Source organism: Punica granatum, chromosome 6 (assembly GCF_007655135.1).
Source record: "Punica granatum isolate Tunisia-2019 chromosome 6, ASM765513v2, whole genome shotgun sequence".
Lineage (NCBI taxonomy): Eukaryota > Viridiplantae > Streptophyta > Magnoliopsida > Myrtales > Lythraceae > Punica > Punica granatum.
In genome coordinates, this window is record NC_045132.1 from 13,915,897 (window position 1) to 13,976,844 (window position 60,948).

The window sequence follows — 60,948 nt, forward strand, 5'->3', positions numbered from 1 at the left end:
AAAATAGCCCTTAATTGAAAATAATAATAATAATAATTTTTTAATGGAGTGTGTTTGATAACACAAATAAAGTGCTGAAATTTTATTGAAATAAGTAAAAAAAGTGACAATATACAAATAAAATAAGTTTTAAGGGCCATATGGCAAGAGCTCAAAGCTTAATAAAACCAATCAATCAATTTTAGAAACGAGAAAAGTTGGATTACAATGGAAACCCTGATTAGAGTGGTGACGGCCAACTTTGGAGCCCACTACCGCCCTCCTCACGTTGTCGCTATGTCCTCTCTTTCTCTCTCTCTCCTGCTTGTGTCCCAAAAATACAAAAGGGATTGATTTGTAAATTACATAAAAGTTTGTGTACTGCTGCAAATAGGGTAAAAATAGTCTCAGCTGAAAAAAAATAATTTTTTTAATTAAAGTATATTTGATAACACAAATAAAGTGCTGAAATTTTAATATCAATACTTAATACAATTAGCTTTTCTGATGAAGTACAAAAAAGTGACTTAATAGACAAATAAAGTAAGTTTTAAAGAGCATATGGCGAGAACCTAAAAGCTTGATAAAACCAATCAATTAACATCAATAGCGAGGAAAGCTGTATTACAATGGAGACTCTGATTAGAGTGGTGGTAGCGGATGTCGGGGGCCACCACCGCTCTTCTCACGCTGTCACCATGTCCTCTCTCTCTCTGTTTGTGTCCCAAAAATGAAAATGGGGCTGATTTGTAAATTACATAAAAGTTCATAGGTACTGTTACAAATATGGTAAAAATAGACCTTAGCTGAAAAAGAAAAAGTAATTCTTTAAATTAGAGTGAGTTTGGTAACACAAAATAAAGAGTTGAAATTTTAATTTCAACATATAATACCAAAAAAAGTGAATTAATAGACAAGTTGATACAATTTAGCTTTTTTCTTTTGGTGGGCTACAATTTAGCTTTTTTTTAATAAGTGCATAAAAGTATCTTTTTTTTTATCGGGGCGCTTGGACTTTGTGCAGCTAATCACTGGAGCTCTGTAAACCTCTGGCAACACATGAAACGGGTAATCATACCAAAATCGCTCAAGTGGCTTCAAAAGATTTCTAATCCCGCATCGAGTGGATCCAAAAAAGTGACTTAATAGAATTGATTCTATAATAATTTATCAAGATGATTTCTCACGAGTCTCTCCTCTATAATTACCCAACAGGCTAATTCGCTCATTGTGGCGCTATCATGTATGAAAATATTATACGTTATGATCTGGCTCGATTGTAGTATTTATGGGCATAAAATCTTATGAGATTTATATCACTAGAATAATAGTCCCCATTCGATTGATGAATAACATGCTGGGTGTAATTGCCAAGCCATATTGCATGGTTGAATATTGGATTGAGGGGATCAAGGCGGTGGCTGTCAATGAGGCCTGCCATCGCTGCCAAACCCCTTCCACCTTATCTCTTCATGATTTACATTTTTTTTTAATTTGAGTGGCGGCCTTGCTATAGGCCATCACTCCTTCTATGGGATCATCGGAGACCTTCGAGATCATTGACGACCCTAATAAGGGAGAGAGAGGTAGCCATCGACAAGACCCTCATCGCCAACCCCTCTCTCCTTTCCTTCGTGATTATTTTTTTCTTAGGTTCAAGCAGTGGGGTCCTCGCCAAAAGCCACTACTGCTCTTATGGGGTCGTCGGCTGTTAGTGAGGTCATTAATGACCCTGATTGAGGCAATGGTGGCTGGTAACAAGGCTCCCACCGCGATGCCCCCTTTCCTTCTACCTTCATGATTTATTATTATTACTTTTTATTCAAGTAGCAAGGGCCGCGAGCACGCCAATGCCCTTGTGAGTGTTTGCCGACGATGAGCCCCACCGATAGCCCCCTCCTATTCCTCCATCATGATTTTCTTTTTCTCTGTTTTTATTTATAAGCATTTTTAGAATAATTTTATTAAAAAAAATCCTTCGAGTCTCACTTGGTTAATCTATGTGAATTGGCACCATCAACTACCACGATGACAAATCTATTAAGTTAACAATCTATATGTATTGTGTCATTTAGACTCCTCAAATGAGAGCTTACATAACTCTCCATTCGATAGATGAGGAGTTTCTGCTCGTAACTTTCAGCTCCGAAATGGTCCACCCTTTGCATCACTTATACATTAATATATATCTAGATTTTTTTTCATATTTTCATAATTAATTAATATTTCTCGAATTTTCACAATATATTTATATATTAGATATTTTCCGAGGAAATTATTATTTCAATTTTTTTCTTATAAAATTTTAAAGTACAATAATATCTATATAAAATAAACACCGCAATAAAGTCTGTGCAATGTTAGATAAGGGTGTAAGGAAAATCCTGAAAACCCGAAAAAATCGAACATACCATAACAGTAAAAATTGAACCGAAAAACCTAAAAGACTTTATGGGTGATTTTTAAGGGCATTAAAAATCCATCCAAAAGTACCGAGGGCCGATCGAAAAACTCGGTGGCACCTGAGCCCACACGAAAATTCATATATATATATATATATGTTTATATATATTTCAACTAAAATTATTGATAGATTGTTCAATTTTTTGAGGATTAATTATGTTGTAATGTTATTATACATCTTAATTAACTTGTATGAAAAAAAAGAAGAAAAACGTCAATCCTTTTTTTGCGATCCCGTTCTATGTTTGAAATTTTTTCAATTGGTTTCATAATTTTCACTTTCGGTCCCCGAAAAAATCGAAACTATGGGCGGGGTGGTTTTTATACTCCCAAATGATTTTACGGTGGTTCTTTTGTTCTAAAAAAAATCAATCTGAACTAATCTGAACCGAAATATTTTGAAAAAATCGGTTCGTACCCACCCATTTTTACCCCACTTAAGACTACTAGTTTAAGTGGAAAAGGTCATGTACTAAAAATGTTACAATTCTTTAGGAAACTAAAAAAATTAAATGGAGACGGGCTTTGGTTGGGTGGTGGCCGGAGGGGGGTCGCCGGCTCCGTCACCAATGATTTTCACACAAACCACAAGATCGCCGTACTCCCTTCTTTCTTCTTTCTTTCTTTCTTTCTTTCTTAATCCGAGGATTCATGGAAATCCCAGTTGACTGCAGCTCATGAACCTCGTCTGTCGTCCCAAAGTGGCGAACTTGACCCCTCGGGTTCGTCCATACGCCACTTCCTCCTCTTCAGCTTCTTCCATTACTGGCACCCTTCTCCATCTCCTTCACCTCTCATCCGCCACGCATTCCTCCCGGCTGACCCAGCAATCCCACTCCCTCGCTCTCACCGCCGGCCTCCTCTCCCGAGCTCCCCACCTCGCCACAAAGCTCATCTCTGCTTACTCTGCCTGCAAACTCCCATCCCACTCAAAACTCGTCTTTGACTCCGTTCCTGACAAGGACGTCTGTTCCTGGAACTCCCTCATTAATGGGTTTGTGAAGAACCATTCGTACCGCGAGGCTTTCGCTCTGTTTCGCGAAATGTGCCGGGGCGGTGTGCTGCCAGATGATTATACTCTTGCTTCAGTGTCGAAAGCCGCCGGCGAGAGCCGGGACTTGTCCTGTGGTACATTAGTCCATTCCAAGAGCGTCAGAGTTGGGTTTGTGTTGGACACTGTTCTCACTAACTCTTTGATGTCGATGTACTGCAAGTGCGGGGAGTTCGGGAGTGCCAAGAATTTGTTTGACGGAATGCCTGAGAGAAATGTTAGTTCTTGGAATGTGCTGATAACCAGCTTTGCGGGTTTGAGCGGTTGTGGTTCGGGTGAAGCACTATGGGATGTTATGAAGTCTATGAGGAGCGAAGGTGTGAAGCCCGATGCCTACACTGTTTCAAGCATTCTGCCTTTGTGTGGCGGCGATGCTCAGAAATTTGATTACGGGAGGGAGCTCCATGGTTACATACTGAGGAATAATTTGGACGCAATATGTGGCGTTGATGCTCACTTGGGTTGTTGCTTGATTGATATGTATTCAAAGAATGAAAGACTCGATTCAGGCAGGCTTGTTTTTGACCGAATGGAGTGCAAGAATGTGTATGCTTGGACAGCGATGATAAATGGTTACGTGCAAAATAGCAAGCCTGAAGAAGCTTTTGAGCTTTTCCGCCATATGCAGCTAATAGACAGGATAGAGCCCAATAGAGTGTCTATTGTTAGTGTTCTCCCTGCTTGCAGCATGTTTGCTGGTCTAGTAGCAGCAAAACAGATTCACGGGTTCTTGATCAGAAGGCAAATTGGTGATGAGGTCTTGGGTTCCTTGTGTAATGCATTGATTGATGCGTATTGTAAGTGTGGTAGCTTATCATATGCTAGACGGATATTTGAGAGTGCTGCTTCCAGGGATGCAATTTCATGGAGTTCGATGATCTCTGGGTATGGAATTCACGGGAAAGGGGAGGAAGCCATAGCTCTGTATAATCAAATGCTTCTACTTGGGATCAAACCTGATAAGATTACTATAGTAGGGGTTCTCTCTGCTTGTGTAAGGTCAGGATTATTCGCCAGGGGTCTTACTATATATGAGAAAGCAGTGAATGATTATAAAATTGAACCCACAGTCGAGATCTGTGCTTGTGTTGTTGACATGCTAGGTCGGTCCAATCAGCTTGACCGTGCACTAAGTTTTATTAATGATATGAGAGTTGAAGCTGGACCAAGTGTATGGGGGGCTCTTGTAAATGCTTCTACAATTCATGGGAATGATCAGATGCGAGAATTGGGTTACAGTTATCTTATCGAGTTAGAACCAGGAAACCCCTCGAACTACATCTCAGTATCGAACCTGCATGCTACCTCAAGCAGGTGGGATTTTGTGGCGGGAGTGAGGAAGATGATGAGGCTAAAGGGCTTGAAGAAAGAACCTGGGTGTAGTTGGATTACGATCAGCGGCAAGACAAACTGCTTTTATGTTGCGGATAAGGCGCATCCTTGTTCGAGTTCCATTTACAAGATGCTAAACGCTCTCAACCTCGTCATGAAGGGAATTGCGAGTTCCACTGATTCTGAAAGCTGAGAACAATCTAATGGATATCCTGCTCTATATGCACGAAAAATTCTTTAACAGTGCTTCTCGAAATTCTTCATCAGTGCTCATTGTGAAGAATTGGCAAAAGTTGAACAAAAGGATCATGAGAAACAGGAGCCCTAGAGAAGATTATCACTCACGGGATGAACAACAAAAATCTTCAAAGAGTTACAGTTCATGACGATAATTGCCAACAGTACAGTTCAGGCCTCCGAGTTACAGTGATTCTCGAATTACTACATGCACATGCTCCACTTTGCATTACAGGAAATGAAAAAGAAACGTATTCCACATTGGAGATCAGATTTGCAGAACAAGAGGTTCAGTTGCTACCATAAAATGGCTAGAACTATCAGCTAACAGGTCCGAGTTTGGAAGATGTTGTTCTAGATGAGTTTGTAGTAGCAGTTCCTGCCCGAGAGAAGAATCTGATAGCCTTTGCCGCAGGGACAGTTGAAGTGAATGGACAGGCAATCCCCCAGCTCCTCCACACTCACAGATTCCTGATCATTCTCTGCTTCAGCTCTGTCCTGCGACAACAACGGTCCATTTTCTCAATCGAACTTAGGAGAAATTTGTTCATTGTTTGCCCATGGATCAGATGTACAGAAAAAACAAATATAATCTTTTTGTTCGCTGAACCCAGTCTACGAAACAATGAGAATGTCACCTTTTCAGTCGCATTGTTGTTCTGTTCACCGGGGACTTCATCTTCCTCTTCTTCTTCTTCACGGAGTACTTGATGCCACCACCTGCTCATTTCTTTCAGCTGATGCCTCATCCTTTTCAACCTCTAAATTCATTAACATTTGGCAATTTCAGTCCCCACAAGCAACTAAACCGAAAAGCTCGATTTATTATCACAACGGGAGTTCGAGAATAATTGACAACAAATTTTAGTGCGGAAGGAGCTTGAGTATCTTGGAACCGACCGAGAACAATCTTTTGAGAACAATAAACCGAAAAGCTCGCCAAGAACATCACAACGGGAGTTCGAGAATCAATTGACAAGAAAACCCAAGAATTACGTGATTTAGCTTGAAAGTATCTTGGAACCGACCGAGAACAATCTTTTGAAACCAGCCAAGAACAATCGCTCAAAACAGAACTATGCTTTCTCAACAGCAGAAAACCCAAGAATTACGTGATTTACTTCAAAGATTGTATCTTACGTTTTAAAAAAAGATCAATCACATGAAGGATAAGTATATATGATCATCATAGAGATCCTCTGCAGAACCCAAAGGGAGTCGACGATATTTAAGACTTAAAAGAAAAATATAGGATAGAGAGACGGAGGCATTCAAGAATTAACGACGAACCCTGGAATTAGGACTTTCTTCCACATTGCTGTAGTTGATTGCAGGGGTTGGGTCCGACGAAGTCCTACGAAGCGGAGGAGGCAGAGGGGGCAGTGGAGATGCAGGCTTCGAGGGCGAGAACCCATGTTGGTTCTGGTGTTGCAGAGCCGGTGGAGGAGTGGCAGCCTTCGAGAAGAAAGGCACTGATGAAGATGATTTCTCGGGTGAACCGGAGGTGATGTTCCAGACTCCGCTGCAACGGTGATTTTCAGGGAGGGTAATCTTGGAGAATCCACGGAGGGTGAATTCAAGATCGTCTTGCTCGATCTGCTGTTGTGTTTTGGGCGGCAACGGCACGAAAGGAGCTGCAGCGCTCGTATTTTCACTGCCCGATGTGGCTACGATGGGGTTTGAGGAAGACAGTCTTCTTCTTGTGGTGGAGCCGGAGTGAGCAGCATGGCGGCGGTGGGGCTTCGTCATTGTGGAGGCGTAGAAGCAGTTGCGGCAAATCTGCGGTGGTGGGACAAGGGAGACAGGCTCGGGCTCGGGCTCGGGGCAGGCCAACTCTGCTTGTCGGCATCCTTCTTGTTCTAGTTCTTGGCGGTATTCTTCTTCATGGGCATTGAGATCCATCTGGGGTTGTTGTTGGTGAATCAGAAGATCGCTCATCTTCTCGATCTCGCGATTCCTTTTAGTCTCTGATGCAGATTTCGGGAATTTTTCAATGAACTCTCCGAAAGACTGGGCTTTGAGAATGAGTTTCCTATGACTCAATGCGGTGGGGGCTTTTTAAAAGTGAGCTTCTGTTGGCGCGAACCGGCGAAGGAGTAACTGTTTAATTGAAAATTTTAAGGTAAATTGCAAAGGTACCCCTGTACTTTTAACCTTTGGAAAGAGACACCCCGTACTTTGATGTTCTCACAATAATCATTTTTGGGAAATGGTTGGCATAACCCTGAAGGTTAGTAGCGCTATGCAGTCTTAGACTTTTATGCTGCGTTTGGTTTCAAACTAGGATTTTAAAATCAGATTTTGATTTTGGAAAAAAAGTTGTATAAATGGGGCTCACCCTTTGATTTTGTATGAGTTATTTTGTTTTGTTGTGGAAAAAAGTGATATAAATTGGGGCTTACTCTTTGACTTTGTATGAGTTATTTTGTTTTGTTGTGGGTAGAATTATGTTAAAGTTGTGATTTTAAAATCATATTTGCAAACTAAACAAGCCATTATTCTCCGTTTGGATTCACGGTTAAAGTTATAAAATTTTAACTTTTAACTTTAACTCAACACTACACAACAAAACACACTTTCTCAAAGTCAAATTGATGGGCTCCATATCTTATTCAAATATACAATCTCATTATAATCAATTATCTAGACCATTCATTCATCCGAATATTACCAATTTCCTCTTGTTTCCGCTTATCATATTGCATTTGTAATACAGTTACGTAATGCATCCATTTCCCTGCTTCTCATGTTTACATCAACCCGATCTCCAATTAGATGAGGAGGATTTTGGAATTCATCATAATATTACCATGCATTTCCATACTTTTCGAATAATCTGTCGTGATAATTATTAAGCCGAATGAAATTGTGCAACACGAAGCGTGCAAGAGTAATTTGTCATTAGCAAACTAGCCGTAATTTGGCATTGACCGTAGTATGGCAAATTTGTTCTTCAGCTCCAAAAAACACCATTCAATAACATTACGAACGGATGCATGACGCTGACCAACATGAAGCACATTTTCATCGAACAACATTTCATCAAACAACATGCTCAGTTCAAACAAGCAATGTGTTTTGCGCATAGTATCAACCAAATTTTCAAGAACACGTTTATTGAGTTATAATGCTATTTCATCCTCACAGACATTTCATCGAACAAGTGCAACACAGATCAACAGGGGTACAGGACAGGGCAACAATGACGGTAAGTAACACAGAGTCACGATGAACAAATCAGTCTCATGTCATTCAAAGCAGATGGCAGCAACAATTCCAGCAACAACTATATAGAACGCAAACCAACATAAAAATATACAAAAATCGCATGTATCTTCAACCAACAGTAAGGGCAAGCTTCAATTCTTTCCTGAACCAACAATTCAACGATGCAACCGTTCGTAATAACATGAAATTGGTCCAACAAATTCACCAATCAACTGCTATACAGAACACAATCCAACGGAAATCCACCAAAAAGCGAACATTTCTTCGACCCACAGTAACGCAAGGCACAATTTCTTTCCCCAACCAGCAATTAAACAATGCAAAGAAAATGTAACATGACATTGGTCGCATAAATTACCTTTAACGTCGATTTGGAAGTGGCAAGTGAGTTCAGGCGCCTCTTAAGAAGAGTAAGAACTGGTTGGGGCCTGGCAAAATTCGTCCGCTTGCTCTCAGATACACTGGCAACCGAATGCTTCAGAGGTAGGGGTAGCGGCTTCACGCGTTCACAGAGGACAAGCAATGTGGGGTAGAACCAACAGATTTGCAATGAAAGTCTTGAACGATGTCGAGTAGAGGAGGAAGAAGAGGGGGGTGGAAGAAGAAGGTTGGGAGGGGGGCCTATTATGTTTCTGCCTGGGAGACTGAAAGTCACGAGAAGATAAGGGATGGTGGGCCCCACAACGATAATATTTATTTTTGTCATTTTTCTCAATCAAAATCAAAGTTAAAGTTTTGTAACTTTAACCGTGAATCTAAATGGAATGTTAGCTTTGCGTTGCCATGATTACTCAGAATGTAAAAGTTTTACGCTGGAAATTATAGTAGATCGGATATTGGACCCTATGCTGTTTACATTGTCTATAAATCCTATGAGTTGTAGATTTAAATGATGCACAGTTAGTCATGGACATGCACAATTTTAATGTTTTCTCACATGGCATGTTCTAGTTCTAAGCTTATCCCCCTCCGTGGAGACACCTACTGTGGTTGTTTTGCCTATATCGGTAGCAATTATTTCCTTGAAATAGTTAGTTTTGCATTCTTCGGAAATCTTTCGTTTAAGACCATATTTTGCAGTTGATAATCTTTCCTTTATCTACTGCACTGATATTCAGGAAACTGAGATACTTCCAAAGGAACTACTGCTGAATATTAGGAATTCTTAGAAGATTTGGGCGAAGTTCTAGTCTATTAGGAATCATATGTATCTTGTATATTAGGAATAGCATTAATTTGCACATATGTATTTTTGGTAGATTAGATTATCCTTCCTATTGTACTCGATCTTTCTCTTCTATGGCTATGTGCCTGGGACCTATTTATGTATTCATAGATGTAATACAAGATGTCTTTTTGGGCTCAATTCCTTTTTTTAGATGGTATCAGAGCCTTAGTGTTTCTGCTAATCGGTCCAAGCTATTCCAACCATATATGGCCGACCAAACCCCAAATACACCTTCACCCTCTGATGTTTTATCAGACAACACTCCAACACCCAATGGCCAAAGCGTCACTTTCGATTTACTGTCTGCTTCAACCGCCTACTATTTGGCCTTGTCGGATAGTCCGGGAAATCATCTGACCACCTATCTTTTAAATGGCAGTAACTGTCTCACCTATTCACGGTCGATGGAGACCGCGCTTTCGGCCAAGAACAAATGGGGATTCATTGATGGTACTTTGGTTAGGCCAACCAAAACTGATTCGATCTTCTCGCGGAGGAAGGTTTGCGACTCCATGCTTTATCACCTGGGTGTTCAACACACTCACAACGGGCTTCAAGCCAGCGTTGCCGGTGCAAAAGAGGCGAGGCTGATGTAGGAGGACCTGTGGGAAAGATACTGTCCCAAGGTAATGATGCTCAAATCTATCAGATAAAGTCTGAAATCTCTCTCTTGAAGCAGGAAGGGCGACTCCTTGCGGATTATTACTCAAAACTTAAAGGATTGTGGGACGAGCTCGAAAACTATCTCGGTGGTCACCGATGTGTACCTGTGCTGCTGCCGCGGAGAATGCCAAACAGAGAGGCAACGAGAAGGCCTATCAATTCCTCATGGGACTTGGATCGGAATTCAACATTATACGATCCACCATACTGAGCAAGAAGGCCATGTCATCCCTTAATAAAGCATTTCAGATGGTCGCTCATGAAGAGTGGCAGAAGGTGGCGTCTCGTGTCCATGAGGCAGGTTTCGACCCAGCTGCGTTCGTGGCCAAAGGAACCGATTTCTGCTCAATCCACCAATTTGTAGCACGGCGGAGGAAATCGTCCATCCTATGATTATCGCGGAAAGGTCAGCCGTTGGAGGAGTACATGCTAGAAATTATATGGCTGACCGAGCAATCAGGAGCAGCATCAGGGCAATTGGCGGTCAAAATCGAAGTGGAAGAAGTCGGACCCGAGCAGCAGTGGCAGCAGGGGCCAACATAAACAATCTGGCTTAGGTTGTTCCAATTGGCAGCCTGTGAAGTATCCGGGCTAGCAAGCCCATGTCGCAAGTCAGGCGAATCGGCCTACTCCACAGCCTCATTCATCCGGGAATACCATGCAACAGCTCCAGTGTTTGCTTATTCCAATCGTGAACCAGAGCCAAATATTGATAACGATTTTGTGTTCATTAGTTTAGGGCACGATTGGATCATAGATTTGAGAGCATCGAGACAATGTCTGGGCAGATTGATTATTTTATCTTTGCATCTTCTATCACCGGAAAATCTCTGGTTTACATTGCAAATGGAGGGCTAGCTCAAGCAACTAAAGTTGGCAGAGTTAACATTGATGGCAAATTCATTCTATCTAACGTTCTATTGGTGCTTGATTTTGATTGCAATCTCATATCCGTAGCACAATTATCAAGGGATTTGAATTGTCAAGTAATATTTCTCTCGAACTCGTGTTCGATACCGACCGTGCCAAGAGGAAGACGATTGAAGTGGGTGAACTCCGTCCGGAATGGGAGGGGTCTACTACTTGCGATGGGTGGTTGCTCCGGTTACTTCCTTCAAGGCAGTCAACGAGAATGAGGATGAGCTGTGGCACCGACATATTGGACACCCATCACAACGAGTGAAATTTGAGGGTATTAGTTTGCTGCTTGAAAAGTCCAATAGAGTGAGTTTGTGACATTTGTCATCGAGTGAAGCAAACTCGCTCTAGCTTTCCTCTATGTATAAATAAAGCAGACATAATTTTTCAATTGGTTCATGTTGACATTTGGGGTCCTCACAAGCACAAATCTATTTTAAGTGCCCGTTATTTTCTAACCATAGTCGATGACTATAGTCATGGCATGTGGCTATATTTGATGCGGGAAAAATCAGAGACTCAAAGGTGTTTGATTGGTTTTTGCAATTTGATCCAAACTCAATTTAATCAGCCGGTTCATATAATAAGCCATGACAATGGCATGGAATTCTCGTCCAAAGAAATGCAAGGTTTCTTTCATGAGCATGGAATAATCCATCAAATATGGAGCGAAAACACCGGCACGTTCTAAACATCGCGTGTACACCTATTATTTCAGGCCTCATTGCCTAAATATTTTTGGGGAGAATGTGTAGGTGTTGCGGTGCATCTCATTAATTTGATTTACAGTCCAGTTCTACATGGGAAAAGCCCATATGAGGTATTGTTCAATAAACCTCCATCGTATTCACACTTGCAGGTATTCGGTTGCTTGTGCTATGCTCATAATAGGCCAAGTGTCAAAGATAAGTTTGATGAAAGAGCTCGTAAATGTATCTTCGTCGAGTATCCTCATGGCAAAACAGGGTGCGCGAGTATACAACTTATAAACACGGGAAATATTTTCCCTCAAGATGTCTATTCTTATGAAAATATTTTCCCATTCTCGGATGACCCTGCTCAACCATTCAATGCAGCCGAGTCCAATGGCAACCCATTTCAGGGGGAGAATTTTGGGTCTGTTCAGCTAGCAAGCCTAGTCCACGAAGAGAGTGTTGCTCTTGATCCGCAACACGAGTTATCTGGATTCACTTATGTGAATAGTTACACCTGAATCTATCCTCCAAGTGTGTCTAGGTATAGAAGATAAATTAACCCCATAATGAACCATAATGAGAAGTGTACCGTTCTTAGCACGCTCGGCGTGATACTTGATACATTAATTCTTTATGTGTCCACTAGCTTTCCAAAAGAAACATGGCGAATCCTTATCTTGTTCCTTTTTCTCTTTCTGTATCAGTGAAACACTCACAGCTTTCTTAGCCTTATTTTTTTTCTTGCCCTAGTCTACAGAAGTTAAGGCCAAGTGAGCACTTTTTCATCTTTTCTTGCTTTAACCTTTCCTTTTCTTGCACATAATGAAGTAATTAGCTCATTATCCTTCAACTAACTAAATTGTACAAGAAGACATACCAAAAATCAAATGCACGAGCAAGTCATCAGACAACTTTACCTTAAGGGCCTTTAGTTTTGAAGCAAGATTAAACATTTGTATCATGTACTCCCTTATGTTACCATTTCCCTTGTACCTTATTGTGATAAGATCTGCTAAAGCATACTCATCTCAGCATTTTCGTTTCTCTCAAAACGGTTCTCAATAGCAGTAAGGAACAATTTGGTATTACCCTCATCAGACAAAATGCCCATTGAAATTTTCTAGAATTGCACCATTTATGATCATTAAACTCAAGCAATTGGAACAATCTAACCACTAAAAGTCCCTTTTGTCCTTGGGGGACTTGCAGTTGTTAGAGCAATAAGTTGTTCCGTCCAAAATGCCAAGTTCAGATCTATGCAACCAAGGACTATCAAAATGTTCTTATTCCAAATCTTGAAATTTGTGCCATTTAGCACGTGAATTAAATTAAATGTAGCATTAATGGAGGTAAATAAGTATCAACTGAACAAAAAATAATGGAGCAAAAATAAAATCAGCTCACTCAATCAATAAAACCAAAAATAAATAAATAAATAAATAATGGCAAGTCCTATTACAAGATACCTAGCACAACGTCGGCATTCCGTCTTTGGACATGAATTATCAACTTGTAAGTGGTACTCATAGTGCAGTAATCAAACACAAACAATCAGTCTTGTCAAACAATAAGTTTTCCTTTGGGCCAACTGCACATAGAAAATCTTATGACAGTCTCGTATTTATTACCACAGGCATTTATGAAATCCAACCAAATAATAACTTTCCTTTGTGCCGATCACTACCTACATGAAATTCTATACATATAAGCATCTTATATTCCAAATAGATTAATCTACACAAGAGAGCTCACTTTGGCGAGATGTTGCTTTAATTAACCTATTCAGAATATTAAACATTCCAGAAAAATGCCTTTATTTATTTTCAAACAAAAAAATCAGTTAAGATTATATCTAAAATGCCAAAATCGAGCCTGGAGCACCCAAAATCAGGCAAAATTGGAGTTAATTAATCCGAACTGAATTTAATTGGCCATGAATCGGACCGAATGGGCTTGAATCGGTTTAAGAAAATGAACTGAACAGGTCAGATTCTGACTGAATCGGTCAAAAACTGAACTGAACCGGTCAAAGATGACCAAAAACCGGGCTGAATTTTGGAACTGGTCAAACTGTTCAAAACTTTGACCGAACCGGTCAGACCAGTCCAATTGGGCTAGACAGTTTGACTGAATGGGCTTAAGCCCAAAACCCAGCCCAATTGGATTAAACAGGTTGGGCCAAGAAATTTGTTAGGAAACCTAAACCCAATCAATGGATTGCCGAAAGTTAGCCAATAACAAAGAAGCGTAACCATAACAATTAAAATACGTTGGATAATATTGAATAAAACAAATCTTTTCTTTTCAACATTGACTCACCGTTTAATGGAAATAGCGCTGATGAATTTGTGAACAGCGTCCTGCAAAGCTGAAAAGAACGATACAATAGCCGCTCTCTCAATTATCACAGAAGCTATTATTTGCTCAAGAGCTTTTGGTCTGACTTGGACCGATGACACCCATCACGGAAAATGGATCGTGCAACAACCTGAAGGTGTCTCAGATAGTAAATAACTAATGCATGGCACGTAGCGAGAAACAGAAACATCCTCCCAATGATTTTCTTTTGGATAAATAGGCAATTTCATCCTGCAATTTTTGTAAGTTGCATCAATTTTATCTCTAATTTTGCGATTGTATTAATTTCATCTCTTACTTTGTACTTTCGCATCAATTTCATCCCTGACTTTTTAGTTACATCAATTTAGTCACTGACTTTACACGGTTACATCAATTTAGTCCATAACTTTGCACAATTACATCAATTTAGTCCCTAACTTTCGCAACACAAGTTCCTGAATTTTGACGTTACATCAGATCGATCCCCGATCACATCAATCTAGTCCGAGTGATTACGAGATAGACGGCGTTACTATTCTGTTAATTTGTTTAGGGACTGAATAGATATAACAACTAGGCAAATTGATGTAACCCCAAATTATTATCTTCTTCTTCTGCCTTCTCTCTCTTTTTGTGTGTCTTCTCTCTCTCTCTATCTCTCTTTCTCTTTCGCCCCATAGTCCCACTGAAAACTAATTTCCTCTCCTCCGTCTTCCTCTTCCTCTCCTTGTGCAAGCTTCCATTTCTCACTCAGCTTCTCTCCATTCTGCCCTTGTGAACCTCGGTTGCTTTTCAGCCCCCCACTCCGTCCCATTTTTCTCCAGAAAGAAGAGAAACCCTTCCCTCATCCCAACCACTCATGCCCCCTTATTCACCTTTCGGAGATGGAGTTTCAGGACTTGCTCAATTACCTCTCCCTTCGACCCTCGGAAATCCACCTTCAGGTATGGACGAAGAGAAGCAGCTTCTGCAGGGCGCGCATGACGATGTCCTTTTAAAGCTTTTCCTCAACTCCCACGTTGCCCGCTCTGCTTCTCATTCCCTCGATCCCGATCTCTCTCGTCACTTCCAAGCTCTCAAATCTCTTCCCCCCGCTCCATCCCTCTCGCGACCAAAACCCTCACCTCCTCCGCCTCAAGTTGACAATGAGCTTAAGGCCGTCCTAAGCAATGATCTCTCTACACGATTCGCTACTCTCAGGAGTTCCCTTCATCCTTCCTCGTCCTCATCATCTTCTCCTTATGTGGCTTCCACGAATCCGGTTCCCTCAGGGACATCGTCGCTTGTGACGGCCGAGATCGAGACTCTAGCTGCTCGAACCCTAACGATGAGGAGGATGAAGTCGAGAAGATCATCCAATGGGTCAAGGACGCTGCGTTTCTCGATCCCTCTCCTCTGTTTGATGAAGAGCCTCGTAACAATGACGAGGATGAGGATAACGACCTTAAAATAGCGCGATGACTAATTTGATATAGCACGATGACCAAATTGATATAACAATTTGTACCATTCAACACTGTTGGGGACCATATTTAACGACATGATCAAATTAATGTGGCAGAGGACTAAATTGATTTCGCATTGGGACCTGATCGATGCAATCACTCCACACAAGGACCAAATTGATGTAACTATAGCACTAATTGATGTAACTGCGCAAAGTCAGGGACTAAATTGATTTAATCGTACAAAGTTGATGACAAAATTGATATAACCGAAACGTTATGGACGAAATTAATGCAAAAGTATAAAGTCATGGATGAAATTAATTGAACCAAAAAGTCAGGAATAAAATTAATGTAATTTGCGAAAGTCTGGAACGAAATTACCTACTTTTCTAGTTTTTCCTGTTTTGTAGCTTCCAGTTATCAGGCTTTGACTACTTTGCATTTTTTTTTAAGTAAAATATTCAATACCAATGATTCGGAGAAGAGGCATTAGACATGAAACTCCTAGTTATCCTTAATTTTTTTTTCCTTCCTCTCCTAAATTGATGCATATCCATGACGATATTGGAAAAAATATGGGAGAATGACACTTGAAGTCCTATATGTTTGTCAATTTTTGACATCGAGTCATAAATGTTTCAGTTTGGAAAAACAAGTCCTAAAAGATTTAGAAAAGTGACACTTTTGGTCCTTTCTGTTACTCCTGTTAACGGAATTCCAGCAAAGCAAACGGAATGCCACGTGGCGCTTCCTGAGTGGTCAAGAGTTGGTTCGGGTAGTTGGGGGTAGAATCGGGTCGGGTTCGGGTCCGAATGTCTCCTTTTTCACCCGACTCCTTCCCCATGCGCCGCCCCTGCACTCGAAACCCTAGCGCCGCCCCTGTGCTGGAAAGACTCCTCTAACTGAACCTCGTTCTAGTGAGATTTTATCCTATCCCATTCTATTGGCGATGGTCATAGAGCCCAAGAGCTTGCTCAGCTCTTCATCGTTCCTCACCGCAATCTTAGGGTTTTCTCAAAACTATGAACAAACAATCGATCTGCAATCTTAGGGTTTTCTGGAAACCATGAACAAAAAATTGCTCCCAATTCTAGTAGGAAGGAAAGTTTCTTGACAAAATTATGGAAGACGTTCAGAAATTGGAAAAGCTACCAACTCAATCTCTGTTCCTGACATTTCCGAGCAATTCTTCAGTGATGATTTCAAGGCTATTTTCAAAGCTCTCAGGGAGAAGGTCGGAAGGCAGCAGGAGGCTATAAGGCAAATAAGCCAAATGGTCGCTCACTTCAGGGAAGACTTCAGAGGACATAATTGCAGGGGACCTCAGCAGAAAACTTGTGTGTTGTATTCCTGGAGAATGTGGACAGGGCTGATGAGCAGGTCCAGAGCAACCTCCTGCAAGTCCATAGAATGTTCCTCGCTTGCCCAAGAAGACGAAGGGTGGTGTGAGGAAAGGCTTGAAGAAGGAAGGCCCTGATGCCATTGTTGCAGGGGCGGCGGTTGCAGGGGATGGAGTCGGGTGAAGAAGGAGACACCCAGCCCGAACCCGACCCGATTCTGCCCCCGACATCTGGACCTGAATCCACTCGTGACCACTCATGAAGCGCCACGTGGCATTCCGTTTGCCTTGCTGAATTCCGTTAACGGGAGTAACGGAAAAGACCAAAAGTGTCACTTTTTCAAACCTTTTAGGACTTGTTTTTCCAAACTTAAACATTTAGGACTCGATGTCAAAAATTGACAAACATATAGGACCTCAAGTGTCATTTTCCCGAAAAAATATTATAGTAGGAGCGTCATACGTGCAGGTTAGGCCTATTCTATACACGGTTAAATTTCTAGTATCACAATTAAAACCCTATGGAGGAGCAACAATATAGCTGCTGTAATATCATTTATAAAGATTATGAAATTTTACATGATATCATAATGTATTATGTATTCGTGCGCACATGTGGTTTATGCAAGAACGAGTATTGGGAGTTTAAAATCTTACATATAAAATTTAAGATCATATTTGGTTTTGCAATCAAATTTTTAAGGCATGTTTATTTTTTCAGTTAAAATCACAAAAATTTTAACTTTAACTTTAACTCAACACACTACACAATAAAAACACACATTTTTCAAGTTAAAAATTTTAACTTTAACTTTAACTCAACACACTACACAACAAAAACACACGTTTCCTAAGTCAATAATCCTATTTCATTTGTTTTTTTCCACCATCAAAATCAAAGTTACTTTAACTCTGAAACCAAATTCACTATTAAAATTTTAATTCTAACTTTAACTCTACTCACTACGCAATAAAAATCAACAACACAATTAATACTTTCCCTTTTTAAAATTTTTTTAACCATTCAATTCAATTTTTAATATAAAATTCTCTCAACTATTGATTATTTTTTTCCATAATTCAACAATACAATCATTATTTTCTCTCAACTATTCATTACTTTTTCACATTTTTCTCATAATTCAACAATATAATTATTACAATCCAATTAAAATCAAAACTCAACTTTACTTATCCTAAAATTAAATACATTGGAAGATTTAAAAGATATTGGGAATCACTAAAATTTTACATTATCTGCTTGGATACAATCAGTATGTGCTGTAGCGTTCTAATATGATAGTGCAATTAGCTATTATACTTTTGTGATTTTTTGGGGACAAAAGGTATATGGATCGCATTGGGAATTAGTTTTAGACTTCCCAATCTTCAGAGCTTATTATCTTCTACTGATGTATTAATCCCGCCCTGAAGATTAAAAAAAAAAAAAAAGAGCTCCTTTTGACCGCGAGTACGTAAATCTTTATCGAGTTTAATTTTCTCAACTGGACTTTGATTTTTGAAGCTAATTACTTGTTTAGCAGTAGAATGACATGCATGTTCTGAATGTAACTGCACCTTTGACATACATTAATTAGCGCATTAGGCAATTTTGATCCCCTTGCATGGATTTTAGTTCTATAAATTTGGAATAATTTATGTTGACAAATTATAGGGTCCTCTTTGAAATCTTTTGACCACCATTGATGGGCATGTTCCTGTTGATGCACACACGTTAGTTATTGATTCTTGATTCGATATGATCGGATGGGCATATTCATCTTCTCGACTCTTCACGATATCCCTGGATTTTCTGTAGTGCCTGGAAATGTGTTCTCGTTGGTTTGCGTTTGGAGATGTGCTTTAAGCCTTAAACATATCCACAATGCAGGGTCATTTCATATTTATGAACGTATCTTGCAACTTATTGTAAATGATTCCAGTAGTCAATTAGCTGGCACAATGAACATTTTACATGTTTCATGCCACGTGTCAAAATGTGATCGTCCGTTTGTTTCCGAAAACGTGTACTACAGATAAAACGAATGTCTCATTTTTCTATGTTTATAATAGAAAAGTCATTGATCAAGAGGAAAAGCATTTTGTTTGACCGGATATACATGGCAAAGCTTTATAATATTGTGCGTTTAATTTTAGAATTAAGTAAAGTTAAATTTTAATTTTAATTAGATTGTAATGATTGTGTTGTTGAATTATAAAAAAAAGTGTCAAAAAGTAATGAATTAAAAATTGAATTGAATTATTAAAAAAATTGAAGAAAATGAAAAAAGTAATAATTATATTGTTGATTTTTATTGTGTAGTGAGTAGAGTTAAAGTTAAAATTAAAATTTTTAAAACCGACCCTAAAACCAAACGGCTCCAAAATTTATTTTTCACACTTGGTGTGTTTGTTTCAACTTACTTAAATAAGTATTTAAAAATTATTTACAAGTTAGTTATAAAAAAGAGAAAAAAATGAGAGATAAAGATATAAACTGCTTATTTATTAAATAAAAAATCACTTAATGAAATAAATAAAAAATTTTGACTTAATAAAATAAGTCATTCTTCACTTATCGATACTCTTTATTTCTCACAAATTTTTTTTCATACTTATTCATTTATTCCATTTTCCTATACATTTTTTTCTTTTAACTAATAAAATACTTAATTTTTAAATATTTAATTTATCAAATACCTCTCGTTCTCCCTTCACCTTATACTTTTCATTCATCTCTCTTCCTTTTCTAGCTTTATTTTTAATATCCCGAAGGAAAATAGATTACTTTTTGAGAATTTATTTTTCACAGAGTTTGTTTTCCTCGATAACTTAAGGCTTGTTTGGTTTGTCGATAAAATTTTAGAATACAATTCTAATTTAATTTTACCCATAACAAAATAAAATAAATCATACAAATTCAAAGAGTAGGCCCCATTTATATCACTTTTTTCCACAACAAAACAAAATAATTCATATAAAGTTAAAGGGTGGATCCCATTTATACTATTCTTTTTCAAAATCAAAATCTGATTTTAAAATCCTACTATAAAACCAAACGCAGCATTATTTTCCTTCAAACTAACGGAGCCTAAGTCAAATGTCATTCTATATGGGGCACAATACACGCTGGGATAGGTTTACCACATACTGGGTCGATTCAAGTTGAATTAGAATGGTCTAAATCAATTAAGATTCCGAATATTAAGGAGTACAAAGGAAAAAGAAAAGTTAATTTCTGGGACTGCCTCCAGTCTCGCCGTCTAAGCATATGTACCAAGCCGAAAATTTAGAGAAACATTAAAGAAGAATCCAACGCCGTAAGACAACACAAATTGGAACTCGATGAAGTGTATTTGTTGAAAGGAAAAATAATTTTTAATACTTAATTTTTAAAAATTTTGAGAATAATGCCCCTCGTAATTTTTTATTAAAAAGTAAAAACAGAATTCAAATTCAAGAAGTAACATACTAGGCTCTCCAGCCAATGCATCCCAAGAGGGTCCCAACCGGAAAAGCTAATCTTGTTCTTGTTTGACAAGCGCGCATGCATGGCTGGGTCTATCCTTTCACTAATTCCCAGAAATAGTTTTGCCACGCGTTTATAATATGCCGCCAAATGTATGACATGCAAGAATTTTGGAACCAGGGGATGTCTCACTAGCATATGAAGATATATCTAGTCTAGAATAATAAGTTGCAAATTGTGTTCATAAATTTCAATTTGCTCGGCATTTACATTATTATATTTGTAAAAGAAAAAAATGGATTGCATGGTTCTATTTTGCAATTGATTCATTTTGATCTTGTATCGTCGCATTTTTCAAATAAGAGTTGATTGGAGGAGATGTAGGAAAATGATTATAGACACACACACACACATATATATAAATATATCGTTCTTGATCTATCCAACATCAGGTTTTTTTACTTTGAATAATCGATCTGATATTATATTAGTGATGCACTGCCCTATTAGCAGGAGGTGGTGTTGAAGGTATTGACAATGATGAGCGAGGACAAAACATAGCGCGCGAGGCCGAGTTGCTTGCGATATTAATATTTACGGGTATATATATTCCCCGAACCCCTTAGAGCGAGCTAGCTAGATCACGACGCGTGACCCGGTAAACCGATATGAGATAATTGAAATATTGATGTACTTGGAAGAGATAGGGTTATGGTTCTGGTGATGCATTATTATTGTTCGATTGCACAAGGCCGAGTGGACTTGCTTTGGTTGTGGCGGACATGAAGGATCAAAAGGTGATAGATGGACGTGGGCGGTGGTGGTGAAGAAGCTGAAGGTCGGCAAGGTGGATGTATCACATCGGTTGAGCCGAATGTCACTAGTTTGTGCAAAGCACCATAATTGAGCTGAAGGATTTGCAATCCCAATCAAATTAGTTATCAAGTTCGTACGATATACGGGATAGAGCGTGATTTTTTTTTGTATTTTTCTATATATTATATATGTGTTTTAAACGGTTATAAAACATAATTTACAATTATTTAATATCGATGTGATTAGATATTTTTTTGTCTTAAATAAAAAATTCAAGATAATACATATGACATAAATAATGAAATATTTTTATAAGTTTCACGATATTCTAATATATCATTATCTTATCAAAAAGTACTCACTCAACTTTAAAAATTGAAAAATTCGTGATTTATTAAATATTAAATATTATAATACTAACAGTACTTCATTAGAAAATTAGAAAAATATTCCATTTTATTCAAATCTTACCATTAGAAATCTTTAAAAATTTTATTTAAAAAGTAATTTTTATTAAAGATTATTCGAAAATTTATAATAAATCACGTTATTTATTTTTAAAATATGTTTATATAATATCTTAACTTAATATTTAGTTATTCTAATAATTTAATATTGATGTGATTTGATTTTTTTTACTGAAGTCTGAAGTTTAAGATCATTAAATATTATGTAGATAAAAAAATCTTCTAAAAGGTTTCAAAAATATTTTATTATGTTGGTATGGTATCATAAAATATTCATTCAGATTAAAAAATTAAAAAAATTTCATAATTTATTAAATACATTATATAACTAATAAATATCTTACCAGAAAATCACAAAACTATTCCCTTTTTTTAGAAAATCACTTTTATTAGAAAAATATTACAATTAAAATTGCTGTTTATTTTACTTTTACTTTTAATAATAATATGATAAATATAATCATCATTATATAAATAGGAATCTAATTAAATAAATGAAATATATAGTATATTGATATTTTCAGTGATAATATATATATATATAGTATATTGGTTTTTTACCTTAAATGTGCGAATTTATTTATTTCCTGTATAATTATATATTTTCTGATTTAATTTAATTTTGATGCTGATAACTAAATAAAAAGCACTAAGTTCAACATCGAAAAAAAAGAAAAAATATATATAAATGCATTGTCGGACCTGACTCAGACACACGTACGTTTGACAAAGCATTTTTGCCATCACACCGTGATCTTATCGTTTCTAGCTTGTTAGGTGAGCTTTTTTGACCAAATTAATTGACCTACTTATTGTATCTTTTGTCTGAATTATGATGGATATTGTGCAACATAATTCTTAATAACTATCTAATAGACAGAGATAGCCATAGATATACAATTTATGTAGGGAAGTGTATCAAATTGATTCTATACTATTCTTGGAAGTGTATCTCTATGGCTATCTCTGTCTATTACTATCCAACATAATACTTATTTTAATATTAATATTGATGTGATCAAATATTATTTTTAATCTCAACTAAAATTGCAAGATTATTACATATTACGTAAATACTAAAATTTTCTAAAAGTTCAAAATATTATGTTACATCGATATCTTATCAAGAAAATATTCACTAAAAAATATTAAATATTATGTAACTAGCAAGTATTCCATCCGAAAATAAATAAATAAAATCTGATTTATTCAAATTTTATCATAAAATATCTTCTAAAATTTTAAAAATAATTTTTCATAAGTTATTTATGAAAATTCGAAAAAGATCATGCGCAACCATGTATTGTCCGAAGAATTATACATTTTTAATATGTTTATATAATATCTTAACTTAATATTTAGTTATTCTAATATTGATGTGATTAGATATTATTCTTTTATCTCAAAATACGATGAAGTTCAAGCTTATCGAATATTATGCAGATAATAAAATCTTATCAAAAGTTTCAAAATATCTTGTTACATCGAAATCTTATCATTCATTCAGTTTAAAAATTCAAAAATGTTATTTATTAATTATATTATGTAACTAACAATGTCTTATAAGAAATTCAAAAAAAAAAATTTCCTCTTTGTAGAGTTTATCATAAAATATCTTTAGTGTTGTTTTTTGGTAGAGGAAAAAAATGAAATCATCATTTTTATTAAAAATTATTATAATTAGCGTTTTTTCTTATGCTTATTATTGTATCAAAATCTTATGAAAAGTTTCAGAAATATTATGACATATCGATATCTTATCAAAAAATTCATAAATATTATTGGATTTTTTATTACATGTTGAATTTATTTCTTTCTTTTATAACTATAACTATGTTTTCTAATTCAATTTAATTTTGATTTGTTGCTAATAATTAAATAAAAAAATGCAGTTAATTCAACATTGAAAAAAGAAAAAATAACCTATATTTAAAATTAAGCATTATCGTAAGTTAGATTCTGGTTTGACGAAGCACTCTACTGCCGACCACAACTGTAGTCTGATCGTTGTCTAATTTTTCATTCATTCAATTGAGTTTCTTTGATTCAAATTAGTTGTATCAGTTATGACGGAAATTTCCCAACACAATTTTCATATTGATATGATATTTTTGGTGATAATATATTGTATATGGACTTTTTACTTATATGTTGAATTTATTTCTTTCTTTTATAACTATAACTATATTTTCTGATTCAATTTAATTTTGATGCTAAAACTTAAATAAAAAATGCAACTAGTTCAACACCTTGAAAAAGGAAATAACCTAGAGTAAAAATTAAGCATCATCCTAAGTAAGATTCTGGTTTGACGAAGCACAGTGCTGCCGACCACAACCGTTTTAATTTTTTTATTCAGTTGAGTTTCTTTGACTCAAATTAGTTGTATTAGTTATGACGGAAATTTCGCTACACAATCTTCAATAACCGTATATACATATATTCAATCATTCAATAAAAATCCGCCACGTGTGCTAGAGTGGATAAAATAAGATTCATCTATCTAATTTAATTAATTTTGGCTAGCAAAGTGGATGAGATTGCCAGGCGAAAACCTCGTCGGAACCTCGTCGGATTTCTAGAAAGTTTATCCACCTCTTTGACTTTTTCGACAGATGTGGTCGGTCGAGATTTCTGCTTGCCTAACGTGGCAGCCTTAGCTGGTCCTAGAAATCCGGGCTCAGATTTACTCCTTAAACCGCTGTTTCTTAATTCGAAACATTGACAACTGTACAATATCCCATCCAATATCTATATATATATAGGCCCCTCCCTTCGCTTCTCCAACGCATTACCGTATCAAGCAACAAAGCACGTATACGTACACTACGTTCATTCTCTCTTAATCTCGAGCAGATATATCGAGTGTTCTTTCTTCCTTCTTTCCTTCCTTTCCCGGAACTCGTAACAACATCCGATCACTAATGGCGAAGTCACCCGAGAATGAGCATCCCGTCAAGGCCTTCGGCTATGCTGCCAAGGACACCTCCGGCCATCTCGCTCCTTTCAATTTCTCCCGGAGGTACTTTTTTCGCGCATTGGTGTACTTATACCGATCGATATAGAGAGATCTGATGTTGATCTCAAATTGCGGGCGCGGCCTATTGGCGTTAGGATTGTTTGGTTGATTTGTATGGTTTATATTTTTGCAGGGCAACGGGAGAGAAGGATGTTACCTTCAAGGTGCTGTATTGTGGGATATGTCACTCCGATCTTCACAGTATTAGAAACGAATGGGGAGACGCCATGTATCCTCAGGTGCCTGGGTATGTATACGAAAATATATGTCATCTGATCTGTTGACAATGAGCGATCTTTTTAAATCCGTGAGCTACCAATTGAATCCTAACAATGATGTATGCTTCCTATATCGTCTAGGCATGAGATCGTGGGAGTGGTGACAGAAGTGGGCTCCAAGGTTACCAAGTTTAAGGTTGGTGACAAGGTTGGTGTTGGCACCTTGGTCGGGTCATGCGGGTCCTGCGATAGCTGTAAGGATGATTTCGAAAACTACTGCCTTCAATTCATCCCTACCTACAATAGCATATACCATGATGGCACCATGAACTACGGTGGCTACTCCGACATCATGGTGGCGGATGAGCACTTCGTGGTGGGTATTCCTGACAATCTGCCGCTCGATGCTGTGGCTCCACTCCTATGTGCTGGGACCACCGTCTACAGTCCAATGAAGTACTATGGACTTAATAAGCCAGGGCTTCATATCGCTGTGGTTGGGCTCGGTGGATTGGGCCACATCGCCGTCAAGTTCGCCAAGGCCATGGGCATGAAGGTGACTGTCATCGATGTCGACCCAGCTAAAAAGCAGGAGGCCGTTGAGCGCCTCGGGGCCGACGATTTCTTCCTTAGTCAAGACCAGGAACAAATGCAGGTACATGAATGATACGACATCCTGATAATTTACAATCATCATATATATATATATATATATATTCACAATTTCTCTTTTCCCTCCTTTGTAAACTGTGTATGTAAAGATTTCTAATTACATTTACTATGAATACAGGCTAGAGTAGCAACAATGGACGGTATCATTGATGCAGTCCCGGTAGTTCATCCTCTCCAGCCTTTGCTTCTTCTGCTGAAGACGCAGGGCAAGCTAGTTTTGGTCGGTATTCCAGACAAGCCACTCGAGTTACCGGCCTTCCCGTTGCTCAAAGGTATGCCTACGCTCTTATCGCAAATTATTGTCACTTTGAATTTGTAATTTCATGAATTTGTAATCAGCTATATTATAGAGCTAACAATACAATATGCAATAAATTGCAGGTCGCAAACTTGTCGGTGGCAGTTTAATGGGTGGGCTGACTGAGGTTCAGGAGATGATAAATTTCGCCTCCAAGCACAACATCACGGCGGACATCGAACTGGTTAAGATGGACTATGTAAACACCGCCTTGAAGAGACTCGAAAAGGCGGATGTCAGATACCGGTTCGTCATTGACATCGGGAATTCATTGAAGCCTGCCGCCTAGGATTATCTATCGGTTTACCTTTGTTTCACATTCGCTTGTCCTATGACACTTATTAAATTCTCCGTGTCGTTTTTACATTCGCTTGTTCTTTCAAATTTTCTGAAATAAGACCACTTGTTAATTTCTATAATATTGAGTGAATGTACTTAGTATGTTCAGATACTTCTTTTGAACTTTTCCGGGCGGCACTATTTACAATCTTTGTTCATTTATCGCCGTATTATTACATCGGGTTATATCGGGTCGCTTAAAACAATCCTATCAGTCAAAGATCTGGACGAGTTGAGTTAATTATTGATACTAATGTACGTAGTTAATGTGTTGAGATCTTCACTCTCTGTTACAATCTCTGATCTACGACTCTTAACGCGATTACTGTTAAACCTTAATTAAACTAAAACCCAGGAAGAGCCAATACATAAATCATTTCTCACTCTGTTGTCAGCTTGGTCTGGATCCTGGAACGTTCTCAACGTATAACAACTCGTGGTTCTGAACGTGGAATTTTGTCTTTATCTTTCATTATTTTAGAACGAGCTTTCTCCCTGAAATTGCGATAGGTCAAGATGCGATTGTTCCAAAAACGACGCAGCAGAATTGACTTAATAACTTGTCGCTGTTCAATTAAACTATAGGCTCGAGGAACTTTTAACCCTTGAATTAAATTATTATTATTTTGAACGTTTCTTCCCTCAACTAGCTCCAGGCTGGGGATCAAGGGAAAATTAGGTTGACAATCAGGGGAATTTTATCATAAACTTACTCCTCACCAACAATTCTCAAAGAATTCCACAACTCAATTCTTTCATCAGGAAAATTGGCTGCATAGACAATTGTAGCATAAAACGCCCTCGAGCCATCGACCTGCTTAATCAAACAATGTATATACACGCACCTACATGGCGTCTAGCCCGGAATGACAATTCGTAACTATCCAGAATAGTGAGCCGGTTGAATTGCAACCGCGATCCAAAATAACAACCAAACGAAGGAATGGCAATTCGGACACGATATTTGTCTTGGATCCGAATTGCATTCTGGCCCAACCAAACGTCACTTTGATAATGCGCAGACTCCTTCAAAATTGCTACTAAGTACTAGTGTTTGAAAAAAAAAAATTGCTTTTGATTTCTCTTCAGTGGTGCAGAACTTTAACTCGCACCCTCTATGTATCCCATTATCCTGCGTTTTAATTTCTCTTTAGTAAGGAAGAAGGGAGTAAGAAATAATGAGAGATGAGTTCCATTAATAAAAATTGAATTCGAAACCTCTTAGTTACGAGCAGAGGAATAGGACAATTCCATTGATCCCTCCTTAATAACTCTCTTTATTGTAGTCTTTGTTTCTAATTGTTTTGGAGTTGTTCATGAATTTTTTATCCTTCTTGTTCTTGAACTTTCTAATTCGAAAATTTCCCCAATTAACCCCAACACTTAAGAAATTTAGAAAGGAAAGCAACTTCCAAGTTCGAACCCCTCGTTTAACATTCTTTTTCATTCTATTAAATCAACTCAGAATTGAGTCACGAGAACAGAAAATTTAATAAAGTATCTTATTCGTCTTCAATATGAAATTATGAGATTTTGGATTCGGTCCTTCTTTATATGTAAGATTTACTGCACCCCTTCATCATGCATGTAGCTGGCCTCTCTTATTAATGGGAAAAGGAAAAAAGGTAAAATCTCATGAACAATGTCACTCAAGTCCAATTTTGCGATTATTGAATTCGTGGAACGCAATGTCCTTGTGAAAGTTGAGACTTGAGAGGGCAAAATGAGTTGATAAAGGCATAAATTGTCCCCATCCAAATTAGGTGAGTAGTAGTTGGGTAATTATTCCTTCTTACTCAATTGATACACATTCATCTGATTAATTACACGTGGAAAATATGAAAGGAACGCGTTGTTCATGAATTCAACGTGCAAAAACAGTATTCATGCCCGCTTGGTTTGAGAGTGTCATTGCTGACGTAAAAATACTGATATATAATTGTTAAAAAATAAATATTAATTTTATAATTTATATCTATTTTTTCTATATCAAATATAAAAAAGTGTGATCAATATGGGTTGGTTCAAGCGATTCGAAGCTTATTCCCTAAAAGTAAGATCTCCAGTTCGAGTTTTGTGAATATAAAAAATTTTACGCTGGGAGAACTTTATCCCTTAATAGGTCGACCTGACTCGATTAGATTAATCGAGGACCCATTCAATTTTTGAATACCAAAGTGCACTAAAAAAAATTATAAATAGTGCCCGTTTCTTTACATTTCGATTCTAAAATTACTCAGCAAAATAAAAACATTTTGATTCTAAGACTATCCTTGCATTTTATTTTCCTATATTCCAAGAATTTCTATAAAATTAAAAGAATCGCAAATTTAGAGAAAATTCAATAAAAAATTCAGAAAATTCAACAACAAATATTTAGAAAAAAAATGTAAACACAACCAGAGAAAATTTGACAGTTTTACAAAGAAAAACTCAAAAAATTAAAAACTAAAGAAAATTCGTGATAACTCCAATCAAATTAAATAAACTGTAGAAAATTTAGAAAACATAAGAAATTAAAAAATAGTTAGAAAATTAGGAAAAATTAAACAAAAAATATAATAAATTCTCAGAGCATGTTTACTTTTGAAGAATTTTTTAATTCTTTAGAAAATTTTTCTAAAAAGTAGGGAATTACAAAAAGTACACTTACTATAAAACTGAAATGATTTTTTTAGGAATTTTTTTTCCACTATTTAAATTTATATAGCGATTAGAAAAACTACTTTTTTAAGTTCTCTTATTTTTCATTAACCAATTCTATCCCTTTTTAATGTTTTATCTAGTGACTTTCTTTTCTTATTTATTAATCATCATTTATTTTCACATGATTTGAGGCCCAATAACAAATTAGTGGTTGATTTACTACAAACTACGATTTTCTAACTTTAATAATAGTAATCATAGTTTTATATTTTTCAATAAAGAAATAAATCTAAAAGAAAAGAAGAAAAGTAGAGGAGAAAAGTGAGAATTAATTTCTCTAGAAATAGACAGGCCATTTGCCTTCACAATTTGAATTGGCTCTAAATGTGGAACTGCATCACCTGAAGAGAGATCGCGCCTGCTACCACCACACCTGACGCCACTGGTGACCTCTCTCGATGGAAAGGATAGATATAAGAGGAGTGGGGCCCAATCCTAACAATGTGGACAAACAATAATTATATAAATTTGGATCGGATCAGGTTGGGTCCCACCGTGTATTTTTCTTTGATGAATGTAGAAAAGACTCGACAACCAAATATGAAGAAGCTTGCCCAAATTCAGTAATGACTTTTGGTTCAAGTCAAGTTGGGTTTCTTGCGTTTCCTTTGATTTCATAAATAAATTTTAATTTTAATTTTATTTATTTAATTTCACTTATTTTTAATTCAATAACATAATCATTACTTTTTCCCAATTATTCATTATTTTTTTCAAAATTTAACAACATAATCGTTACTTTTTTCTCAACTATTCATTATTTTTTCTCATAATTCAATAACACAATCATTACAATCCAATTAAAATCAAATTTAAACTGTACTTAAATCTAAAATCAAACGCAATATTGAATTTTCAATTTATCCTTCTTTGGTTTCACGGTAGACGTCTCGGAAAGACTTGTAGTTAATTAAAAAGAATATAGCGCAATAATGTGCACTTTCACATTATAATCAATGGATTATAAATTCGATAGTCAGTTGAACTATCCGTTGCTCTTTATATTTTAAAAAGGGACCGACGGTTGGGACTCCCGCGGTAAGAAATAAGGTTGACATAGTTGGTAGTTTCAATAAAGGGACGTAGATTTACCTTTTGTAAAAGTTGAGGGACTGAAATCGACTAAATGAAAATAGAAGATCGTGAAAAATGTCAAAGTTGAAGGACGACTTCTGGCAGTTTTACTTTCATCCTCAGCAGAAGAATAGAAACCAGAGAGAGAGAGCAGCTGAAAATGGGACTGGGCAGCGGGCAACAATCGCCGTCGTTCATGGCGGACTTCCTCCATCAGGCCGGCGGGTACGCGGTGATCGACGGCGGACTGGCGACGGAGCTCGAGCGCCACGGTGCTGACCTCAACGATCCACTCTGGAGCGCCAAATGCCTCCTCACCTCTCCCCACCTCATTCGATCCGTAAGCTCTCTCTCGCCCTCTCTCTAAGCCAATGATACTGTTCTATCCATCTCTCTAGCAGGAACTGTGTGAAATCTGAGTAGGTGAAAATGAAATTTAGCAGAGGTTCTTCTGATCAAATGGTTAGCATCTCATAGTGCGCAGGGCTACACATCACGGTTAGATTTTGGACCTTGAGTAACTCGGTTGAGTTTGATGGATTAGAATGTGAGTCGTGAAATGCTTATTTATGCTCGAACGAAATCATATGCGCACGGCGGGGAAAAAGCACGACATTATTGCATTGCACATGGCCAACATTCAAGTAGGATCATCAACTTTACAGGGCTCTAGAATTAGATAATGCCTTTGCTCATTTTTATATGTTCCTACATAGAAAATGATTGCTGACTATGTATCATATAGAGCCGTAAATTTGTTCCAGCTGAAGATGTTCTCGATTAAGGGGTAGCCCGTGACCTCGTTTAAAACACATACTGTGAACTTGGAAATAGTGGTCCGTTTGATATCGGACTTGTGAAGGTGTTCTTGTAAGTCGGTTGCTGCCAAAAAAATGGTGAATACTTGACAGTCCTTACTCCTGTAGAATGCCGTGTGGTCCACCGATTAAGCTTTTGCCTTTTCTGAAGAAATTTAGATGCATAAAATGAGACACAAAGCTCCACCATATACATTGATCTATCCTGCTGCGCACTCCCCCCCAAGTGGAAAGGAGTCTGACTGAAGTGGCTTTCGTCTGCTTCCACGGGCCACCTTTTGTCGTGTTTAGGAATTTACAATAGTTTGACAAAACAATCTGATCCAATTGGAGGTGTTGGAGCCCACTGGAAGTTACTCTCTTTTGTATCAAGCAATATTTTTCGGGTGAAAAAAGGAATAAAGCTAGTTTCAATGAGTGGACGACTTTGATCAGTTGATAAATTTTATATCTTAGTTCCTTATCTGGATATCGACTTATTGCGTGTAAACATGTCTAGAAATGGTTGATGATTATATATTTTCTTAACTTTCTATAAATATTTTCTCTACAAAACTAGAATCATCACTTGCTTCATGCTATAAAATATTTTGGGTCAAATGAATTTTGTTGACCATTTATTATCAATTAGCATTGGCAAGGTGGTCTCTTTTCCTTATTCTGTTTTTTTTTTCCCTTTTTCAATTTTTGAAAATGAGCAGTAGTTAATTACTGACAATACCTTGATTCAAATGAGGAGTGCTCTTTCTTGAAATCAGCTATCAGACACCTATAATATCTTGGATAATTAATTAGACTTCAAGACAAAAGGAGGAAATACTTTTCATGAGACTGTTTGGCGCTAATTCTTTCTGAAACTTCTTGTTTGGGGCCTTTGTCATTCTGAAGATTAATGAGTAGGTTATGTATATGCAGAGAGATCCTTCTCTAGTGATTGGGTTGTGAATGTGAACCATTGTTGGATTTCCGTTCTTCTTTTGATGGTTTATTAATGTCTTCCTGGGCTGCAGGTGCACCTTGATTACCTTGAAGCTGGTGCGGACATAATAATTACAGCATCTTATCAGGTCTTGCTCTTTAGGTTAATAGCGGGAGTTCCATCTCAATCTTGTACTGATATTGATATAAATGTGCGGACAGGCCACTATTCAAGGTTTTGAGGTGAAAGGCTTTTCCAAAGAAGAAAGTGAAACCATGCTGAGAAAAAGTGTGGAAATTGCTTGCGACGCGAGGGATCTATATAAACAAAATTGTTCAGGATCTTCCTGTAACAGCAATAGGGAGTCTAAAATTCTCAAAGATCGGCCCATACTAGTTGCAGCATCTGTGGGCAGCTACGGTGCTTATTTGGCAGATGGATCTGAGTACAGGTTAGTAACGTCTTAGCAGATCATCTTATTTTCTTTGAACTAATGGCTGTATAATGTTAGGTGGCTGGAACTGAAAAGAATCCTCGCAAGATGAAGTTTGATGCCTAAATCTATAGTTTCTATTGGGTTGGAGCGAGAATATATGAACAGAAATTACTAGAGTGGTTTTCTTCTTGTAGTGGTATTTATGGGGATAGAATCACTCTAGAAGCTTTGAAAAATTTCCACCGAAGAAGGGTACAGGTACTGGCAGAATCACATCCTGACATAATTGCATTTGAGACAATTCCAAACAAGCTAGAAGCCCAGGTACCCATTTGAATTAACTTAAGTACTTGTATTTATTCTCCTTTTATGTAAATACACTATATTTCTTGATGGGGGAACAAAACTAAAGGACAGCACATACATGGATTGACGATTGCATTTATGTGGCTTATTGAGATTTGAGAATATGTCGCAGTGAATGCTTGTGCTAGTCTTTCTTAGCAATGAAAAACTCATTACTTGTTAAGAAGGTTGTCCATAAGGAGCAAATTTTCATGGAATTTGTGCACTTAGTCTAAGAACTGCTCTTATAGTTGTAGAACTTCTTTCCAATTTCCATTCTTTCTGAATTTTTAGTTGCTCCATTTCTTTTTTTTGAACTTTCTCCATATTTAGTCATTTGCTCTATCTGTTCATTCTTTGGAAATTAAAACTATGTGATATTCTAGACAAAACCATCCTTTATTTTTTTTTGGGAAAATCAGCATCCGTGGCTTCACAAGTACATTTTGAATATGTTGCATTTTATTTCTTTGTATATTTATGTTGCGAGAAAGCATTATGCTTTCTCCAAGTTGAAGATCTGAGTGTCTGTAAAATATGTGGGGCTGCAGGCTTATGCAGAGATCATGGAGGAAGAAAACATAAATGTTCCTGCTTGGTTTTGTTTCAACTCCAAAGATGGAGTCAATGTGGTCAGTGGTGATTCAGTTCTTGAATGTGCTTCAATAGCTGAATCATGCAAGAAAGTAGTTGCGGTAGGAATAAACTGCACGCCCCCTAGGTTTATCCATGGCTTGATCTTATCTATTAAAGAGGTATATTGCACTCGACTTTTCAGTCTTTTTGGGCACTTACCATCTCTTGTTTCTGGTTTTGCGAATGATTTTTCCAATCAATTTTATTTATGTCAGGTCTCAGCGAAGCCAATAGTTATATATCCTAACAGCGGTGAGAGTTACGATGCTGACAGGAAGGAGTGGGTGGTAAGTGCTCATATTGGATTTTACTATCAGAAGACGTGCAAAAGTCATACTCAACTAGGGCCTCTTTATTTAGCATGCATATTATCAAGGAAAAAGGTCCTTTCAAGTTTCTCGGTGTTTGGTTAACTAATTCTGCTAGGAATGGAAATGAAGTTTGGTGAAAGGATAATGAATTATATATAATTTCCTGATATTAATGAAGGTTTTTTTAATTGCATATATTGCGTAGCAGAAAGAAAACAGAAAAGCTCGAGGAAGGTCTGTACTTTCCTCTTTTCCATACCCATCTTAGACCTCTTACTTGTACTGATCGGTGTTCATAATGTACAGAAATTGACATGGAGCACATATTTTGTTTGATGGATAGACATGAAGCAGATAGATGCATCAAGCTTTGGTTTTTGGGGAAAAAGAATGAATTTATGTCCATTATGTTCACATTCTTCAGAAAAATTGTCAACATTTTGAAAAGTTAAAACAGTCGCTACATGGTTGATATAAATTTTGTCCGTCCTGCAGTGTTGCAACTTATCCCCTAGCCTTAGATGTTTTAGAATGACACTTAACAATGTCCATGTTCGTGCAGCAAAACACGGGTGTTTCAGACGAAGATTTTGTTTCATATGTGAATAAATGGTGTGAAGTAGGAGCTTCCCTTGTCGGAGGATGTTGCAGGACTACTCCCAACACAATAAGAGCCATATGCCAAACTCTCTCCCCTCGAGCTGGTTCTTTCCCGAGTTAATACCGACTTCATAGAACAAATCCCTGGAACGACGAGGGCTCGCGTGGATTTCTCTCCACAGGGTGTAGATGTGACTAGCTCTTTGGCTAAAACTCAAGTGGCCTCTTCGCGAGTTCCTGAGGTTACATGGCTTTCATAGGTTGGGAGGCACAATATCTTGTCTCGAGCGTAATTATGCCCAAAAGATTGAACATAGAAAACAAGGTTTTGCCTCTCCAGGAGAGCCGAAAGTCCTCTCGCCCTATAATGCTTTCAGTCGTATTCCTTGATATAAGGTATTGGTTTGTGATCGAGCCACGCCTATGGCATATGTAGGACGCATACTCGTGTGCCACTTTCTGGATCCATTTGACATTTTGTTTGTGATAGCATATGTTTTACGTTTTCTCCACCCACTTCCCTATAAGACTTTAAATTATCTCGAGGCTAAATCTTACAGATATTAGTTCAAGCATTGTATGTATAATTATGGAATAAAAGTTGGTGTTATTCCTCAACTTTTGTCGCTATTTTTTTTTTAAATTTAGTTATAAATCTTTCTTTTGGGTTGAATTTTATCTTCAATCTTTTTCAATTTATATGGTTTTAGTCCTGCCTTCTTTTCCTTAAGATAAATAAAAATTATTTCAACAATTATTAATTAGAAGAGTGAATTGGAAATTGGTGCCCCGAACTTGAAGGAGCAGTGATGGTGCCAGCGCGGCCCCGTCCCTCGGAATAGAGAGATTTCAGCCCCCTTGTCCTTCAAATTTCCGGTAATCTTCTTCTTTGGTTTTTCTTTTTGGAAGTTTTTCTTTTTAGCTTTTCAATTAAATAAAAAAAATTATATGCATAAAATGTCATTTGCATTTTAGATGGAAAAACAGATGGAAAGACTGCAAGCGAACAAATGGAAGAATATTGAGGACAAAGTTCAAAAAAAAAAGTTTAGGACAAAAAGAGAAAAGGTGTCAAAGCTAGAGGACTAAAATCATAATTTTCCATAAAACTTTTGATATTGACTTCTCCTCCTTCTTCATTGCCCGCCCAGTCCCAGACCTTTGCGCGCCGAACAGAAACAGCCTTGTCTTATACCGCCCAGTATTCTCAATGGAGAAAGAGAGACTCAAATCTCTCACCGCCGTCCACGTGAAGCTTTTGGCCTTCGACCTCCTCGCCCTAACCCGAACCCCTCACACCTTCTCCCGTCGCGGCCTCTTCCTTTCCCGCGCCGAAACCCTCGGCACCGTCACCTCTCGCGATCACAAGCCTGGACGCTTCCTCAAGTTTGCGGTCGACGACGGCACAGGCTGCGTCCCCTGCATCCTCTGGCTCAACCACCTCACCTCTCCCCACTTCGCGCCTCGCCGGGCGGCGGACCAAGACGGCCTACTGATGGCTGCCGGCGTGGCGGCCTCCCAGTCGTCGGAGGTCAGGATCGGGGCCGTCGTGAGGGTGCGAGGCAGGATCACGAGCTACAGAGGGTCGGTGCAGATCACTGTGGCGAACGTGGTGGTCGAGAGGGACCCCAACGCCGAGATCCTCCATTGGTTGGATTGTCTCAGGCTGGCCCGTAAGGTTTATGATCGCCGCTCCATCTCCTGTCCATAGATTAGATAGATAGATATGCCCCCGCTTTACATTTTTTCCCCCCTTCTCTCTCAATTACTATGTTAGAGATCCGAGATATAGATGAGGCTTCTGTACCCATCTCTGTATTGCTGGTTCGTTATAATCAGGTTCGCGCCGTTCCCCCCCGGAAGGAAAGAGTGCAATCGCGTCCAATTTTAAGCTCTTCAACCTCTTGCATTGAAGGTAAGGCTCATAAAGAATCAAACTGCATCAATTTCATTTTAAAGTTATTTTGGAAGAAAACACGAATCGAGAAAATTTTTCACTAGTCAGTTCGAAAGATGGAAGCACCAAGAAGTTATTCTTGCTAGAATGGACGAACAAGCTATTCTTGCGTGTTGCACGGTGCTGCTTTCCCAGTTTCAGAGACATCGATTCTGGAAAACCACACCAAGGCGAAGCATAGAGAGAGCATTTCCGGGTAGAAATGTCGCAAGCATGTCAGAACACACAAGCTTTAGGTTCTGCTCGATAAGCCTCATAACAACTTACTGACGACACCGCCCTACATGGAACCAGCAAAGCACAAGTATGATTATGTTCTATCACACACTGGAGTTTGTAGCTACCTATTTTATCAGCCGCTGCCAATGCAAAACATAATGAAGGTCCACAAGCACCCGAACATCAAGAACTGATGGTAGTCCCTTTGCCGAATCGAGATGAAGTTATGTCGATATCAAGTCTTAATAAGTTGCAGCTTGCAGCAATTACTCGTGCAGATCGTATGAATTAGAACCATCATAATACTGGATCAGGTTGAGCTCGTGTAAGGATCAATGCTCCAACCTCCTGGAGGGAAGCATGTCAATAAAATTGCAAGAGTATCTGTTGTTTTCGCACGTAGGATCCCACAAAAGATCACCTCAAACCCTGCCATGTCCCAAACTGATCAGAGTATCAGATAGTGAACTGCTATTTCTCCTTTCATAACTGTCTATAACGAGCTTGCTCAATGTGCAGAGTAGACACTGTACCACTTGGAAATAAGAACCGAGTCCTCAGATGCTTTTAACACAGAAAACCAGTTACTCATCAGACACGGGCTTTTGATCCGTCTTCCCCTTCCAGAGAATGATCTGCTCATCCTTGAACAGGATGGGGACGCAAGGAACCAAATCCTGCATAAAATTGAAGAAAGACGATCCATTTTATTTAGGCCAAACCAAAAGACAAAACTCAAAAGCATAAACGCCTAAATTCTTGTAAGGTCAATAGGCATACCCTCAGCTTCACACCGATCCTTTTGCAGTCGCTCGTGCCGACATATTTGCAGTCCAGCCTCACAACCTCTTCCATCTCGAATGCCTCCCTCACTCTCTCCACCACATTGACGTACACGCCGTTCCTTGCTGGATGTTCAGACTACCATTAATACAATGAAGCGACAAACAAAGCAGATAGAATCAAATCCGAACGACACTCACTCAGCTTCATCAAAGGGGCACAGTTAAGTCCCCTGTTTCTCAGTTCCTTCATCTCTTCGAAGGTTAATCCTTCGACCACATTCTTCACAAGCTTCGGATATATTGGTGCATAAGGCTTCCAGAGCATGAGAGGTATCACAGGTCTGCTCTTGGGGTCGTAATTCCGACCTCGGTACAAAAGAAGGATATTGATGTTCCGGTAGATGATCTTTCCGCTGGATTTGTCCTAAGTGAAGAACTGCCATCGTTTCAGTTAAACATTAACATCCCCAAAAGCTACATAAAATGCACGCTCGATACGGTGTGAGTCTCAAACCTCGAGGTGGAAACAGACATTGTCCATGTCGAGGGTCGGGACTCCAAGGCACTTGATCCTCACCGCTTCGGCCCTCTTCCAGTGGTTGTGGATATCATCCAACAAGTTGTGAGAAACTCCACCTTTCCCTAATGTGCAGCAGTCAATGCAGTAAGTCATACATTACACGCACAATAGAAAGCATACAGCATAACATGAATTGCCCGTGCTCTCAGTTTTCATGTATTGGTTCATCTTGTTTCGTACCGAGATTGATCTGGCGACTGCAATCGCTGTGGCGATACTGTTCCACGAGCGCTGCGACTTCGTCCTCTGAGAGCGGATCCCCGAGTACCCGACTCCTCTGCTCCGCCACCTCCTGTGGGTCCACCTCCACCTGGACCGGAGCCTCGGTCCCCGTCCACCTGCGGTCGAGCCGTCCTGGGCCGAAAGGGGAGAACCTCGGCGGTTCCCTGAACCCGATGGGCTGGACTGCGGGATTAGTCTCGGAGTAGGAGTATCTAAAATCGAAGGGCAGGTCCGACTTCACAGGACCGGGCTTGGGATCCTTCTCCTTCTTGGTCGTCTTCATCTTCTTCTCATGGGGCTTAGGCTTAATTTGGGGTTTGGGGGTGAATGGGGGGTCGTAAGCTGCTGCTGCGGCGGCTGCATCAGATATTGAATGGGAGAGGACGCGGCGGAAGGTTTTCGGAATCAGAATCAGGGTTTTCCTGGTGAGGCGATCGAAGGAAGGAGGAATGTTCACCTTCACCATCACCATTGATGGGGAGGGGAGACGGAGGAGGTGGAGCTGGTCGGTCTCACTTCTCAGTCTGGTCTGCTTCAGCTTCAGTTCGGTGAAAGGAAACCTGCTAATGGCGGTTCTATACGAAGCCCAGCCGGCTAAACATGTTTTATTATGAACCGCCGGCCGGCCCACTTCCTCTTTCTGCTGCAGTGGTCGTCATCGTCATCGTCATCTCATCTCATCTCATCGCCACCTCCAGTCCTCCCTCTGCTTCCATGGAGCAGCTGTGAGCTTCCTTCTTCTTTAGCTCAGTCAAAGCTCAAAGCCCTCCTCCCTTCCTTAAACCCTAACAACAGCTGAACCTCGCAATGAATGGGGCGCTGCTGCTCAGAAATGCGTCCCTCTGCGCTCGCCTCCAGCCGCCTTGAATCCGACCCCGAATGCCCCACTTGTCGCCTCGCGAGCTGATTGGACTCCCCTTCTCCTACTCAGATTCTTCTCATCCGAGAATAATGATTCCAACTCTGAATCCCTCCTGACAAAATGCTGCTGCACAGACGGACTTGGCCCCGCCGGCTGAGGAGAAAGATGTGTCCGTCGATGTACCCGACGTCAGTAACAAAGTTAAAACACTTTTGCCACTGCTGCTTGCCGCCGGAGAAAAATTCTCTCCCCTTTGGTACAATGTTTTGATTTGATACGTATTTTTCCCCTCTGCAGAGCTGAGACTGAGGATAGAGAAGTATTTTAAGGAGATGAGGAGGCTCTTCCGTCGATCCTCGAGGCAATTTTGCAGAGGAGGCTGACGAAGAAGCACGAGGAGACTACCAACGAGCTGCTGGAGGAGTTGGAGATGCAGCTGCTCGATGATGTTAGGGACTCGGAGTTCGAATCGGATTTCAAGGAGTTGCACTCGACGGACAAGGAGATTGATGATCTGTACTCCGCGCGGGACATTGTGATTAACATGATGGCTAAGGACGAGTTCTTCAATATGGATGACAAGAAGTCGGACGCGATGATCGAGGAGGCTGTTAAGCGCGGGTACGTGCAGGATACTGAAGAGTGCGAGCAAATCCTCGTGGACATTCTTTCTTGGGACAAGCTTCTTCCCGGTAAAACCCGATTTCGCACGTTCCATTTTCTGAATGTTCTGCTCTTGATTCAGATTCTAGAGCATTTCGAAAGCTGATTCTCATGATTAAATAGTGAGTGAGAGGTTCAAAAAGGGTAAAATAAGGTAAAGAGTATTGGACATGTGATTTTTAGAGGTTTGGCCCGATTCAATCCCTTTTAATGATGATATGGTGCCGCATACTTATTGTTTCTTGTTAAAAGTTAGAGCTAACTAAAACTCGTGCTTTGATCTCTGGTTGACAATTTTCTTTTGTGACTTGGTGTTTGCAAGTATATCACGTGATGTGATCGATGAGAGATTTCATAGTTTATCTTAGATTTCTTGTTGTGCTTCTCTGAGTCAAAACCATTTGTCCAGATGACTGGAAGAAAGAGGTTGAAGCGAGGTTGGAGGAATTGTGCGAGAAGGGGGAGCTCCAACTGGAAGAAGCTTTCGAGCAGTTCAAGACATTTGAGGATGAGATGCTGTTAAAACATGCAGATATAATGGAGGAGCAGGAACCTCCACAGTTTGATGAAGCTGCACTTGATAAGAAGAAAGAATCGGATGACCCCCCAGGTGAGGGACCAATTCTCCGATGGCAGACCCGTGTAGTTTTTGCCCTGGCGGTGACGCATGGCATCCCAAGAATTGGAAGGTGAAAATGTCCATCACTGTTAAAGAACTCGGGCTTTCAAAACACTAGTTCCGGAAGCTGAGAGAGCTGGTTGGGAAACGATACCATCCTGGGAGAGATGAGCTTACTATTACTAGTGAATGGTACAATGGAATAGTGGGGTTTTAATTCATTTTCCATGCATTCTCAAGTTGATCAAATTGAGGTAGTTGATCCTGAATTCTGTCTCTTTTGTCCTACAGGTTTGAGCATCGGGAAGAAAACAGAAAGGATTGCCTTCAGAAGCTACTATCCCTTATTGAAGAAGCAGGGAAAGCTAACAAGCTCGAGGATGCTTGTATGTCATACGTCAAGGATAAGGCTCAGAGCTAACCCAGCATTCATGCAAACGTTGCAAGCCAAAACCGCAAGAATGAAAGCATCCAGTAGTGCGGCACCAGCATGAGTTAGATTATATGGAGCTCTCCAGGTTTTGTATCCCCCAGAACTCAGAATTTTTTTCTACACTTAATGCCTTCCATTTTCTCTTAAGGAGACATTTGTTCGGCTCGAGTTGCGACTTCCTGACAGATAGGAGTAAAATTATCTTCATAAATTATGTTCGGTCCAACCTGCAATAGAGCTATTCTTGCCTTACTGTTTTTCCTGAGGAGATAACTGGGAAAGTTTTCCATTTGTGAACCAAGTTGAGTGTGATACGGTCTTAATCGAGATTTGTTTTCCATTTGTTATCCTTGTATTAACTTTAATCATGTACGGACCAAGCATCTTTTTTTTGTTGAATATAAATGGTGGGCAGCAGTGATGGCATTATTGCCTTCTCCTGCTACGCAATGTTATGTTCGGGCTCTCGTGTTCAATCGCAAACATATCAGATGAGCTGAACAACCAGCGCAATCATTGGCCCCGTCAGTGTAGTACCACCAGGGGTCTAGTATAGTTCACAGAAGCCGAAAATGACCTCAAGTTCAAGTCAAAGAGCCCATCCTAGCATATGTCCTGGAGGGGATTCGAACTCAAGGCCTGAGAGTCTTCAAACCAAAATCACTAGGCCATCACCCTGAGCATCTTGCTTATGTCAAAAGTGACATGATTTCAAATTAGTGGACATACACGTGAACACATCTTTTTTTCTTTTTTTGCACACCTTGGTGAGTACGTACTTGTGTTAGTAAACATTCGTTCTAATTGAATTGGCTTAGCTCGGTTCGATCTTTGCAAAATCCCTGATCAAAAGTTACAAAATCCTCCAGGAGTTGAAGCCACAGTTCGTGGTGGGCATAGGGGGTCATGTATTGTTCCCACTCTGCCTCGCCGCGCTCTTAAAGGGATCACCCTCATGATTCAAGAGTGGAATGCGTTCTTTGGGATCGCGAATCGGGTTCTCGCCTAGTTTACAAATCTTATTTTTGTGGCATTTAATTCGACACTAAATTCCTTCCCCGAGCACGGTAGAGTTTTCCGCGGAGGCAGGTTGGAGCCGTCCTCATATCGGAGGAGTTGGTATGCTTTTAGCAGCGGAGTCATAATGCTCTTCCAGGTTAGAAGGGAGAGAAGGTGAGGAAGACCTGGCTGATGGGGGCTGAGGTTGGGGCCAAGAATGGCCAAAGAGAGGCCGGTTATGGCCCATATAATTGTTGAGAGTTTGTTGATATTCTGACATGATTAGTGCTCGGCCGCAATTAATACATAACAAACTAGTTTTTTCGGCCAGTGCATTGCATGAGACTTCTACTACAGATATTATTATATTTACCTAATCCAAGCTTTGATTGTTTTCAATTAAATTTTAAAAATTTCATAAATATTTATTTCTTTTTTCTATAGAGTTTAATATCTAACAATTATATCCATGTCTTAAGAAATTATGATTAATTCATATATTGTCACCGTATTGGAGGAGTAATGATATAACATTTTCAAAATTATCATCTTTAATTCAGTAAAAATTAGTATGTCATAAGTTTCAAAATTATTATTATTTTATTGACATCTTTTAAATTGGAATTGTAAATAAATATATGTAGTATAAAAAGTTCTTGTAAATCTTTGAGAAATGATTAATTATTTAGCTGTTACATTAGAGAAAAAGTGGAGTTTAGGCGCATTCAATGAAATTATAAATGCATGAGAAGCTCCAATTTCGCCGAATGCACATATGTGGCGGATTATGGTGATTAACCCGATAACTATATATTATATACAAATAGATTGGTGAAAGTTTTGAAAATATTATATATATAATAATATTTATTATATTTTCTCTCAAGTTTATTATCATTATTATTATTAAAATCTTTTAAAATTGGAATTGTAAATATATATAATACATAAAAAGTTCTTGTAAATCTTTAAGAAATTATTAATTATTTAACTGTCACATTAAGGAAAAAGTGCACATTCAATGTAAATGGTTGATAATTGTATTAATTAATTAGGTTGTTGGTTATGAATGCATGGTAAGCTCCGGCTTCACCGAATGTGCATATGTGGTGACTATGGCCATTAACCTAGCAACTATATATTATATATAGATATTATTGTCATTATTATTTTATTATTAACATCTTTTAAATTTGGAATCGTAAATAAATATATAATATAAAAAGTTCTTGTAAATATTTAAGAAATAATTAATTATTTAACTGTTACATTAGAGAAAAAGTGGAGTTTGGGCACATGCAATGTAAATGGTTGATAATTGTATTAATTAATTAGGTTGTCGATTAAGAATGCATGAGAAGCTCCGGTTTCACCGAATCTGCATATGTGGGCGGATTATGGTGATCTACTCGACAACTATATATTATATATAGAGTAAATTCTAGAACGATAACAAATTTCTTATTATAAAGATCGAGTTAAATTTGATTAGTAGTATAAATTATGGTACATATTTTTTAATAAAATGTTATAATTTTTTTCATAGATATTTATTTATCATCGTAATGATTTCCAACTCTTTGACTCTCATTCATAATATGTTTATTATGCTCATTCGATAGAATATATGGTTTGAACGTCATTTTTGTATCTATGTTTAAACTTATATTGTCATGTATTAATTATATTTATTATTATGTAAATAAAAGTTGACAAAGAGTTACCGTGCATCGTGCGATTTTGAACGAACACGAGACTAAATCCTCAATAAATTTTTAATTTTAGACCGCTGGCAAATAAAAGATGTTTAATGTAAAATAACGGGGTAATTATTTGAAAGATACAAAAATTTCACATTTTATCAATTATAGTACAAACTTTTTTTTCTTGACCTAAAAATGCACGAACTATCAATTTAATATCAATTTTAGCATGCCTTAACTTTTCTGTTGATTTAAATGAGAATCGATGCCACACCCTCTGATTGGGATAGCCGAGGTTGCCGACAACCTTTTAGGGGTGGCGGTGGGCCCCAGTGAGACCATCGTTGCCCGAATTTTAAAAAAATAGGTAAAATCGAGAAAGAAATGAAGTAGGTAGGGGATGTCCAATTAGAGTCACCAGAGACCTCTGTCGTCTTTGGGCGATCCAAATTGGGTGGGCGATAGCCGTCATTGAAGCCCACCGAATGAAAAAATTGACGCCGTGTTAATATTGATATTAAATTGATAGTTTGCGTATTTTTTGGTCAAAAAAGTTCGTGATAAAATTAATAAAATCTCGAAAGTCTGTATTTTTTTAGATAATTAATCATAAATAACCCAAAAAAAAAGCAGGCTAAAAAACACAAAAAAGAACGGAAAAAAGAAAAAAAAAAAAAACAAAAAGACGATATCTCGATGCCCTTCCTCGTGACACTCTTCCTTGAAACCGATTTTTCTTGATTTGCTCGGACTGGAGAAAGTTGGGGGGAGAGGAAACAGAGGAAAAGGGAAGGGTTCAGAAAGCGGCAGAGGAAAGGAAAAAGGGCAAAAGGAGAATCAAAATTCTCAAGTGATTGGGTGCGTGCTGGTGTCGGTGGGTTATTCGACTTGATAGGCATAGATGAGCATACCCATGTCGGTGAGGCACTTCCTGCCTCTCACCACCGCCGATTTTCCCTCCAAATCCCAATCCCTTTCTCCCAGTTTCAGCAGCATTTGCAGTAGTCCCTCTTCCTATTCCTTCAATGGGTTCATTGCCCGAAAGACGTCGACTTCTCCTCCTCCTCCGCCCTTCTCTCATTCGGTAGGTGTTATCTTCTGTCTCTTCCATTCCATTCCAATCCACCCGATATTTCGGGTTTTTTTTTTTAATGTGGGATGCTTGAAAAATGCCATTTTCCGCGGGATTTGCGATGTGGGGTCTTGTTTAATATCTTCAAAGTAGAGCCGGGGACGGGAAAATTGCACCGAGCCGATTACTCATGAAGAATCTGATGATTCATTGTTTCGCCGGTGCGCCCTCTTTGCCGATTAGGTGGTTTGATATGGCCTAGTTTTTGTTCATCTATGTGCTGGAGTAATGAGAGTCATTATCAGTGAACTGTTTTTCAGATGCAAATTGCAAATGTATGTTTTGTACCCCAGACATATATGCATACGTATATTTTGCAAATGTATATATGTCGTGGTGGAAAGTGTGATGGGGTTCTGTGTCTTGGCTGATTAAGGTTCGAATCTCACAAGCTTTATATCAGAAGCATCTTGAGATAATTCCTGTGACAAAACACGGGTTGGACTAGTATTAGTTACCTAGCTTATGGTCTGTCTCATCACCACTCTTTACGTGCAGTTGGTTTTTGGCTGATGATTTACTAGCAGGGCCTCTGTTTTTATGTACTGGTATAGTGGCTATGTGGAAGCACGAGGAAAGATCGAGATTCAAACAGTTGGAGTTTTGAAGAGGCCAGTGAAATGCGGATGTTTGGGTCTGATGAAGATGGGGGAGTCCAAATCCCGACCCAAGCGCAGTCTGTTGTGGAAGGATCTGGGGCAGTGCTAGTTTCGGAGATGAGACCAGTCCCTGATGTGGATTATTTACAGGTCAGAGTTTCTGTTTTCAGTTGTTATTTCAGTACATTGATTGACTTTCTTTCTCTCCTTTTTGGATCTTTTGCGAGAAGTATGAAATATGTCCAGGTAAAGAATTGAAATTCTGATGCAAGCGATTGCTTATAAATATTTCAGGCATCTGTGTGATAAATTTCATGCTGGATTATAATATTATTATGTCAGTCATCGAATTGCCCTCAACACTGTTTGGGATTAATAATTCTACTTTAAAGTAATTAAGTTGGATCTGTCTAGTGTTCATTGTATTAAGATATGTTATGTGTTGATAGTTTCCTAGTGAATTGATGTGATCTGTGATGCCTTGTTTCTTGAAAGTGATATATACTGAGGGGGGACATGAATGGGGGACTTGAATTTTGATGAATTATAAGTCTAGATCCCGAGAAGAGAGCATTGCAAAAGAAGGAATGGAGCTGAGGAAGTATAGGAGCCAGCAACGCTTATGCAATTAATATCCGCAGAATTTGATGCCGGTTCTATAGCATCGGGGAATCCTAATAGAGAAATTCTGAACAATGTAAAATCTGCCACATTAGGGCTACTGAGATAACCCCGTAGAACTATAAACACATGGGAATATCTCTTTTTAAGGTTGATTTGATTTTTTTATTAGTAATTCTCTGGCGCTTTTTATTATGTTTTCACTACTCAGATACATTGTCCAGTGTTGGATATTTGATTTTTCTAGGTTATTTACCCGATTTGATATTGGTGGTAGAGGCTCCACAAGTAAAACTATGCCTAGGCAGTGTTATATTGTTACCCACTGATAAATTTCTCTTTTCAATGATCCAAGAAAAAAAAAAAAGGGAGAGTTTCTCTCGGAGTGCAAATTGTATATTGATGATGGGCAGCGAATAATGGGGTGAGGTTGTTTGTCCTTAGTTGTCGCAGTTTAGCCCCATAACTAGATTTGCATCGTTTATCACCTTACTTATCTTAATTTAATATTCTATGTGGCTTTGGACTGACTTCCTTTTAGATGACTAATTCTATCAGTCATTTGGTAGCTGAGAGGAAAAGCAGCATTGTCTTCAGTCTTGATACAGAAATGTCTCCATGATGCTGTTATAATATTTACAGGATGGTTGTAAGGATGTATTAAAGAAGCACCCAATGAGATTTTTGGGAACTTTCCTTTGACATTGCGCTCTCTCTCTGTGCCCCTCTTCTTCTATTCTCATTGTCTATGATTCTGGTTTTGTACCTGTTTCCCGAACTAATCTCCCTCTTTCTTGTCATCTGCGAATTGTCTATAATTCTTGTTTCATACCGGACATGGCATCTTTGCTTCCTTCGTGCCAGTTGTTCTGCTTAGTATATTTGAATTGGCAATGAGGTCTAAGACGTGCCTTTCACATAGTTATGAAGATCTTAATTTGATATCATAGAAATTGTTTTATTTTTTAATGGTGAAATGAAAGCATACTCTTGAAGTGTAAAATGCTGTATCGTGTTTGTCACTGTATGGAGGGTACGATGGATAATCTTTTGGATTATTGCTCAGAGTCAAAAAATTAACGTAAGGATCACTTAAAAGAGAGATAGAGCTACAATATGTGTTAGGAAATGGGTATCGCAAGACTTCTTAGTGTCCTTTATTTATCTGTCTCTGGAGTTCCATAGCAAAGTCCAGAATCTAGTTACAATTTTCCCGCTGGACAAATTTAAATGCCTATATTGAGACTAAGCAATCCTCACCATCAGTCAGCGTTATCCAGAAGAACCGATTAGAGCTAACCCAGCGACTAAGGTCTGGGTTTTGAATTTACTTGTTACTCCTCTGTGTCGCTTCAGCCAAGCTACTTATTATGATAAGCATGGGGCACCTTAAGGATAAAGAGAATCTATCTTCTATGCAACAAATGATAGTTTTACGTGTAAATGGAGATGGCCAATCAGTACAAGATTTGGTATTTTATTGTGCCAATGACATAATTGGTGGGATATGCCCTGGCTCTTGTCATTTATTGTATGTTGATGAGAAGTCTATGCTCCTATTTTGTATTCCCTGTACTACAAATTCATCTGAATTGATTCTTAGCTTGTACTTCTTCGAAAACATCACTTTCTTTGTTGTGCGTCAATTAATTTAGAGTCCCCTATGTGAGAATAACTTGATTGCTTGCCTGTATTTAAATCTCCACAAATATTCGTTATCTTCTTTCCCCATAAGTTTGTCATGGCTATTCATATGATTACGTCTATGCAGGAGTTACTAGCCATTCAACAGCAAGGGCCTAGATCAATTGGCTTCTTTGGGACAAGAAACATGGGATTCATGCACCAAGAGCTCATCGAGATTCTCAGCTATGCCATGGTTATCACTGTAAGACTCCACAAATGTGATCAAATGCATCTTGCTTTACAAAAGTGCCTTGTTACAGATCTTCTGAAGGACTTTACAAGGGAAACATTGATGAGGGCCATTTCTTTTACTGGATGATGTATCCAAAATCCATATGCGTCCTCAGAAATGTTTTTGACTTCCCTATATAACACTAAGCTATCTCAGAAACAGAGAGTATACTGAGCCAATCAAAACTGGAAAATGCAAACCTTCCACCATCATATTGGGATTGATATATTCTAGCCTGGGTTCAGGGTATTACTCTTGTTGGCTCTGACTCTTTCTTTTCAAACATTGGCGAATTTACTTGTCCTGATGGCTGTTGGCTATCAACATGACTGTCATACCTCTTGGTTGAATTGGGGTCAATGAATCTATTAAATTGGTAGATATATTCTGTGAAAGTTAATTGAATCAATAGAGTTGGCACATATAGGAAGCGGGACCAGTCAAAGTATAATATGAGATTGTTCAATGGGTTGATAGCTTCAGTTCGGACTACTGTGTTTGTGCTTAATAGAGCTGAAGTAATCGAGTTTAATATGCAACCAAAAGCCCCCTCATTAATATAATGAATTGCATATGGACCTCTAGATTTGTCTTATCCCTGAATTTGCTGCAATTTTTTTTTTCTTTTCTCCAGAAAAACCACATATATACATCAGGAGCATCTGGGACTAATGCAGCTGTTATTAGAGGGGCTTTAAGGGCCGAAAAACCTGAACTTCTGACTGTTATTTTGCCTCAGAGTTTGAGCAAGCAGCCCCCGGAGAGCCAAGAATTATTGGCCAAGGTAATTGTGCGGCTAAGGATTTTGCTTTGCTCAATGTTTTGCCCTACGATTTACCTGGTCCTTTGTGGGGAGTTATGATTGTAACTAGGGATGCAGTTTCATGTTTTACCTCTATTGATCTGCTTGAGCAACATTCATTCGATCCTTAGAAGTGAATTATACGGGGCAGTAAGTAGTACATCATAAGAAACGCACAATTTCGAACAACACCTTACAGATAAGTGAAACCATTGGAAGGAACTAAACTGACCAACTGAGAAAGTGGAGCAACAAAAGAGTGACTGATTGAAACTTGATTTGTGTTTTTAAACCGGGTCCCAACTAGGTAAAAAGTGATGAGATAATTGTTTTTCCAAGGGTTGTGCTTTGAACTAATAATTTCACGTAGGTTGGATACCTAGAATGTACTTGTTCATCTGGAGAATGAAACAGAATATTATATTACCAAAAAGAAAGTCGAACCTCTGGTTCTCTGAAACTTCTGAGTATCGTCTATATTTACAGTATGCGAAGTAAAACCACTGCCAATTCCTCTTAGAATTTGATACTGATGAATAATGCCTTTTTCCCACTGGCTGTTTTTTTTCTCTAATTGGATTTGCAGGTGAAGAATGTCATAGAGAAGCCTCACAATGATCATCTTCCTCTAATCGAAGCAAGCAGGTTCAGTATAATTGGTTTTTGTCAATTTCCTGCTACTACTGCTGATGACCATGTCTTTGAAACTCAGCAGGACTGGTTTCCATAAGTAACTCTCTATACACGAATTGAAACTGCAAATGCTTACCGACAACCGACTTCTTCATAGATCAGCTGGTCTGGCTGTAGGCCAATCACCCTATCTTCTAATTTTATTATTTTGTTGCTTTTAAATGAGTCTTATTCCTGAAATTAAATAAATTTGTAGTTTAAATAGCTTTTCTTAGGGTGTCTTTGAAGTTGCTTTAAGCTACTTGGACCCATTGAGCATTTTCACAAACATATTGCTTGGCCAATTTGTTGTTCGCTTGCCCAAGTTGTGAAATTTATTTTTATGACAACTACTCAGTCGCTGAATTATATCCTGCTATAATTGATTTTGTGCACTGTGTTGTTTTCCGAGTTAGTTGTCAGCTAGTGATTTTATATTTCACACATAGAAGCCCTAGCAGTGATGATATTTCTTCTTTTTCATGGTTGATATCTTAGGTTCAGCACTACCTAGTCAGCGTAAACTTCTCCTGCGCCGACCGATATAAATGCAGTCTAATGAATCAGTTAATTTTCCATGTGAACAGGCTGTGTAACATGGACATCATCTCGCATGTACAGCAAGTCATATGTTTTGCATTCCATGACAGCAGGTTGCTCATGGAGACATGTCAGGAGGCGAAAAATCTTCGGAAGATTGTCACTCTATTCTACCTGGACTGATCGCGAACAAAAGTTTTGATCTGTGTACAATGTTATTATTGAGCATCTGCTATTGTTTGACATACAGAGTCTTCATCTATAGGGGTGTAAATTCTTTAGCAGGTCAACATGCTCCATTCTCTCTCTCTCTCTCTCTCTCTATATATATATATATATATATTTATATATATAGTGAAATATTTTTCATCTCAAGTAAATTGGTGGATTTGATTTAAGGACATTAGGTACTGGATTTTAAGAAATGAGATCTACATTGTTCAAGAAAATCATGTGGAAAATTATACCGACTCTTAGCGACCCTTAAATTCGAGAAATTCTATTATACATTACATACATACATACATACATTCAGGAAATTCGATAATATGTACATATTTATACTACAAATTGGAGAAGGAATTAGATGATGCAGAATTTGTTTTTTTTTTTTGTTTTTGTTTTTTTTATAGTAAAATAATGTTGAAAATTAGTAAAAAAATTAAATTAAAAGAAAGTTGAGGGTATGTTATTCCTTTCTTGCCCTTTTCAAGTACCCACACTTCATCGTTTTCTTCCTTTTCTTATTTTCACTCTTTCCTCTCTTCCTATTTCTCTCTCTTTCTTCAAAGTTCTAAACGTGGCATTTTTTTTTATCTTGTAATTTTTTTATTAATTAATTTTCATTAAAAAGCAATATTTCAATCAACGCAATATCATAAGTTAAGAAATACAATAAGTTTCATATTTTTTAGAATTAAAATGGCATGTTGCTTACTATCTTTATTTTTATATCACCGGTATGCTTCTTGTGTATAAATATGTCATATTATTAATAGTAATTTATAATCTATAATCTATATTATAAAAGAAGAAGAAATTCCTTTATCTAATTTTCTATTTTTGTTTTTACTTATATAATTTAATAATTTATGTTATATTATTTAGTGAAGATTAGATCAAAAGTATAAACTTTGCCCCTCAACCTACGGGATAAGTTGGGATTTGTCACTTGATTTTCAAATATCCCGACTTTACTAGAAAATAAACAAGGTGCCCCTCAATCGAGTATGGCTAATGTTTCTGTCGAAAGGTCTTTTATACAATAATCAATGGACTCTCCCCTGCTGTGCAATCTAATGTCGTAACAATTATATTAAAATACAGGTGCCTGCACTTGGTTCATCGCTCACAATACCCCTTGCCCATCCCGAGGTGCTGAAACAATTACTCTGTCTTCTCTTACAATTCAAACAAAGACCCGAAAAAACAATTAATGGTTGGGGGAGAAGGCAGCGGCTGCAGGAGGGAGGATCGTGCCATAATTTCCAAATTCAATTGTTCTTTTCTTTTTCTTATTGGAGTTAATCAATTAACGATTTTACCCTTTTTAATATGATATGTGAGTGGCATGTGCCATCTTTTGACTTGAATTTTAATCGGAATTTGATTGGGGGACACTTTGCATATTTTCGAATAAGGTCGAGGCCTTGCAAAAATTTGAAGATAATGGGGCAAATTCAAACTCACCTCATAAGTTAGGGGCAATGTGCATTTAACTTAAATTGAGATTAAGGAAATAGAAAATAAAGGGAGTATTGTATTGATGAAATTAATGCCAAAAACTAACAAATAAATGCATTTCATATGAATTTATTTTCATATTAGATGCGCGATACGTACGGGTCATCATCTAGTATTTATATGTAGAATGAAAATTAATTTGTCTAACTTTCCCTTCCCAATATCACCAGTACTGCATATGTTTGAATTTATTACAATAATTAAATCGAGAGATGCAATTGTAAAGTGTCAAAACTAACTACCTGCTAATTCAATTTCTCACTATCTCAACATCTCCTATTGTTTCTCTTCTCCCTCACCTCTCTTACAGTTATCGTGTGTTTTCTCCCAAATATATTTCTCATTCAATTAGTTATTTTATTTTTTAAAATTCTTTTGTTTTATTATATTTTAATTTAAAGCCACTTACTAGAGGTATAGTACATACTTCTTTTCGGTATTGATGATAGCTTATTCAGGGCTAAAATCAATAGATGATAGTTAATTTTACAAAACTCATTCATTGTCCCTATAAATTAATAAAAAGGAATATAACATCTTTTTCACGTTGCAGTATAAAATGAAATAATTTCACTGTACGTCATTATATATTTTTTCACCCACAACATTCCGTCTATTTTTTTACCATACATCACGGTTTTTTGACTGTGGTGGCCTCTTTTTGGGTAGTTTTTCAAGAATAGGAACTTGAGGACCTAAAATAGATAAAATAAAATAAAATAATAATTAAGGGCATCAGAGAAGGGGGTGGGGAGCACTCGTCGGCCACCGCCCCCCTGATCAAGGTCGTTGGTAGGCTTAGAGCTCCCCCGCTTGCCACCCACCTTTCGATCGAGGTCGTTGGCGGGGCCACCCCTAACACCACCACCCCCACCCTTCTCCACGGCCGATTGTAAATATCCCAAATTGGGGCAGGAGGAAAAGAAGGGGGAATCTATATTTTATTAAATATAAAAGTATGAATCTCTTATGATGTTTTTCCACAATTCACTTTCAAAAATACCCTTCTATTTATTTTTTATTCCAAAAATACGCTCAGGCCCCTTTTGCCCTTTTCCGGTGAATTAACCCTCACCGTAACCGTTCCTACTCATGCCTCCTCTACATTTTGTAACCGCTTCCTTTTATATCTAAAGGTCAACTGCTAAAGGAACTTCAAACAACTGGTGGTGCCAGTTCTCTGGACCTTTTGCGCTGCTTCTTGAAAACATCAATGAATTGAAGTGAAAAGCAAACTTGGCTCTTTGCCCTTCAGTGCAGAAAAACGAAAAAGAGGAAAGAAGAAGATGGAACGAGAAGGAAATAAAGGCAAAAGACAAAAAGGTTCTCTTTCATGCTCTCTCCTAATTTTAATGTCTTTAAATTGGCTTTGAAGGGTCAAAATTGGGCTGCAACGATGCAATCCCCTTTATGGCTTGTCTTCCATGGTTATCAAGACTCGACCGGCGGTTTATCTTTGACCCGTAATGATATGGGAATCACTAGACTCAGACTGCTTTGAGAAAAGATTCGCCATGGAGGTAAAATCTCTCCACAATATCATATATTAATCATTATGTGATTCCCACAAAGCCATTTTCAAGATCAATGCATGCTTTTGCGTGATCTATGTATTAGCATGTTGCTTTTATGACCATATACCAATTAGAGTCTCAACTATCATGATTCTGCACTAATGTGTTAGGAAACCAAAAAAGTATGTAAAGGAAAATGAGTTGCAAGAAAGGAAGTTTGATACCGTGATATCTTTGTTCAATTCTTATCGGTGACACTTCTCATATCCCTGTGTTTCCACTCTTCTATCCCTTCTAAAATACTTCTCCCAGAGATAATAACGGTGCAATCAAATTTAAAGATCACCTATATATTGGCATCTTGAAGGTGATCATTCTAATTCTAATTGCTGGAAACTTTTATGAAGTTAGTTAACTGTATTTCGTCCGGGGAAGAAGGGAATGGGCGTGCGGGGAAAAAAAAAATCCTCTGGACTATCTTTCATGCACACTTAGATTTGATGGATATATCCCAGAAACATTTATTAGTTAATAGTAGGTTCACAGCAATGAAGTAATTTAGTTATGGAAAAGATATCTAGAATTACGTTTCCTGTTGCTAATTGTTATACAATTATTATTTCTAGAATAGCATTACTAATTTCCATTTTTATTTTTTCGGTTCACAACAAGCTCGAGGCTCATGAACCTAGCTAGAAAGAGATAGAATGAGAGGGGGGCGTGAGTTGAATCCAAAACCTCTACATTTCCAGGCCAAGGGTGATCCTACCAAACTAAAAATCTCCTTTCTCGGCATTACTAAAAGGTGATTATCTGGTAGCCTTTCATTTCATTAACTATGAATTGCATGCTTTATTTTGATCGTCTTTTTTTTCCTATCTTTTTTTTTCCACAAATTACATAATATAACACCAAATCTAATGATCATCTCAATCGTAGCATATTCTTTCAAAATTATGTGAGAATCCCTATGACTTCATTTTTATTTCAATTAAATCAATCCCACAGTCTATTCTTTTATTTAAATTGATGGAAAATATGATGTGGCATACTTGGGCCCAAATTAATATATTATATATAGAGTTAATTACACTGGTAGTCCAAAATGTTTTAATAATATATTAGGTTGGTTCAAAAAGTTTTTTTTTGCTACTTGATGGTACAAAATATTTCAAAGTTGTAACATGATAGTACAAGCCGTCATCTCGCTATTGACGCCGTTAAGTCGTCCTTTACAAGACTATAAATTTTACACCATCATGTAGCTTACGTAAAATATTTTGTATTATTAAGTTACAACTTCAAAACATTTTGTACCATCATGTAACGTCCCACAAAAACCGATTTTGCACCATCAGTGTCGGCTTGACGGCGTTAATAGCGAGATGACGGTTTGTACTATTATGTTACAAAGTTGAAACATTTTGTACCATCAAGTAGCAAAAAAAACTTTTTGGACCAACTTGATACATTATTAAACCTTTTTGAACCACTAGTGTAATTTACCATTATATATATTTCATATATTTCAATTCAAAACATTAAGATAAGAAATGATAAAAATACACTGGAATGATTTTGCTTGTGATTCTATGAACCCATAAGTCACTGATGACCTCCTCTCGGGAGGAAAAGGCCACCAGTGAGGCCACTACAACTGAAATCGCATGGAGATTGGAGATCTACTGATGACGACACTATCCCTAATAATGGGCAGCGGGGGGGCGGTGGGCTCACCGGCGGCCACCAACCCCATAGGATGACGTTGCCTTCAATCTTGACTTGTTATAACGAGGTGTGTCTGTCGGAGAGGCCACCACCCTCGGCAAGGACCAACGGTGAGTGGTTTTCTCTATTTTTTATTTTTAGAATTAAAATACATATAATAAATTAAATTGGGGTCCATCTAAGTGGCATGTCAAAGATTCTTCAATTTTGGACCAAAAATGATAATAGTCTAGAATTGGAACGAAAACGGAACTATGGCATTGTTATATAGGTCGAAAACGATATGCTAGATTAGAGACGGACATTAAAGCTGGTGATGTACGATGTCAACAGTCATTTGCCACCTTTTCTTATAAATGGTTTTTCTTTGTCCTATATATATATATATATAAACATTCATACTATACCAGTGTTGAAAGGATACAGAGAATAGTAGCAGCTCGATATGGTTTTGTCAGATCTAAATCGTCGAATAAATATTTTTTTAACGGATTGTTGCTTTCAAATATTTGACTATAAATACAACATGCAAGCTTTACTGCTACGAAACTAAAAAAAAAAAAAGTCTTTACTGCTATGAATTATCAATATATAACTAAAGTTCCACAATTTGTGGTGCTTCTTGCCTCTCATAGGCGATGAGCATATAGAGATACGTTTTGGTTGAGTGAAATTCTAAATGCAACAAAATGTGATTGGAGGGGAACAAACAAACTTGATAATTAATTCGATCTCAGAAATCTTATAAGGACATTATTAACGTAAAGGCTAACGCTCAACAATCGGTAGTCAAACAAGTATTTTGCGCATACTCCAACTTTTACTATTGAGGAACCAAAGGATATTGCCACTCTTGTATCATATATAAGATCCATATTCGAATTTCATATACCAAAATATGCATAAAAGTTATCTTTCACTCATTACAAGTTTATATGTGCATTCCCTATGTCATCACATTGTTAAATTAAATTTTATGATAAACGAACTTAGCTCAAGTGCAATGCACGTGATTTCCTACTAGTTATATAAAGAAGTTATTATAGGTCCCATAATGGACCTTGGGAGCAAGAGGGAAAATTTTCCCTCTCTCTTTATTTTTTTTAATTTCTCCCTTTTTTTCATATTTTCAAATCCGACCCCAATAAGATATCACGTAACCCAATTAAATTGTTATGACAAAGGATATTTTCAAATCCGGCTTGAATAAGATATCACGTAACCCGCTCGATTTGTCATGACAATTGATTTGATTGTTATAGTTGGACCACTTATTTCAAATAAATATATACATTTTTAATTTTGACTTTTAAAATTTCTCTCTTTTCCATTTTTTTTTTCAAATTCGACCCGAGTAAGGTGTTGGGTAATATAGTCGACCCGTTTGGCCAAATAATTTGATTGTTATAATAAGGCCACTTATTTCCAAAAAATTATTTCTCCCCAATTTTTATTTTGAAAATTTAGAAGAAATTTTGTGTTAGAAGTGCTATATATACATGTAACATTTCTCCCAAATTTTAGGTTGCGAGTAGGGAACATTTCCCTCTCCGAGGTGTCTTTTTCTGTTTTAATTTCTTTCTTTTGTCTAGTATTTTTAAATTCGGGCCAGCAAGGTAACATATCACCTGGTTGACCAATCAAGTCAAATGATCTGATCATTATAGTTAGAAGCAAACTTATGGATGCAAACCTCTAGCATTCATAAGTAAATATAACATCATTTTTTCGCACATATGGTGTATAAGCTTTTCTCATACTTCTTTTGCAATCATTATATGATTTTACATTATGAGACCAAATAATGTATTAGGTTACTCGGTCAACCCTTCATGCTGAATAAGCCAATCGTACAGTCATACCACTTAGTTTCAAAAAAAAATCCCCCAACTTTTATTTAGAAAATTCAAAAGAAATTCCATATTAGAATACTAGATATACAAATTAGGATATATATATATATATATATATATATTCAAATTTTATATTGGGAGTGGGGAACTATTTCCCTCTCTTAGATGAATTTTATTTTTATTTTAATTTCCTTTTTTATCCAATGTTTTTAAACCCGGCCAAACAATGTAACAATGTAACCCCATTAACCCGTCAAGTCTAATGATTCAATCATTATGATCAGACAAGTTATTTCTAAAAAAATATTTTTTGCCTTTTTTTTTAATCTAGATTTATCCCTATTATATGCAAGTTCTTCCCTTTTTCTAGAGTACTATATATTAAAAATAATGTCACATATGGAAGCGAAGTTTCAACGTTCACAATTAAATATAACGTCACGTTTTTCGCCTATATAGTTACAACCTTTTCCATTTTGTTCCTTGATTACTATAGGGTTTGATTTATTCATTTTACTTTATTCTCTCTATCTATTTTACATTTTTCTAAGGAGTTATACATATGTCTAATACTTTTTTTTTCTCAAATTTTCATTCACAGAGACACAGACACAAACTTCTTCCTCTATATTGTATCTTTCGTGCAAGTAATATTTTTTCTTTTATCCATATGAGAAGACCCATTAACTTCCAAATCTATTATTTTAAGATATTATAATTATATACTTAAATACACTGGTATAAGAAGTAATAATTTCTTTATATTACATCTATCTAACAAACTGTTTGAGGGAACTTTTGTACTCGCGGCGAAGCGCGGACACACGTTCCCTAGTTAAAATAAAAAATGATAATTATAATAGAAAAGTAAACAAAAGTTAGTAGACTAAATGTATAATTTTCTTCATTTAATTTTCTATAAAAAGAAAGGCTCTAACAGTAGACCGAACTTGAAAATCTTTTAAAGGAGAATACTCGAAAAATAAAGGATCTCGTGACCAGCACAATATATTTGTGCATTGATATATCAGAGGTTCTTCAGGGTAGTAATACAATATTAATTTTGATACAAATGAGCGAGTTCTCGTTTGCTCATGGTGCTGATGTTGAATATTTAGAACTTGGAAGTCATGAAAAGTGATATTCCTCTAAATATGCTAAATTAGATATCAACAGTCAGTATCCAAGGTATGATAAGCCTCCTCTGCGCTGAACCTTATATCTTGTCTTCCCATAATTTAGGTTTATGCCGATGTGTACATCTCTATGGTAAGCTGCCTAACGATTGGTTACATCATCCATCAAGATGCCTCTTGTAATCAAGAAATAAATGCAACTGCAAATAAAATATCATTGTATCTTCATCGCCGAAGATTTAATTAATAAATAGAAATCCATATTTTCCACGTGATTTGACACGCTAGCTATATTTGTCTAAATGTTCGATATTCGACATTTTATTCCCATCCTTAGGATATTATATACATCCACTTCTTCTTTTCACCTCACCCTATTTCTTATTAAGCTACATATATTCGTTGCATCGAGAAAACAGAAAGAAAGAAATATAATGGCCACTCTGATCGACAAGAGAAAAGTTGCTCAGTTGTCTAATTGTATGCCCAGTTTATCTGCAACAGCAAAATAGCAAACGTTAGAACCTTGACCAACTATCCAATAGAGAACAAACATATTGCTATTTCCATCCTAAAATTTCAGAGTGCTACAGTGTTGCATGCCCTTACCACGAACCAACAGGTTCAGATTAATTCTGCAAATGCCCTTTTATTTTACCTGTCTCTTTCTCTTAATAAAGTCCATGCACCTCCCTTGTGACCCAGAAATTTGTAATACATATTGGTTGAATAATTGCAATATCTAGAAGTTGTATCCACAAAAGTGACAATGAAATTTCCACATAGAAAGGGGAATTGGGGCAGAGACATAGCTCTTGACCTGGAACTAAATTAATTAGAGGCTTTAGTTTGATTTTTAGTAATGGGACTTTTCAGAACTTTATATATTTTTCCCCTCCTACCTAATTCCTTCTAGGCCTCATATGTAATGAAAGACAAATCCACCTAAATAGACATCTTTTTTTTTTTTTTCCAATAACCTATTCAACAACTCACGGTTATCCAAAAGCATGCATCGGCAAATGAAATTCCAACATTCTCCAGCAAAGAAATGGAACTGCAAGTTGCAACGCACACAAAATAGGGTTTTGCATGATGCTAAATGAACATATGACGTTGAATGCATTTCTATTCTTCTGTCCTAGACATGATCGAGAAAGTATTACCATCAATATGAATAAAACTCGATTTGCGCAGGAAAATTATTAATTGGTTTCTGGTCTAAATCAATTAATCCTGCAATGTAAGGCATGACATTGTGTACATACCAGCAAACTCCTTATTGGAGCAATCGTTATCGCATTTCATCTCACATAAGGTGGTGCCATGACCTTCGCCAATGCACTCCTCGTAGCAGCTGTTGTAGCATGACCTGAACTTCTCGTCGTCAGCTGCGGCCTCATGAGCATGCAGTGCGGTCACCACAACAATGTATAATAGAAACACTGTAACAAACTTGTTGGCCATTGATTCTATTGATATTGCTTCTCTTTCCCCTTTCTTTTCCTTTTTTTTCCCTTTTCCTCTTAAGAATGATTTTGATCTTTTCTCTCTCTTGTTATCTTGCTTCTGCGAAACTTTCTGGTACAGTTATATGCAGATGAGGAGGATAAATGGCTAATTATGTCATTGGGATATGTTAAGATTCCAAATTTAGGGTAATTAGAACTTGTGGTTAAAATTCTTTTGACCTGCGACAGTTGAATGGATAACTTGTCTTTCCATAATGGGCGCTATTTAGATCAATTTTGTCTTTTGAGGTATAAATATTAAAATTCTTTTTCTTTTTCAGCTGTGACATGTCAGTAACGTATTGGCTGTGATTAATCCCGTTGGACGCTTGTCCTGGCCACGAAAGGATTACAATGACAATTGATCTCCTGCATTGCTCTGCATTGCAGTTAAAGTTCACTATTTTAGTTATAAATCAATTTAATCTACTATATTCTAAGAATATACCACAAACCACCTTAAACTCCTACCATATTGTGCTCACATTAAAATTTATTTTATGTGTAAGTTTAATTTAGCTTGAAAGTTTTCAAATATTAGAACCTGGGACAAAAACTATGATAAATTTATTCAGCTACTTCTTTCTTTTTAAGATAACTAGTGTAACAACATGTATTCACTACAACAAAAAAAGACCTATGGTGACGCAAACTTGGAGACACGGCGACTATGCGTCACCATAAATTTGACGGAAAATGTTATGAAGATGCTTTTTTAATGATGTTACCAAAGATTCTTTTTTGGCGATGTGACATATAAGTGTCACTATAGAGTAAAATCTATGGAGATACTTATTTGATAACGTCACCAAAAGATTGTACTATGGCGACACAACCAAGAGGCGTCACCATCAAACCAAGTCTATGGAGTATTCAATGACATCTCCGTAGAATCTAACTTTTGGTGACTTGTTGAGGTCATGTCACCATAGAACCAAGGTTAAGTGACAACGGGGAATGAGTCGTCACCTTTGATGTAGTAAAAGTGACGTGACAAATAGGCGTCACCATAGAATCCATATTTTGGTGACGCGATGACATGGCACCACCATAGAGCTAAGGTCACGGTGACAATAGGGAAGGGATCATTGCCTTTAAAGTAATTAAAGTGACCTATATAAATTAGGGAATGAATGTACAGTGTCTATGTGTCGATGTGTGTATATATAGAGAGGCCATTTTCATTCTCCCTTATCCCCCAAACTAGTGGTGTCCAGTGTTCGGATAGAACTGAAAAACCGAACCGTATAACTAGTTTGGTTCGAGTTCTTCGATTCTCGATTTGGTTCTCACGTATTACGGCTCGGTTTTGGATTCTATCTTAAAAAAAATAAAAAAAGTTTATTAGAAGTGTTTTAAAAATCAGAACGAAAGAAATGAATGCTAATTTTATATTAGAGGTTTTTTAGGAAAATAATAAATCAAATGCATTATATAACAAAGACAAGTGATGAGATAAAGTCTTAGAAAAAAGATTAAAATCAATAATAAATATAAATGTAATATAATTAAAATATTGTGTTCACCATAGAAAACAAAAACATTAATTTTTGAATTAAAAGCTTCAATAGTAGGGGTGTATGGATACTGGATATATCCGGAATCGATTGGAGCCTACATGTTAGGGTAGAGTTCGGGTGACTCCAATTGAAAATAGGATAGGGTCTTGATAATAATTTAAGGAATCGGTAAAAATAGGTTCCGATTCCGGTTTCAACATACAAGTATCTATGAAACCGGTAACCGAGACCTATATTTTTTTCTGAAAAATTATTTTATATTTACATAATTTTTTATGTGGGATGTAACAACTACAGAATCTTAAGGAAAGCTCATTTGCTTTGTCTACTAAGAAGAGTTACATCATTTTTTTTTTATTTTTTTTTCTAAATAGCTACATAATCTTTTAGTTGCATATTTGCTTTGTCTATTATATAATTTTAAGGAGAGCTATATAATCTTTTAGCTCTGTGGATGTATGTGATCTGATTAATCTATGTTGACATTTATTTGTTTTGTGTGATTGTAAATGAGATCTTTTTTATTTTAGTTATTTATTTCATTTATTGTGTT

General features: G+C 37.5%; 8 protein-coding genes and 1 pseudogene across 13 annotated transcripts; 6 read left to right on the top strand and 3 right to left on the bottom strand.

The window, feature by feature from the left end:
* The first annotated feature begins 2,932 nt into the window (after positions 1–2,932).
* Positions 2,933–5,726, top strand: LOC116210571 (pentatricopeptide repeat-containing protein DOT4, chloroplastic-like). Its single transcript, XM_031544477.1, has one exon. The coding sequence runs from the start codon at positions 3,120–3,122 to the stop codon at positions 5,016–5,018; it is 1,899 nt and encodes a 632-aa protein (XP_031400337.1). The 5' UTR covers positions 2,933–3,119; the 3' UTR covers positions 5,019–5,726.
* LOC116210574 lies at positions 5,384–9,236 on the bottom strand. 2 transcript variants are annotated; one of them, XM_031544481.1, is made up of 4 exons: positions 8,649–9,236; positions 6,353–7,029; positions 5,701–5,823; positions 5,384–5,560 (listed from the first exon to the last, which is right to left on the bottom strand). In XM_031544481.1, the coding sequence occupies exons 2-4, from the start codon at positions 6,998–7,000 to the stop codon at positions 5,417–5,419; spliced, it is 915 nt and encodes a 304-aa protein (XP_031400341.1). In that variant the 5' UTR covers positions 7,001–7,029; positions 8,649–9,236; the 3' UTR covers positions 5,384–5,416. The 2 variants fall into 2 exon arrangements, with proteins under 2 accessions (XP_031400341.1, XP_031400340.1); XM_031544480.1 differs by having other exon boundaries at positions 6,353–7,162.
* A 15,206-nt stretch (positions 9,237–24,442) lies between these two features.
* Positions 24,443–26,344, top strand: LOC116210573 (8-hydroxygeraniol dehydrogenase-like). The gene is made up of 5 exons (XM_031544479.1): positions 24,443–24,695; positions 24,826–24,939; positions 25,052–25,565; positions 25,701–25,854; positions 25,964–26,344. Exons 1-5 carry the CDS (start codon positions 24,598–24,600, stop codon positions 26,167–26,169), a joined length of 1,086 nt encoding a protein of 361 aa, XP_031400339.1. The 5' UTR covers positions 24,443–24,597; the 3' UTR covers positions 26,170–26,344.
* Positions 26,345–30,063: 3,719 nt separating this feature from the next.
* LOC116209967 (homocysteine S-methyltransferase 2) lies at positions 30,064–34,682 on the top strand. Its single transcript, XM_031543739.1, has 7 exons — positions 30,064–30,339; positions 31,828–31,884; positions 31,958–32,187; positions 32,367–32,496; positions 33,069–33,272; positions 33,369–33,440; positions 34,027–34,682. The coding sequence occupies exons 1-7, from the start codon at positions 30,160–30,162 to the stop codon at positions 34,183–34,185; spliced, it is 1,032 nt and encodes a 343-aa protein (XP_031399599.1). The 5' UTR covers positions 30,064–30,159; the 3' UTR covers positions 34,186–34,682.
* A 437-nt stretch (positions 34,683–35,119) lies between these two features.
* Positions 35,120–35,978, top strand: LOC116209969 (CST complex subunit STN1). The gene has a single exon (XM_031543740.1). The coding sequence runs from the start codon at positions 35,275–35,277 to the stop codon at positions 35,773–35,775; it is 501 nt and encodes a 166-aa protein (XP_031399600.1). The 5' UTR covers positions 35,120–35,274; the 3' UTR covers positions 35,776–35,978.
* Positions 35,979–36,047: 69 nt separating this feature from the next.
* LOC116209966 (CRS2-associated factor 2, mitochondrial) lies at positions 36,048–38,904 on the bottom strand. Of its 3 annotated transcripts, none has more exons than XR_004157390.1 (6): positions 37,786–38,904; positions 37,540–37,667; positions 37,224–37,449; positions 37,021–37,148; positions 36,774–36,917; positions 36,048–36,669 (listed from the first exon to the last, which is right to left on the bottom strand). XR_004157390.1 is itself a non-coding variant. In XM_031543738.1 (5 exons), the coding sequence occupies exons 1-5, from the start codon at positions 38,297–38,299 to the stop codon at positions 36,825–36,827; spliced, it is 1,089 nt and encodes a 362-aa protein (XP_031399598.1). In that variant the 5' UTR covers positions 38,300–38,904; the 3' UTR covers positions 36,048–36,824. The 3 variants fall into 3 exon arrangements, 1 of the variants encoding a protein (XP_031399598.1); XR_004157389.1 differs by having other exon boundaries at positions 36,048–36,684; XM_031543738.1 differs by having other exon boundaries at positions 36,048–36,917.
* LOC116212166 lies at positions 38,302–40,859 on the top strand (annotated as a pseudogene).
* Positions 40,860–43,815: 2,956 nt separating this feature from the next.
* On the top strand, positions 43,816–49,700 carry LOC116211477. 3 transcript variants are annotated; one of them, XM_031545879.1, is made up of 6 exons: positions 43,816–44,190; positions 44,737–44,987; positions 47,230–47,346; positions 48,011–48,160; positions 48,765–48,823; positions 49,438–49,700. In XM_031545879.1, exons 2-6 carry the CDS (start codon positions 44,859–44,861, stop codon positions 49,571–49,573), a joined length of 591 nt encoding a protein of 196 aa, XP_031401739.1. In that variant the 5' UTR covers positions 43,816–44,190; positions 44,737–44,858; the 3' UTR covers positions 49,574–49,700. The 3 variants fall into 3 exon arrangements, with proteins under 3 accessions (XP_031401739.1, XP_031401738.1, XP_031401737.1); XM_031545878.1 differs by having other exon boundaries at positions 44,766–44,987; XM_031545877.1 differs by having other exon boundaries at positions 43,818–44,190; positions 44,793–44,987.
* A 7,871-nt stretch (positions 49,701–57,571) lies between these two features.
* Positions 57,572–58,932, bottom strand: LOC116211901 (major pollen allergen Ole e 6-like). The gene is made up of 2 exons (XM_031546440.1): positions 58,633–58,932; positions 57,572–57,859 (listed from the first exon to the last, which is right to left on the bottom strand). The coding sequence occupies exons 1-2, from the start codon at positions 58,829–58,831 to the stop codon at positions 57,831–57,833; spliced, it is 228 nt and encodes a 75-aa protein (XP_031402300.1). The 5' UTR covers positions 58,832–58,932; the 3' UTR covers positions 57,572–57,830.
* Between the last annotated feature and the right edge of the window lie 2,016 nt (positions 58,933–60,948).

Coding starts and splice junctions, on each gene's coding strand:
- LOC116210571 (XM_031544477.1), top strand. CDS start 3,120: ATGAACCTCGTCTGTCGTCCCAAAGTGGCGAACTTGACCCCTCGGGTT.
- LOC116210574 (XM_031544481.1), bottom strand. CDS start 7,000: ATGAGCGATCTTCTGATTCACCAACAACAACCCCAGATGGATCTCAAT. Junction 5,824..6,352: donor AAGAAAGTCCTAATTCCAGG/GTTCGTCGTTAA, acceptor TAATGAATTTAG/AGGTTGAAAAGGATGAGGCA. Junction 5,561..5,700: donor ACAACAATGCGACTGAAAAG/GTGACATTCTCA, acceptor TTGTTGTCGCAG/GACAGAGCTGAAGCAGAGAA.
- LOC116210573 (XM_031544479.1), top strand. CDS start 24,598: ATGGCGAAGTCACCCGAGAATGAGCATCCCGTCAAGGCCTTCGGCTAT. Junction 25,566..25,700: donor AAGACCAGGAACAAATGCAG/GTACATGAATGA, acceptor CTATGAATACAG/GCTAGAGTAGCAACAATGGA. Junction 25,855..25,963: donor GGCCTTCCCGTTGCTCAAAG/GTATGCCTACGC, acceptor AATAAATTGCAG/GTCGCAAACTTGTCGGTGGC.
- LOC116209967 (XM_031543739.1), top strand. CDS start 30,160: ATGGGACTGGGCAGCGGGCAACAATCGCCGTCGTTCATGGCGGACTTC. Junction 32,188..32,366: donor GCAGATGGATCTGAGTACAG/GTTAGTAACGTC, acceptor TTCTTCTTGTAG/TGGTATTTATGGGGATAGAA. Junction 33,273..33,368: donor TGATCTTATCTATTAAAGAG/GTATATTGCACT, acceptor TATTTATGTCAG/GTCTCAGCGAAGCCAATAGT.
- LOC116209969 (XM_031543740.1), top strand. CDS start 35,275: ATGGAGAAAGAGAGACTCAAATCTCTCACCGCCGTCCACGTGAAGCTT.
- LOC116209966 (XM_031543738.1), bottom strand. CDS start 38,299: ATGGTGATGGTGAAGGTGAACATTCCTCCTTCCTTCGATCGCCTCACC. Junction 37,450..37,539: donor ATGTCTGTTTCCACCTCGAG/GTTTGAGACTCA, acceptor TTCTTCACTTAG/GACAAATCCAGCGGAAAGAT. Junction 36,918..37,020: donor GGATCGGTGTGAAGCTGAGG/GTATGCCTATTG, acceptor AATTTTATGCAG/GATTTGGTTCCTTGCGTCCC.
- LOC116211477 (XM_031545877.1), top strand. CDS start 44,008: ATGAGCATACCCATGTCGGTGAGGCACTTCCTGCCTCTCACCACCGCC. Junction 44,191..44,792: donor CTCCGCCCTTCTCTCATTCG/GTAGGTGTTATC, acceptor GTACTGGTATAG/TGGCTATGTGGAAGCACGAG. Junction 48,161..48,764: donor GCCAAGAATTATTGGCCAAG/GTAATTGTGCGG, acceptor TTGGATTTGCAG/GTGAAGAATGTCATAGAGAA.
- LOC116211901 (XM_031546440.1), bottom strand. CDS start 58,831: ATGGCCAACAAGTTTGTTACAGTGTTTCTATTATACATTGTTGTGGTG. Junction 57,860..58,632: donor CTCCAATAAGGAGTTTGCTG/GTATGTACACAA, acceptor TTGCTGTTGCAG/ATAAACTGGGCATACAATTA.